The following is a 70,985-nucleotide window of genomic DNA, read 5'->3' on the forward strand; positions in this document are numbered from 1 at the left end:
AAAGATAAAAGAAATAGACAAAGAAAACAAAACAAACATCCTAGGCTCTTCTGGGCCAGTCCTTCCTTCCTTCAGGGGCCACACCTGGCTGACTGGCCTGGAGCACCAAGCTTTCTGAACACCCTGACAGGTCTAGGCAGGTCCCTTCCCATTCTGTGTGAACCTCAGACCCTGCGTAATGAAGATGCTTCTGGCCCTGCAGCTACAGGAGCCTTTCTCTCTCTCTCTCTCTTTCTTTCTTTCTTTCTTTTTTTTTTTTGTTTTTGTTTTTTTGTTTTTTGAGACAGGGTTTCTCTTATAGCCCGGGCTGTCCTGGAACTCACTCTGTAGACCAGGCTGGCCTCGAACTCAGAAATCCGCCTGCCTCTGCCTCCCAAGTGCTGGGATTAAAGGCGTGCACCACCACTGCCCGGCTACAGGAGCCTTTCTTGTGGAAGGCGGACGGGGTTCCCCAGCATTGACCCCAGAAGCCTGCATGCATAGGTGCCTTCTCATCAGGCAGTTCTGGAAGGTTCCTAGTGCCCCGAAGCTCTGCAGAACACTGCCCAGTACACCCTGGGTGCAGAGATAGCCAGACATCAAGACTTCTGTGGCTTAGTGGTATGTCACAACTGGTGCCCCAAGTCAGATCCACCTTCCTGTCCTCACTAAGACGATTTAAAGAATCAAATTAAAATTGGAAGGCAGAAAGGGAGGTGTATTTAATGTTGCCTCATTGGGAAGAGAGGTACAGAGATCCAGCAAATGCTACCAAAATCCACCTGTCCTAAGGAGAGATCAAAGTTTAAATAGAAGTCAGGGACTTGCATAGCTATGCAGCCCGTTCAAGGTGTGGTCCCGCCTACCACTGAGCTGTGTCTGTGCTTCAGTCTCATCCCTGAAAACTGTGTGAAATCTCTTTCTAACGAGATAGAGATAAGTCCTCCTTTGGGCTGGTGCCTTTTCCTTCTCTCCGCGTGCCGTTCTTGAGGGGCGTCTCATGTCTCTGTTGTCCGTCGTTTCCTTAGCTTGACAGATTGAGACATAAGCGTGTCTTTAGATCCTTTCCTTTCTGCCGTAGCTGGTACAGAAGGCGAGCCTAGCAGGCACAAGGCCCTGGGTTCTCTTCCCTCCTTCCCCCTGGGGCTAAACTCTGCACCCAGCATAGCGCTGGCTCTCTGGTGTCCAGTGACTGCAAAGAGAGGAAGAGTGGGGGTGGGGTGGGGAAAAGGTCCAGTAACTACCCCAGCCCCGCCACCACTCCCTCACTCCCACCCCCACTGCCGCCCCAGTGGCTCCCCAGGCATCTAGCCCCTCCCACAGCAAGCCCTGGATTGTCTTCACCACCTCGATGCTTTGTCCGGAATGAGAAGGCCATCTATAAGGTCTTACGAGTTCGTTTCTGGTCTTCCTCCATCCCAGCACTTTAGAGTGATGTCGTTCACCCGCTCCAGGACCACGTGACTTGGGGGCTTGGAGGGTTGGGCTGCTCCTTGCCCCACATTCCACCCTCAGATTTCCCCCTACCTGACTACGCATGCTCCTAGTCAGGCTCCCTGACTACCTGCAAAAGTCCAGCCAGTCTGGACTCGCACAGCAGCTTGGGAGAATCTCCAGGGAGATCCACCGAGACCAAAAGCTAGTCCCAGCAGACGCCAGGCTGCGGGCTCCATTTATAGAACAGTGTGAAAAGGTGACATTCTAGAAACGGAGGGCTGGTAGGTGTTGCAAGGGGAAGAGGAAGGGGGCGGGGCTAGAAGGCCGGCTCCGCGGCTCCGCGCTCCTTCTGTTGAGAGGCAAGCCAAATTGGATGGAGGCAAACCAGTGAGCACTAGGGAGATCCAAGCATCCGGGGAAGTAGAGGCAGGAGGATAAGCCTCCGAGGTCATTCTCCCTGAGGCCAGCCTGGGCCACGTGAGGCTCCGTAGGAAAATAAAAACCAGGTACAACTACAGATGTAAAACAGACTACCTGGAAGGTTGAACCACCCGGTGAGGAATGGACGATGTGGGGCAGAGGTCAGAGCCAGAGGCACTCACCAAGAAAACAAGAGACAGAGACAGTCAACTTCGAAGCATACAACGCAAGGCTGTCTGCACAGCCTGATGCCATCGTTCTGCAGAGACCAGGCCTGGCTAGTTAGATCAGGTTGACTTGGAGTTAGCTCAGGCTAGCTTTAATGATCTTGATAAGCTCGTGCTGACTTTCCTGCATCAGCCTCTGAGAGCTGGGATTCAGCCACCAGCCACCGCAGCCAGGTTCCCAGGTGTCCTTCAAATCACTCGCAAATCTGAACATTTCCACAGCTGTGTCCCCAGGCCACCTGGCTCAAGCCTTCTCCTCTCCTCTTGAATACCCAGGGTCTGCCCTCTATGACAGTGAGACCACAGCTGTCGTTGTCAGCACGCAGGGCAGGGAGTGACTCAGGAACCCAGGGACAGGGATCCTAGTTATCAAAACCTGCTCTTTCTGCTGCCCAGAGCTCTGTTCCTTCCCTGAGTCCTCCTAAGATCCAGTCTTCCCAGTTACTGCTCTCAGCTACCATTCTGCCTTAACATTACCTTCCAGCCGATGCTCTCTCTGTTCACTACAGAGCGCATGACACTGGGCTGTCACCTGTCCTAGGAAGTCCCCATCCCCAACCCCCTATATCACAGGGGCTTCAAAACTCTGGTGAATGAATGAATGAATGAATATCTGGGAATGAAAAAGTTAAACCTGGCCTGGGGGCTAGGGAAGGCAAGACTAAAGAACCTGTTCTATCTAGAAGGGATTACAGAATGGCTGGGAGGGTAGCCCTGCTTGGGGGTATCTTCGGGTTCACCCCCCACTATGGGTGCTCTCATTAAAGCTGAGTTGAGGACCTGGTATGGAGCAAACATCGCTGGGAGCTGCTTCAGGGACTCTCCATCCGCCCAAAACATTCCGTGTGCCTCACAGAATGACAGCAGGAATGGAGACCTTGGTCACAGAGAACTTCAGATCAGACTTTGGCACCCAGCCATGAACCAGCATCAGAAGTGGGGGTCAGGGAAAGGTCCCTTGGCCCTCCTCAATGAACTGTACCCCACTACCAAGACCTCTACATTGCAGCTGCCTCCTTTCTTTGAAAAAAAAATGTTTTATTTATGTGTGTGTGTGTGTGTGTTTTCAGGGAACAACTTTAGTCAGTTCTCTCCTTCCACCATATGGACCGATGGGGATCAAACTCAGACCCTCAGGTTTGGTGGCAAGCACCTTTACCAGCCTACCCGTCTTACAGGCTCAGTGGCCCCCTTTATTGCTGTGTGACTTTGGCCAAATTACCAACCTCTGTGTCTAGTCTGCAAGCTGGAAGTCAGTAGGGCTGACTGTGGCACCTGCCTCACTGAGTGTATCAGCCACCCAACTGCAAGGCGCTGAGGGGGCCGCCTTCCGTGAATGCTGCTAGTTTCATTAATGTTACAGCCCCCGAGTTCATCTCTGTGGTAAACGCCGTCATTAGCTTGTGAACAGGCCAGGTGTGCCGTTTTATGATGACACTTAGACTAAATCGCACTTGCGGGGTTTGGTTCAGGCTTCGAGCTTTAATTTACAAGGCACCTCAGAAGGAGCTGCTCTGGGGACGGTTCTCAGCGGCTAAGTGGCTTAGCTCTGTATCACTCAGGCCTGGCTCAGTGAAGGAGTGCTGGCCAGACAGGGAAAGCAACAGCAGAGTCCTTCACCCCGCGTCCTCTGTGTCACCAGGGCTCCTCCTGAATGTCCCCAGGATACACCCAGAGAACCCTGCTCAGGGCTTCTGGAGTGGGGAGCACACCGACAAGGAATAGCCAGAGCTGGACATGGAAGGGGCAGGGTGGAGACTGGGGTCGGGAGGTGTCGCAGCGAACACCTTGGAGTCTGGAAACAGCAGCCCCTTGACGAGCTGCCCATACCACGCAGCTCCCGGGGTCCCGGGTTAATTATTGGGAATCGCCAAATCCCAGGAACTTTGGCCCGGGCTCTGGGCCTGGCAAAGGGACAAGAGACCCGGCAGAAGAGAGGCTTGGGGGACCCGCTGCAAAACTGGATGTGGTTTATTTTCCCAGTAGAGTTAAGAATGAACAAAGGGAGCCCAGATTCCTTCAGGGAACCCAAAAGAGCAAGCAGACGGTTTCCAGGTCCCCACACTGACCCCTGCAGCATACCTCGATGGAATGCCTGCCTGGGCGTCATTGGTGGACACCAGCGCCCCAGCAGCCCCTCTGAGCTGTGACACTCAAGCTAAGCCACACCTGGAAGTGGGCGTGTCCTTTCCCGTCTCCTACCTCTTCCTTCCGATACTGCCCTCTCCTCTGTCTCGGTCTCCCTCCCTCCCTCTATCTCTCCCTCCCTCCCTCCCTCCCTCCCTGTCTCTCCCTTCCTCCCTCCCTCCTCCTCCTCCTTCTCCCTCTCTCTCTCCCTCTCTCTCTTCTTCCTGGCAACCACAGAGAGAGCATTTTTTTTTTTTAAATCTATACATGCTCCTAGCTTCCCATAGACCTAAAGCAAGCAGGCATCAAGACCACAGGCTGAAATCTCTGAAACCACGAGAAAAATTAAGTCTCTCCCTTTGAATTGATTCCTCCCAGGTATTTTGTAGACATAGCGAGAGCTAGAGGGAGGAAGGGAGAGAGGAAGGGAGGGAGGGAGGGAGGGAGGGAGGGAGGGAGAGAGAGAGAGAGAGAGAGAGAGAGAGAGAGAGAGAGAGAGAGAGCATGAGGCTTGTTTTGAGAGAGTCTTGAGTATCCCAGGCTAGCTTTGAATTCAGTAGGTGGCTGAGGATAGCCTTGAACTTCTTTCTGATCCTCCTGCCTTCCCCTCCTGAGTGCTGGGATCCCATGTGTGCATCCTTGGGTGTGTACATCACCTCTGGGTGATGTGTTGCTGGGGGTGTGGTCCAGGGTTTCATGCACTCTAGACAAGCACTCTGAGCCTCGGCTCTAATCTTACCAAGTTGACAGAATCTTCAGTGTGCGCTACAGATGCTGCAAATGGGTCAAACACATCTGGAAAGTTCAGAGGGTGGTGAGGTTGAGGTCAGGGCCCAGGAGAAGAGTTCCAGTTTCATAGGATCAGGAAGTCCTGTGTGCCTCCACACAGCAAGGTGATCAGGGATAACAGCTATGTTGTGTGTACCTCAGGAAGTGTCCTCAGGGGCTGACCTTACAGCTTCCATGTGCCATGGGATCTTCACACAACCGGCACATCCCTGTGGGACTCCCTAGCAGTTCACATACTTCCTAACAGGAGGTTAGAGTTCAAGGAGGGGCTGTGGGTGTCTATGTGCCATCCACCTTTCTGACATTGACCTGGCAGCCTGGTGGCCCAATGGCAGATAGGGAGTTTGGGAGTACTTCAGCCTTGTATTCTTCCTCTGTCAGCGTGTGAGGAACAGATTCCCAGGAGGCCACGGGGCAGAGAGGAAAAAAACAACTATACGTACTATGTGCTTATGTGTCTGTGTGTGCACATGTGAATGCCAGAAGCCAACCATGGGTGTTGTTGGGAATATGTTCCTGGTCACAAAGAAAGGAACACCACTCCACTGAAGTGTCAGGACAAGGCAAACTTTATTGTTAATCAGAAGAGCAAACACCTAAGACAGAAAGTGCATTTGGCTTTTCTGTCTTAGGTGTTTGCTGTTTTTATAGACAGGGTTTCTCTGTGTAGCTCTGGCTGTCCTGGCACTCACTCTGTAGACTAGGCTGGCCTCAAACTCAGAAATCCGCCTGCCTCTGCCTCCCAAGTGCTGGGATTAAAGGCATGCGCTGCTGCCACCACCCGGCGTATTTGGCTTTTATTCTGAGGTGAAACTGTGTATCTTCTTCATTGGCTGGGGTCCAACCTCACAGTCTTAATCAGTTGGCTAGGCTGAGAAGAATTAGCTCACTGGAATTAAAAAGGAAGGGGAAAGGGGTCACTGCTCCAGGACATCAAATTCCTGGACTAGAGCAGTAGGCCTTTGAGCAAACGAGGATTTTGACGGCTGTGGTGAGGGTGGGGGGTGGGGGGGTGGGGGGTTGGGGGAGGGCGGGGGAGTGTTAAAGCAATAACGTAAAAGGTAGGGGAGACAAAATATTTTAATTCCTTGTCTTAAACACAAACATTATAGAAACTAATAGAAAAGATTCATATGTGATACTTCCCACAAAAATCATTCCCCAGGTACTATCCACTACATCTCTCTATGTAGATCAGGCTAGCCTCAAACTCACAGAGATCCATCTGCCTCTGCATCCTAAGTGTTGGGATGAAAGGAGTGTCCACCATGCCTGGATCACTTCAAAAAGTAACTTTAAAGCTTGGCGGTGGTAGCTCACAGCTTTAGTTCCTGCACTCAGGAGGCAGAGGCAGGCGGATCTCTAAGTTCGAGGCCAGCCTGGTCTACAGAGTGAGTTCCAGCACAGCCAGAGCTACACAGAGAAACCATGTCTTGAAAAAACAAAACAGGGGGCTGGAGAGATGGCTCAGCGGTTAAGAGCACTGACTGCTCTTCCAGAGGTCTTCAGTTCAACTCCCAGCAACCACATGGTGGCTCACAACCATCTGTAATAGAATGTGATGCCCTCTTCTGGTGTGTCTGAAGACAGCTACAGTGTGCTCACATATATAAAATAAATAAATAAATTTAAAAAAAAGAAAAAACAAAACAATAAAAGAACTTTTTAAAAGTAAACATAATTGCAGAGAAAAGCTTCTACCTGCTAAAAGGAAGCATTCTCCTTGTCTCCAGCAAAAGGGACACCTGGTCCTTCCATTATCATAAGCCTGTGGTGCATATTAGCATATCAAAGTCTGTGCCAGCAGGCTTGGGGCTCCTTACATTTCCACTCAACAAGTCCCTGCTATACACTTCAAAATCCTCCACCCCAGTTTACAGGTTCCCCTCCTCCCAGGTATCTGTTCCCCTTAAAACCTTGGAAACACCCATTGCTGCCGCTGCCGTCGCCATTGGCAGTTGCTTCTCTGCTTTCCCCAGAGAGAGAGAGAGAGAGAGAGAGAGAGAGAGAGAGAGAGAGCCCATGGTTTGGAATAAACATTTCCCTTTACCCACGAGTGGCTACTTTGGATCCTTTACTGCTTCCATTTCACTCATCTGGTGCAGAAACCTGGCACCAGTCTTGTTCCTTTCCTTTTTTATTTCTTCTCTTCATTCAATGTGCTTTTGGGAATCAAATAGCACACTAGGCTTGGTGGCAGGCTTGGTGGCAAGAGCCTTTTACTGGCTGAGCCATCTTGGCAGCCAGATTTTCTGTTTTGTTGATACAGGGTCTCATACAGCCCAGGTAGACCCAGAACTCTCTCTGTGTAGTTGAAACAGGCCATGATTTACTGATTCTCTCCTGCCTTCATTTTCCTTCCGGTGTTGGAGTGTCAGGGTGTGGGGGCCTAAGCTCTCACAGCTGAGCCTGTGTTTTAAGAAGAGTCTGTCCCTGCCCTGGAGCTTCCCCAGCAGGCTAAACTGGCCAGCCAGTGAGCCCCAGGTCTGCCTGTCTCATCTCCCCAGCCCTGCGACTACAAGAGTGCCATCACTACTGACTGGTTTAATTTTTAGAAAAGACTGTCATGTGTCCCAGGCTGGTCTTGAGCTTGCTATGTCGCTGAGGATAACTTTAAAGTCCCGAAGCCCTGTTCCACTTGTCACATACACTGTCATTCTTGGTTGTACGACCTGCTTTTGAAATTCAGGGTCTGGGGATCAAACTCAGGTACTCGTGTGTCTGAGGCAAGGGCTTTACCTACTGAGCTGGTTAAGGGTTCCTTCTGGAAATTACCACAGATAGCTGAGGAGACAGGGTGGGTCCCTTGGCCTTGGGCCACTATCCACAGCCATCATCTGTCTGATAACCCAGGATGGACTTCTGGCCTCCAAGGGGCATCTGGCTCTGTCTGGACACCTTTCTGGTTGTCACCTCTGGGATGAATGCTCTTGGGACCCCAGGAGTAGAGGCAGGTTACATTAATCAAGCCACCATACAAGCCCCAGACATCAAAGGACGACACAGCTTTGGGAGAAGGAAGTTTTGAGTGTGTCCCACCAAATAGTAAGTTGGGGTGCTTCTCAGTATGCTTACACAAATAGCTCCCCAAATAATAACTTCTCCTAGTCATAACGTGCATCCAACCACTCTGCCCAAAGCTTTAACAAGAACGCAACCATGTAAAACCACGTTTCAGGGCCAGTGAGATGGCTCAGTGGGTAAGGGTGCTTGCTGCTAAGCCTGACAAACGGAGTTCCACCATCCTAGCGACCCACATGGTGGAAAGATCCAACGCCCACACATTGTTCTCTGAGCCAGACATGGTGGCGCTTACCTTTAATACCAGAATTTGGCAAGAAGAGGCAGGTGAGTTCAAGGCCAGCCTGGTCTACAAAGCAAGAGTTCCAACCCAGTCGGTGTTACACAAGATCCTGTCCAAAAAAAAAAAAAAAAACAGAAACAATTTGCCCTCTTGTACTCTGACCACTACACACACACACGCACACACACACGCACACACACACACGAGCACGGGTGTGTAGGAGGCTGGGTGCTGGGGAGGTGTGGGACTCGGCCTCCATCCCTGTTTCAGTGTTAGCCATCTGTCATGCGGCGTTTTTACCACAAGGACTGCGGAAGGCAGGAAGAGAAAGAAGTCGGTTCAGAGCTACCAGCAGGCGCCTGCAACCTCCCCTGGCTGCTTTGTGTTTGAGCAAGAGCCCTCCCAGCTCCAGCCAGGCAGGCTCCTCCCCCATGGCCCTCCAGGGGCCCCCCGCTGGGGGAGGAGGCCCCCGCTAAGCCTCTCTCCTGCTGCCTGGGGGTGGGGAAGGGAGGGACTCCAGGCCTAGCACCCAAGGACGACCCCTGCAGGCCAGCCAGGGCAGGCCCGCATTCCCTACAGCCGCCATTTCTTCTCTGCCAGCTCTCTGCTGCCAGACGTAGCCAGACAGAGCTGGGAGGCTGGCAACGGCCTCAAATACGGTCAGAGATCTCTGGAATTTATTGAGCACCTACTGGGTGCACAACCTTGGGGAAGAGCACATGCCCTTGGCAGGTATTGGAAGTGTAACTGGGTGCATGATACCGGAGGGATCCTACCCAGGGTGCCTCTGGGACTTCATGGCTGGGAGCAGATCCATCCGCCCACGTGTCACCACGGGCAGGACAGAGGCAGGGACACAGGACAGAGGCGGGGAGGGGGACGCCGGGGGGGGGGGGGTCTTTGAGCTTAGAGCCCCTTTCTTGTAAAATGGATTCATTTGTCTCTGCAGTTGTTATAGACGTCAGAATCAGGGGCCAAAGGTGGGAAATCTGGGCTGGAACTAGTACAACCTCATGGACAGATGTCCCTCAGTCTAGGCTTCTGGTCCCAGAGGCCTCTGAAGGGGTAGAGCCAGAGGCAGGAGGGTCAGGAGTTCAAGGTCATCTCTAGCTAATCTAAAGATGACCTGAAACTTCTGATCCTCCTGCCTCCGCATCCCAAGTGCTCGGATTACAGGAGTGTACCAGTATACCCAATCTAAGCCTTGCTGGGGGGTCCAATATGCTAGACGAACACTGATCTTCATAAAATATAAAACTCCTCAGTTTAAAGCCAGTCTGGTTTACATGGCAAGCTCTGGGCCAGGCAGGGCTGCAAAGTGAGACTTTGTTTCAAAAATCCAAAAACCGACATCCAGGTTTTTCCCAAACGGGAGACTCTGCTCGCATCTCCTGTTGTTTCCACTGTCTCGTGCGGCCGGCTCTGCTGTGGCCAAAGTGTCCCTTCTGCCATCAGGGCCCCTGACCATTTTTTCCTTGGGGCAGACTGGAATCATCTGGCCTCCTGATCTCTTATGGCCCTGCTAGCTCAGAGTGAAAATCCAGTGTGGGCCACTGTGGCCAGATTGCCTGCTGTATGGGCAGTAGGCACTGGCCCAGCTGGCCCTGCCTGGCGTCCTGGATCCTTCTTCCTTCCCTGGAAAGTACCTCTCATGGATAAAATTAATCAAGGTGATACCTCATGAACAAGATGTTTTGGCTTGGCAGAAGACAAACAGTGGTTTACAAGAAATTAGTGAGCTTCTGAGCCTCTGGGCACAGGGGCTGATGGCAGGGCCAGGCTGGCTGCAGACATGTGCTGTGATCTCCTGCAGACCTGGGGGTGCACACTCAGCTACAGGCCTGCCTCAAAGCTCCCTTCACACAGACCAGAACAGCCTCCAGGTGGGACACTCTTGTGTGTGGCTGAAACCTGGCCTTCTCCTCGGGCCGTTTCCCGGAGCCTTGATCTATTCATCTCTCCTTTGATTGGGGGTTTTAGGGAGCCCAGTGTTCAGCATGAAATATTTCCAAGTGAGGACATTCCTAGGAGCAAAAGTCTACTTTGGGGGATGCGGGGTGCGCCCAGGTACCTTCCCCCGCTCCCAAGTAAGTCTCTAGATGTTCCCACCAGCACTGAAGAAGCCTCTACTCCTGCCATACCAGCCCGTCTGGCAGGAGGGGACGAATTCTAAAGAGACCCTTATGACCCGCTCTTTAGCTTTCAGTCTAGTGGGAAAAATGGACCCCAAGAAATGAAAAGGTCCCCAGTATGCTCCTGTTGAGAGAATAAATGGCTGGAGCCTTGGGGGAACCTGAGAGAGGGGAGACTGGTCACCGGGAAGAAGATTGGCAATCCGATGACCTTACAGAGGGACTCGATGGAGAAGGTGGCAGGCAGGGTCATGCCTTGACTGCTCAGTTAATACAAATCTCTTGCTACTTAAACCCCACCCTCAGGTCAGGGTCCCCAAGGACTTGGGAAGTCCCCGGTTCTCTCAGTATCCTCCTGGTGCGACCACACTAAGTACATTTCCGTCTCTGCTTTTCACTATACATGAGCTACTTTAATTGGCTTATTGAGGTCTGGGGTCCCAAACCTGGCAGGCTGTGGCCCCAAGCCTGGTAACCATGTTATAAAACCCTCTATGCCACCCCACTGTCCTTAGATCAATACTGAACTCCATGTGTCTCTGGCTCTGCCCACTAGGCTCTCCTACCAACATTAGCCTCCTGCCGCTTCTCGAGCTCCATGCTCAGTTGTACCTGCGTGCCTTCGCACATACAGGACAAGAGTAATCCCTTCCTCTGACCATTCCATTCTGTGTCCCCAGTCTTTCCTACAAGTCACCCCTGATCCCCTAAGACCAGATTGGATCCCTGTAGACGGAACTATCACTGAATCGTCTTAGAATCTGGTTATTCTTAGTATCCTCCTAGTGGACATAAGTTTTCAGGGTACCATAGACTAAGAACAGGGTTCCCAGTACCCAGCTGTGTGACCTTGAGCCAGTTACTTAACCTCTCTGTACCTCCATTTCAAGTGGGATACATACTGCACATATCTTGAGAAAAGGACTGACAAGCTGAGAATCAGAATGAGCCTGGCCTTGTCCCCTGCCACTGTCATGGCCCATCACCCACAAGTAAGTGCTGAGGGCTGAATCTGTCTTGGGTCACACTGTCTCCTGCCCAGAGCTGGCCTTTCAGAACTTTGATGTCCCTAACTCCATGTTTGGAGGCCCAATTCAACCTCAAGAACATACAGGGTGGAAGGAGAGGATTGATTCCCATACATTGTCCTCTGAATGCCACATGTATTGTGGGACACGTGTACCCCACACACACATACACACACTCATACACACACACACACATAAATGTCATACAAAATTTACATTTATTTATTTTATCTTATTGCATGTGTTCCCTGTGTGCATATATGTGTACCACGTGCATGCCTAGTGCCCACGGAGGTCAGAGGAGGGCATCAGCTCTCCTGAAACTTGAGTTAGGGGTAGTTGTGAACCACCATGTGGGTGCTGGAAGTCAAACCCAGTGTCCTGGTTAATGGTTTCGACTTGACATGGGGTAGGGTCAACTGAGAAACTGCCTGCATCAGATCGGCCTGTAGGCGTATCTGTGGGACATTTTCTGGATTGGTGATTGATGTGGGAGGGCCCAGCTCACTTTGGGTGATGTCATCCCTGGGCAGGTGGTCCTGGGGTGTACAGGGAAGCAAACAGCAAGCCGTGAGGAGCAAGCCGTGAGGAGCAGTCCTCCGTGGCTCCGTGTCAGTTCCTGCCTTGGGTTCCTGCCCTGGCTTCCTTTAGTGATAGAGAGTAACCTGGAAGATGAACTAAACTCTTCCTTCCCCAAGTTGCTTTGGTCGTATGGTCATGGTTATCACAGCAACAGAGACTTTTACACACTCGGTTCCTCAGTGAGAGCCACCGGTTAGGGTCCATGGGTTTTGTGGTGTTGTGTTGTTTCTATAACAGGAAGCCATCTCCCCAGCCACACACATTTTTTAACAAAAAGCTTTATTTATTTATTTATTTATTTATTTACTTATTTATTTATTTTTGAGACAGGATTTCTCTTTATAGTCTGGGCTGTCCTGGAACTCACTCTGTAGACCAGGCTGGCCTCGAACTCAGAAATCCGCCAGCCTCTGCCTCCCAAGGGCTGGGATTAAAGGTGTGTGTTTGGGGGGTAGGGGGGAGCTTCTTTTTACATAGCAGTTCTCTGAACTTCTGCCTTCCTCCTGGAGCAGCAGGAGGAGGCTGGAGTGGGTCCTGGCCCAAAGGCTTAATTCTAAACCTTGAGGGCACCGACTTGACACTAAAAGCAGGCAGGGACTTAAACCCAAGTACAGCTTGGCTCTGGGGGAATCTGGGGAAGACAGAGCCGGTTGAGGTCTCTAAGGCAGGGCTGGGGCTCAGAATATCAGGCAGCAAGCCAAGTAGTAGCCACATCCAGGTGACCAAGATTCAAAACCCAGTTCTGTCGCTGATTGGCTGGTAAACCACACTTCATTTGTAAAAGAGAAGCAAGGATGGGAGGTGTAAGGAAGGGTGGAGTGAGGGTTGGAGGCCACACCCCCAACAGTGACACCCGGGCCACCAGGTCTCTACACCCACTCACCTGCACAGTCTTCCCTAGTCAAACCCTCGAGGACCAAGATCAACAGCTCCTGTGACTCACCTCCCCGGTAGGATGCTTCCTGAGACAGACAGGTCATTACAGGCAGGAGTAGGGGATGAGGAGAGAGGCCTGCAGGTCCCAACATCAGGATCCTGTGAGCCAGTGACAGAGGGAGAAGGGGACTGTGGGGTGCTCTCCCTGGCAGGCTCTGACCTCCATCTCCACCCTGATTCCTCTGTGCCTGTGAACCCTGTGCAGCTGTGGGCATGATGGCATGGGGACACAGATGACAGGAGAACCCTGGAGGCAGAAGTCAAGGACCCAAGTCACCACTGTCAAGACATTTGCAGCTTAGGAGCAACTCCTCCAAGTTCTTTGTCCCTTCTCACAGGGTTTCCCTGTGTAGCCCTGGCTGTCCTGGAACTCACTCTGTAGACCAGGCTGGCCTCAAACTCAGAGATCTGCCTTCCTCTGGCTCCTGTACTAGGATTAAAGGTCTGTGTCACCACCACAGCTGTCCCTTCTCTTTCTAATGTGCAGAAAAGGGCCATCTGAGAGGATTTCCAGAGCAAGTCCTTGAGCTAGTGGAGGCGACAGTGTAGCTATTACTAGCTTCCAGAATCCAGTGAGTTAGCACAGTTGGGGGTGGGGAGCAAATGCAAACCTGGGTCTCCCTAAAAGTTTAGGTGCACCACCAACCAAACAAATGCATTTATGGAGGCCAGGTTCTGCTCCACTCAGGAGGCAAAGGCAGGAGGATTAGAAGTTCAAGTGGGTTTTGAAACCCCGACTCAAAAAGGGGTGGTGGTGGAGACGCAACCAAGCAGGTAACATTTACAGCGTCGTGCGCCACCACTTCCTGGCTGATTTAAAGGTTTTTGTTGTTGTTGTTGGTTTTTTTTTGTTTGTTTGTTTGTTTGTTTGTTTGGTTTTTTGAGACAGAGTTTCTCTGTGTAGACCTGGCTGTCCTGGAACTAACTCTGTAGACCAGGCTGGCCTCGAACTCAGAAATCCGCTTGTCTCTGCCTCCCAAGTGCTGGGATTAAAGGAGTGCGCCACCACCGCCCAGCTGATTTAAAGTTTTCATGTGGAGGTCAACACCTGGTGGCCACCGTGGCTGCAAAGGCAGACCATCAATAAGGTACGAGGACCATACCTCAGAAGCTGGACACTGGAGGTGGTAAATGAGCCAGTTAAATAACACAAAACCCAGCGTGGCTGTGGGGCGGGCAGACGGGTCGACAGACCCAGTGGAATTCAAGGAACATGAGACCAAATTGGTCAGTGAGACAGACACAGGTGAAGCCACTCCTGTCACTTGCGTACCCTTGGCAGCCATGGTCTCCTCCTGTATAAAATAAGGTGGGGTAAAGAAAAACACCTTCCTGGAGACACCACAGTAGGTGGGCGCCAAATTCAGTAGTATCCAAGGCAGGTGAGATGGACCTGTCAGGAACTGGACCACGGCGTGAGGACCAGAGGCATCTTTAGCACCGCTGACATACTCTGGAGATGTGGCTCTGTCTTGGTGACCTGTGTACTATGTGTATTTGTGGGAATCCATGATCTTCCACTTGATGCCAGTAACACCCTAAGCTATTGTGAGCGAAGCCTCTGCAGGCACAGGGACAGGTTCCCCAGGAACCGGAGCAGAGCACAGTGCAGGGGAAGCATGGTGTCCTGCGCCATGAAGGTGTCCACCACAGTGCCTGATTTCGGCTTTTCATCAGTGAGAGGACAGGATGGTGTTTTCCTGTGGGGCCACGGGGAGATGAGAGACAGGGTCAGGTGACTTCTACCTTCTGCCTTTCCTGGCTGCTGTCCGTTGCAGAAAGCTGAACTCTACCCACTGATTCCTGGATGTGTGACCCTTGTCCTTAGGCAGTATAGACAGGTCAAGAGGGCAGGCGATGCCTTTTCTGTCTGCCATGGCAACAGTATCTGGCAAACAATAGGCCCTCAGTAAACGGAGGGCCAGCAGGATGGCTCAGTGGGTAAAGGTGCTTACAGCCGGACAACCTGAGTCTGATCCTTATGGAGAAGAGAACAAGTCCCACACGCTGTCCTCTGATCTCCACACGTGAATGTGACACGTGTGTCTCACACCTAAATAAATAAGTGAACAGTTGACGATGTGGCGATGGGTGCTGCCGGCTCACGAAGCAAGCTGAGGAGACCCATGCAAAGAGGAACAGGCACAGCTCCCAGCCAGTCCTGCCTGCGAGGGGGGGACCCCAAAGTGCCCTTTGACCTCTGCTTTTTCCTTATTTCCAGAGGCTTCTCTGCTGCGTCTGGAGGCGTGGCCGGGGGCCGTTCACCGCTGGGCTATACTCACTATTCCTGTTGCCCACAGAGCCCAACCATCTCCAAAGGGCCTGTGGGAAAGCACCATGGACTGGCTTTGCCTCAAGTCTAGCAGCTCTGAGTACTCCCAGCGGGCTCCCTCCACCCAGACCCAGACTCCCAGACCCTGGGGTCCTCAGAGGCTCCTTGCCTGGTCCAGCTCACACTGTGGGCCCAAGGGCTCCTGCGGTGAACTCGTTTCCAGCCTCCGCTTTAAGAAGGGCACCTGATGTGCACGTGGAGACAGGAGGCAGAAGTCGGCAGCCCCGCTCGCCGCCTGATTTTCTGGGACAGGGTCTCTCACTGAACCTTGGTCCACTGATTCAGCTAGAGTGGCTGGCCAGCAAGGCCTGAGAATCCTGTCTCCACCTCTCCACAGCTGGGGCTACAACACAATACTTGCTGAAGTCTTCAGTTCTTGTCCTCAATAGCCACAAACCTAGCCCCCAAAACAAACAAAACAAGAGGGAAAAAAAAAAAACCTGTGCAGGGGGCTGGAGAGATGACAGTGGTTAAGATCATTGGTATTGGCTGTCATAGGTTCAATTCCCGACACACATTACAAGCATCTGTACCTCCAGTCCTGGGGAATCTAACGCCCTCTTCTGGCTTCCCTGAGCACTAAGCATACACGTGGTGCACAGACATACATGCAGGCAAAACACTCGTACATGTGAAATAAAATAAAAATAACTCAAAAATGAAAAACTATGTGGGCCCAGGAGCATTCAACAACCTCAAATGGCTTCTACCGTTACTTCATGGCTTCCTCTACACTCTGTGTGTGAGTGTGTGTGAGTGTATGTGAGTGTGTGTGTGTGAGAGAGAGAGAGAGACAGGCAGACAGACATAATGTGCATGCATAAATACACAGCTAAGACCACATGGTACAGTAGCATTTCCTCAGCCCCAGCCTCCCGTAGCTTCAGGCAGGTTTGGTGCCAGCGCTCCTTAGGGGGCCCCCCTCACTACATGGAGCAGGCCCTCCTGTATCCACAAGGCCACTGTCTTCAGCTTGCTTCTCATGTTCAATCCCTGACTTCCTGACTTCTCAGAAGTACACAGCTTCTTTCTCCCTCCACAAGCCCTGTACCCCAGCTTCCCTGCCCAGCTGTCCTCTCTGCATGCCTGGAGTGGCCTTGTTTGTCCTCAGGCATCCCTCAGAGGAGTCATGGTCCCCCTTGGAGGCCCTCCCTGACCCTGAGCCCCTGGGTAGGCATGCTTCCCAAGTCCCCATGGTCTTGACACTCCTGCCTGAGTGTTCTTAGTTAGTGGGATCTGTACGTGACAGAGCCCATCAGTGAGGCACAGGCCAATCAGAGCCTGGGCCTGGTAGGGGCGGGCCTTCGCGGGGTGAGCACATGAGTGCTCAGATAGCAGCCTTGGCCCAGAGACCCAGATGAATTCAATATGGTGGAACCTGCCTTGATCTACAGGACTCAAAGGCTGGGTCAGCCAGCCGATTGTGTAAGTGTATATCTGAGTGTGTGCTGTGTGATTGAGAATGTGTGCATGAGTGTGTGTTTGTGACAAGGCAGTATATGTGTGTGTTTGCATGTTTAAGTGTGTTTGCAGGTGGGGGTACACATGGATGTGTGTGAGCTCTTCTCTGTGCACACGTACAGATAGCAAGCAGGTAGGTCGAGGTCCACCTCCAGAAAGCACCTTCTTGCAGGCTGCTACCTTGGAGCTGGGGCTTCTTGGCCCACACATCTGGCTGGGTGGGGGTGGGGGATGCTTAAACCAGAGTCTCAGCTCCCAGCTGCAGCCCATTCTAGTTTTGCACTCCTAACGCCGTTCGGCGGGAGGGATCGGCGGGAGGGATCGGAAGCGAGCGGAGGCCATGAGGAAAGTGTTGACAGGAGGGGTGGGACCCAGGCCTGCCAGCCAGGGCCAGACGCCTGTGCTGGGCCATCTGAGCCTTGGGGTGGGTTCTGGGAGCCAGCAAAACTCCCTCTGCCCACAGCACAGGCCTGATGGAAGGGGTTAGCCACAGGCTCCTTGGTGGCTGGGGTGGGGGAAGGGCAGTAATTCCCCCACTCCTCTCTTTGGTGGAAATGTGATGTTTTGCTTCTTTTTGCAGCAGATGGAGACCGTTACAGAAATCCCAACTGGTCAGGACGAGGGAACTGACCATGCTGCCCAAATCCAAGGATACATCTACGACACACCCCTCACACCTAAGGCTCAGGAACGTCACAGATGAAGAGGCATTAGGCAGTAAAAGCCAGAGAACCAGGACATCTGTTGGGAGATGGTGGTATCTAAATAGGACAGGGAAGCTGCTCCCAGGAAGCCCCAATGACATGGTCACTGCCACAAGACAAGACCTGCACAGCGACACCCTGACAAGCTAGCGTGGATGGGGGAAATCTCATCCGAGTCCCAGCCCTGGATGGAGAGCAACAGGCAATTAATATCATCGCTGAGACACACAGATGAACAGTGTGAATGAGCGCACCAGGTTGTGTTTATATACCTCTGCATATATGTTGGGGGAGGGGAGGGGGAGGAGAGGAGAGAGGGGAGGGTCAAAGTGCTGTAGTACTCACATGTGAGACTCTCTCTCTCTCTCTCTCTCTCTCTCTCTCTCTCTCTCTCTCTCTTTCTCTCTCTCAATGTGTTTCAGCCACTTCCTGAGCTGGCTGGGGAGAAGGCAGGGACTTGGGAACACTGCAATGACCCCAGGCTCACAGCATGACCTTGCCCAGAAAGGGCCTCCACATCCGGCAGAGAGAGGCCGCCTTGAGTGAACTACTGTGTGTCCCAGCTGCTGTGGCCAGGACACAGTCATCCATCCTCTTGGGTTGCTGCCCCAACAGTGTTAGCCTTTATGAATGAATGACAGACATAAAGGTCCACATGCCGGCCTGAGGCTCACTCACGGTTTCTCATCTCCAACTGGTAAGTCACACTGAGGGCAGGGTGAGCCAGAACTCTGTGACAGCCAGTTACAGTGTAGTCACTTGGGCTCTGGCCAGCAGGTCACAATTGGTGACATTAGCCCAGATTGGTCCAGCCTTCTCAGCTGGAAATATGTACATTTGTCCTTGAGCTGGCTGTCTGGCTCAGTTGGTAGGGTGCTTGCTTAGCATGCAGAAAGCCCTGAGTTCAATTCCCAGTACATCAACCAGGCAAACTCAGGAAACAGATACAATGACCAGGGGGTAGGAAGATGGCTCACAGGCACAGAAAATGTCCTAGAAGGATTCTGGGATTGGCTTTAAATAGTACGATAAGAATTCAGTTATCGCTCTTGCTCTCTTGTCTCTAGCTTCTCTCTGTCCCCTTCCCTCTCCCCCCTTCCCTTCCCCCTCTCTCCACGTGGTCATGGCCGGCCTCTACTTCTCCTCTTTCTCCGCCATATTCTTCTGTTTCTCTTCCCCCACCTTTGCCCTCTGCCCTGAATAAACTCCCTCACCCCCCCCCAAAAAAAAAGAATTCAGTTATCTAAGACTGGGAGTGCAAGCCTGTGATCCCAGAATTCAGGAGGCTAAGTCAGGAAGATCATGAGTTCAAAGCTGACCTGGGCTACATAGCAAAAGGGGGAGGGGACTTTCATTGCCCTAAAACTTTGCCACATAGGCTATACGTCCTATGAGCTTCCAGGGAAGGTCTAGGGCTGCTCATGTCTCCTCCCTGGGATTACAGGTGTATAAATGCATGCTTTCACTTATTATGTGAGTTCTGGGGACCCAGACTCAGTCCTGCTTGTTAGGTCTGAGGCCTCTCCCTAGTCTTTTTATCTTGTGAGACAGGGCTGGGGCTATATAGTGTTGGGGATTGAACCCAGGGCTTCCTGCATGCTGAGCCAGCATTCTCTTTACCAAGATATGTCCCCAGCCCATGGGCTACATGATGCTTGGGGCCAGTCAGGGATTGGCTGCCTGTTACCATAGCAACAAAAAAAAATCAACATGGCCAATCTCTGCTGAGCAGCTATCTGGACAGGATCACTGCACAGGGTCTTTCTCACTATGACAGGCCCTCAGTGGCACACAGTAGTACCACAGACCACGTTCATGGACTGCATACTAGGAAAAGCATGGGGCTCGACAACTGGGCCGACCCCAGCATGGCGGAGCAGTTTCTCTCTGGCTTTTCCTTGTTCTTACATGAGCCATAAAATTCAAATGAATCAGCTATTCCAGGGGCAAAGTTTTAATTATCTTCTAGCTCGCTTTCTGCTGACAAGAATGCTAATTCTCCTCTAAGTCGGTATTAAACATAAGCTCACTCCCTCTGTGCACAGAGCCCAAGTCCCTGTAGCCAATGATGCACGCTGGGTATGAGTTGGGGTGCCGTTTCCTAGTGTACCCCAGAAAGGAAGGGTCTGGCTCCGTAAGGCCTCTTCTGCTTCTCTGGGACAGGGTCTAGGCCATATAATGAGGGGAAGTAACACACGTGTGCTGTGTCCAGGCTCAGGTGTGAGGGTAAGACACATCAGTGGTCGAACAACCGGGGACAGAGGGAACAGAAGGGACAGAGGGACACAGGAAAGCTGGGAGTGGCCATCACTACTCTCTCTGTTCTGTGAATGCTGCAGGATGCAGCCACAGCCCAGGAGAATAGTCCTCACTTGAGCATGACACAGGGAAACACACTAGGCTATGCATTCAGTTGTACAAATCTAAATAGTATCCAATGTAGAGTTATTGGTGATAAACAACATTCAGACTGGGGCGGATGGCTCAGTGGGTAAGTGCCCCACCAAGAAAACAAAAGAATCTGGGTTCAAGACCACAGACCCCATGTCAGACCAGGCATGTGATCTTATAATTCCCAACACTAGAGGACAGAGACAGGCCAGTCCCAGGGGCTTGCAAGACAGCCAGGTCTAGATGATAAGGAGAGTTCCGGGTTCAAAGCAAGACACTGCCTCAGAGAAACAAGGTCAAGAATATTGAGGGAGGCACTCCATCGTCTCTGAGCTTTGCATGTGCACATAGCTGTGCATACACACACACACACACACGCACACACGTGTGAGAGAGAGAGAGGGAGAGAGAGAGAGAGGATTGTTCAAGATGGCTATGCTTCTGTGTAAACATGTGTCTCTGTGACACTGTCCTAGTTTGCTTCTCCGTGACTACGATAAAACACTGGCCGACAGTAATGTGGGGAGGAAGGGGTTACCTGCCCTATGTGACCACCGCACAAGCCTTCACCATACATGGGGAGGGAGTGGAGGCGACATCCCGGAGGCAGGAACTTGGAGGCAGGCACTGAAGTAGAGACCACGGAGGAATGTTACTTACTGCCTTGCTTAGCCTGCTTTCCTATATAACCTGGACCACCTGCCCAGGAGTGGCACCGGCCACAGTGGCCCGAGCCTTCCCATGTCAAACGTTAATGAAGAATATGTCCCATAGACTTGTCCATAGGCCAAGCTGATGAAGCAGTTCCTCAGTTGGGGTTCTTTCTTCCAAGGTGACTCTAGTTTACGCCCAGGTGACACACACTAGCCAGCATACAGGGTATGTCTATGGGAGTGTGCACGTGTGTATTGTATGTATGCGTGGAGTATGTGTGTATGTGCGCGAATGTGTGTGAATGTGTGTTGTGTATGCCCAGGTATGGAGATCAGAGAAGGCGGTCAGTTATTTTCTGCCTTATCCTTTGAGACAGCCTCCCGCTGAACCTGGAGCAGGGGCAGCAGCCAATGAGCCTGGCTGCCCTCCCGTTTCTACCCCACCCCCATTCACTGGGACTGTTAGCCTAAGAGGCCATGAACAGTGGTGCTTTACATCAGTGCTGGGGATTTGAACTCAGGTCCTCGTGCATGCACAGCAAGTGTTCTCAAGCACTGAGCCATCTCTCCAGAGCCCCAAATTCATACTTCTCCCTAGGACACCTATAGCCTGAATGTCATGTTTTTTTCCACCACCACCACCAACACCAACCAAGGCTGGACTTGAACTCCCAACAATCTTCCTGGTATTGCAGGAATACATCGCCATACCAACATAGAAGCTTGACTTGATACAATGTCTGAAACAAATTCTTGACCAACTTGGGCTATACAGTGAGAGATACCCTGACTCAAAAAGAAGCCAGGCCATGCAGGGGTACACACTTGTCACTGTAAGCCCGGCACCCAAAAGGTAGAGGGAAGGAGAATCAAGAGTTCAAGGTCAGCACGGGCTATGTGAGACCCTGTCTACAAACAAACAAACAAACAAACAGGCAAATAAAACCATTAGGTAAAAGCACATGGCCACCAGTCTGAACCCACAAATGGTAGAATGAGAGAAATGATTTCACAAAGTTGTCCTCTGACCTACATGCACTCACACACATGCACACATATATGTGCATACACACATACACATATACATGCACACATGGACACATATGCGTGTATATGCACAGACACATACACACATATACAAACATGCACATACTTGTACACACATGTATGCCCACACACTTACACACACACAACACACACATGCTTGGGCACACACCTGTGTCCTCTGGGCTTTAACCTCTTAAGACCACTTCAGCTTCTTGAACAAGGACACAGGCAGATGACAGGGGGCCCACTAAAACCCAGGTCTTCTGCATGAACCTCAGGCTGGTCCCCCTGGAGCCAGAAATCAGACATCTCTGTCACTATAGTCTTAAGCATTGAGGTGTTCTCCTCCATCAGGAACAGGCCCAGAACAAGACAGATTCCCAAGCAGGGTCTAGCCTCCTCCCCTCCAGCGCTCAAACCCACCCAATGATCATTTACTGAACCAAGAATTACTCCTTGCCACAAACCCCTGGTAACAGGAAGCAGACCTCTCCATCCTCTTTCTAAGCCAGTACAGAAGTGGATCCAGAAACCCCCAGATCTCTTCTGTAAGCCACTCTACTGCATGGAATTAATATTAATAAGCTGATAATTATAGCCAATATTCATTAATAATGCCAACGAAATCACATGTATCTGAGGGCTTCCCACACAAAGTGCTTGAGGTGTTGAAGAAATATAGCCAGGGTTAACAGTGTTTCTTGATTCTCAAAAGAAGCTTCAAATTTACATTCTAACATGGAGTTTTCTTTACATTTTATTTTTTTATTATTTTTAATGGTTTTTTTTTGGGGGGGGACAAGGTTTCTTTTTTATAGCTTTGGGTGTCCTGGACCTCTGTAGACCTGTAGACTAGGATGGCCTTGAAGTCAGACACAGAGGGGGGGCAGTTAAATGTATTATATAAATATATATATTTATTATATATACATTTGTTGAGACAGGATAGTCTCAAGCTCACAGAGATCCACCACGTCTAGCCAAGTCTGGTTTTAAAAGTGAGGAACAAGGCTGGTGTGGTGGCACACACCCTCAACCTCAGCACTAGGGAGGCAGAGACAAGCTGACCTCTGTGAGTTCAAGGCCAGTCTGTTCTACATAGTGAGTTCTAAGCCAGCCAGGACAGTCTCAAAACCAAAAAACAACGAAACTAATTCCTGTCAGGTATGGCATACATCTGTGCTCTCTGTAACCAGGAGACAGAGGCAGGAGGATCACACATTTGCCAATAGCCTGGGCTACACAGTGAGATCTTACACACACACACACACACACACACACAAACTAAACACCTGGGTGCAGGGGCCCTCTGTAACCCAAATAGGGCAGGATCCTCCGCTCAGCACAGATTCATTTGTCTGATGTCCTAGGGTTTTACTGCTGTGAACAGACACCATGACCAAGGCAACTCTTATAAAGACAACATTTGCCGGCCAGTGGTGGTGCACAGCTTTAATCCTAGCACTTGAAAGGCAGAGGCAGGAAGATTTCTGAGTTTGAGGCCAGCCTGGTCTAAAGAGTGAGTTCCAGGACAGCCAAGGCTACACAGAGAAACCCTGTCTCAAAAAACAAACAAACAAAAGACAACATTTAATTGGGGATGACTTACAGGTTCAGAGGTTCAGTCCATTATCATCAGGGCGGGGACATGGCAGCATCCAGGCAGGCATGGTGCAGGAGGAGCTGAGAAGGCTCTACATGTTCATCTGAAGGCTGCTGGGAGAAGGCTGGTTTCCAGGCAGCTAGGATGAGGGTCTTAAAGCCCAGGCCCACAGTGACACACCTACTCCAACAAGGCCACGCCTCCTAATAGTGCCACTCCCTGGGCCAAGAATATACAAACCATCACATCTGGCAACATGCGTTTTCTGTATGCATGTGCAGGTACATGTGACCATGTATGAGGAGTCAACCTCATGGTGTCAGGAGGACAACCTGGAGCGTCCTTAGGTGCCATCTCTCTTGTTTGTGTTCTGTTTTGACTTTTTTTTTTTTTGGTTTTTTGAGACAGGGTTTCTCTGTGTAGCCCTGGCTGTCTTAGAACTTACAGAAATCCTCCTGCCTGTTTCCTGAGTGCTTGGATTTAAGGCAAGTCCCACCATACTGGGATCACCTTGGTTTTGTATGGGGACAAGGTCTCTCTATATTGCCCTGGTCGTCCTGGAATTTGCTTTGTAGACCAGGCCGGCTTGAACTCACTGAGATACGCCTGCCAGCAAAGATGTGCACCACCACGCCCATCCTTCACAGTTGTTCTTGAGGCTAGGTGGGCTGGCCTCTGGGCCCAGGGATTCTTGTCTCTGCCTTCCCAGCACTAAGGTAATAACTGCACCACCATATACAGTTGTGTACTACATGATCTGGGGCCTGAACTTGACCCTTATGCCCAGAACTTTAGGAAGTGAGTCATCTTCCCAGCCTGGAGTCTGTGCTTTCAGCTAGGCCTCCAAGGTAACCACGGAGCGCCCTGAACTCCAGACTTCTTTTGTTTCCGAGAACAGTGGTGGCATCACGCTGGTCCTCCTTCCTTCGAATGTTTTAAGGAGGGCATGGTCAGCCCAGTGTGGACACGGGGTCGGGTGTGACTTGTTATGATGTATTTGTTGTCTCTCGACAACCCTTGCTCCCACTGCCCATGTCCTTGTATAAGTGCGTTCCTTGGAGGCCAGCAGGATCCAGTGACTTGCTACAAGTGGAGAGGGCTGTCACCTCACCTCTCCCTGGTGCCCTGACTTGGCTTCCATGTTGCCAGTGTCAATGAAGTAAAGGGTCAATGCAGGCCAGATGACAACTAGAGAACCAAGGGGTGACGTGCCTTGCACATGGAAGCAGACCCCACCTCAGCTTGGCCTTGGGATGACACTGAGCCACAGGGCCAGTCTATCAACTTGGCCTAGAACACACCTATCTGCCCGCCCCAAGCAAGCAGGGTTGTTTGGACCATTGCTATGTTTTGAGGGCATCTTTGGCTTTGTAGTAAGTTCTCACTGGTCACCACTGCTGCTGTTGAGTGGGAGCCGAGTCATATCTAACAGTGTCTCACAGCACCTCCCCGTCCTCCAGTGTTGTAAGATAGTTAATGCCTCTATTACTTCTTAATATGACCCGGCCAGCCCCACAGTAGTCGAAACATAGTTTTTTTTTGTTTGTTTGTTTGTTTGGTTTTTTGGTTTTTCAAGACGGGTTTCTCTGTGTAGCCCTGGCTGTCCTGGAATTCACTCTGTAGACCAGGCTGGTCTCCAACTCAGAAATCCACCTGCCTCTGCCTCCCAAGTGCTGGGATTAAAGGCCTGTGCCACCACTGCCCGGCCAAAACATAGTTCTATTGATTTATTTAACCCGCTTTGGCACAGTTACTGAGCGATTACCCCTAAACTGTTTGTCTATGTTCAACTGTTTATTCCCCAGCTGTGACCCCCATGTTTCCTGCTACCTGAGCCTTGCCCAGGCTGCTCCTGCTCCATCAGCCTGTCCTCAGGATGCTCTTCTTCTGCCTCCTGCTCCTGGTCCATCCTGTCTAACGGAGATCACCAGAGCTCTTGTATTTGTGCTAAGGCTGCTCTGTTCAGATGCAAGAGTTCAGAAGCAAAATGTCGTCTAGACTTTACCTTTTCCGTCTAGCTTAGAAGTCCATTTTGTCAGACGGCAGAAGGCTTGTTCCCAAGTCTGTCTCCTTGGAAAATGCTCTGTATCTCCCTAAGGACTGTTTGCGGTGATGTGTGCTTCTCAGAGACAACAGGTGGCTCCTGATTTTGGTCTGGCCGGTGAATCTGTGTCTTTTGATTGGAGAATCCAGACCATGGATTCAGCCACCACTGAGGGCTGCCTTTGGATTGCTGCCATTTTGCTGATCATGTTGTGTGTGATTTTTTTTCTTCAAGCTTTCTTGCTGAACTGTCGTTGTTCTGTGTGGTTCAGTCTTTCCTGTGGCCTTGAGAGTCAGCATGTTTTCTCTTCAGTCTGCAGGGTTCCTGCCAGTATCCACCCTCTGTAGCGTGGACTCAGTGGCCACAAGTTCCCGGAGTATGTAGTCTTCGTGGCAACTGGTGATGGTGTCTTCCTTCTGATATTTTCCCAAAGGGTTGCTGACATTGGGTTTTTTCCTTTTGTTTTGTTTTCTTCTTCTTTCAATTATTGTAGATATCTTTGCTGGGTATAGTACTCTGGGTTGACAGTTCTCTTTCTGGAATTGAAATACAGGCTAGAGAGTTGACTCAGTGGATAAGAGCCCTTGTTGTTCTTGCAAAGGACCCAGGTTTGATTTCCAGCGCCCACATGGAGGCTCACTCACACATCAGACATGCATCGGTGCACAGAAATTGAAATATGTTCTTCAGGTTTAATTTAAATGACCTTGTGTTGTTCTGATGGCCCTGCCTTTATGTGTGGCTTGGTATTTCTCTCTTGTCACTTTTGGAGGAAGCAAGCAAAATACAGTCATGGCCCGACACCCGTCTGATTTGGGGTGCATGCTTTCCCATGAGAATGCATTGGCAGCCCAACTTCTTCTACATGTACTGTGCACACACACCCCTCTCTAAACAGTGTACCCAGAAACCTCAGGACCCTCCTTTCCCTGTCTCTATTAAGTTACCAGACTCTCATCTTTGAATGACAGACTAAGTCTCCCCACCTCTGGTAATAATCAAATTTGGATGGTTTCTGTCCAAGTGTATTCTCAGGTAACTAGCTACTAGGAACAGAAGGGCCTATCCAGCCTGGACTTGTGCACTAAAGGAGCACTGTGTCTTCTATTCATCTTCTAAGTAGGGCCCTACTCACTGTTGTATGCCTATTATAATTAGGTGTGCATGTGACTAAAATCAGATGCATTGTGGACATCAGGACATGCCCAGTAGAGGAAGTGGTTATCCATCAATTAAAATAGAAAGCCACTCAAACTACACCTTTACTAACCTGCCCCTTCTCCCTCCTCTCTTTTCTTTATTTTTATGGGTCAGAGTCTCACTCTATACCTTTGGCTGTCCTGGAACTCACTAGGTAGACTAGGCTGGCCTTCAACTAACAGATTTACCTGTCTCTGCTTCCCAAGAACAGAAGTGGGTAGAGGGGAAAAGGGGTGTGTCACTACACTTGGTGCTTCCTTTGGACCCCCCTCACCACCACCACACAAAAAGACGTTTCAGGCCATATCTGGGACCTTTGGGAACGCTTACTCAGGAGACCCACTACCAATGATTTTTTTTTAACTTAATTTTTAAATTTTTATGTGCATTGGTATTTTGCCTGCATGTTTGAGGGTGTTGGATCCTCTGCAAATAGTTGTAAGCTGCTATGTGGGTGGGTGGGTGGGCGTCGAGAATTGAACCTGGGTCCTCTGGAAGAGCAGCCAGTGTTATTAACCACTGAGACATCTCCCCAGCCCCCTGCCTTCACCCTACCTCCCATCCCCCACTGTCAGTCTTGACTGTTGTTATCCTCTGTAGCCTGGAGCATTGCTTAGCTTGCTTCCTCTGTAAGTCTGTTGCATTCTTATTTTCTTATTTTATTTCCTGTATTTTACATGCACGGGATGTTTTGCTGGCATGTCTGTGTAGCACTTCTGTGTTGATTGCCTGTGGAGATGAGAAAGGAGCATTGGATCCTGTAGGATTAGGGTTTTTAAAACCTACTTTATTAAGGGTTCTCAAACTCTTTGACCTGCCTCCCTCTTCCAGCCCGCCGTCCAAAGGTAGGAGAGAAAAGATGGTAAATAGGACAAGGGGATGTGGGGACCTGTTTAGGAGTAGTTCTTTGGGGCGATTGCAATCTCCGTTTGTCAGGATACAAACTGTTATAGCAGTCCAGTTCAGTAGTGTCAGGACACCAAACACGAATCAGCAGTGGGGGCACAATCCAGCAGAAACAGCCAGGCCTCCAGGGAATTGGCGTGAGTCAGCAGAAGCCACCAGAACTAGTCAGGACTCCAGGAGAAGTTCTCTGCTGTGCCTCTCTCAATGACGTGCAGATCAGAGAAGACGCAAGGCCAATGAAACATTGCAAGGCTAGCTGTGCGAGTACCCAGTCACTGTCCACTGGGTCCTGTGTATACTCTCTCCAAACATCACGTGTCTTCCTACAGGTCTTACCTCAGCAAAACACCACGTGAGTTTGCCTCAGCAAGACAGCATGTGATGTCCTCTGCATCACAGGACATAACCAGAAACTTCCACTTCAGGATCCCCTGGAACAGGAATTACAGATGGTTGTGAGCCACCATGTGGTTGCTGGGAATTGAACCCAGGTCCTCTAAAAGAGCAGCCAGTATGCTTAACCAGGTTACTGAGCCACCTCTCCAGCCCCTTAGTTTCACTCCTTTGGAATTGGGTGTTGTTCCAATCATCCTAGGAGGAGGAGCTTTTTACTTCTTGCCTGGTGTCCTAAATGCCTCCTGTACCTGGGTTTTCCTAACTTTGGGGAATTTCCTGTTATGATTCTTTTTTTTTTTTTTTTTTGGTTTTTTGGTTTTTTGGAGACAGGGTTTCTTTGTGTAGTCCTGGCTGTCCTGGAACTCACTCTGTAGACCAGGCTGGCCTCGAACTCAGAAATCCACCTGTCTCTGCCTCCCAAGTGCTGGGATTAAAGGCGTGTGCCACCACCGCCCGGCTACCTGTTATGATTCTTTAGCAAATGTCTCTTACAAATGTCTAAATGCTTTAAGGATGAGAATCTCCTTACAAACATGTAACTCAAGAGATTCTCCACCTCGTCTTTAAGCTCAGACACCCTCTCTTGTTCACGGAAGGTAGATCTCAGGGAGCCTCCCTGTGCCCGAGACTTCCCGGGGCTGTTTTGTTTGCTTTGTTTCTACTGGACTTGTTGCAGTTTTTATTTCCAGCACATCACAGGGTCTTCTTGACATTCCCATCTCCTCATTCCCTCGTGTTCTCTGCCGGTTTCCTAGTCCCTTCAGCCGTTTGTGTCACTGAACGTAATTAGAATCGTTACTTTCTTTGTCTAGGACTCGTCTAACTTACTCTCACTTGATGCCGTTACTGAAGGGTTAGTACCTTTTGCAAGAATTATGTTCTCTTGGTTTTTGGAGTTTCTTTTCCTCTTTTCTTTTTCAAGACAGGGTTTCTTTGTAGCCCTGGCTGTCCTGGAACTTGCTCTGTAGACCAGGCTATCCTCAACTCACAGAGATCTGCCTGCTTCTGCCTCCTGAGTGCTGGCCTCAAAGGTGTGCACCACCACTGTCCAGCTGCCTGGTTTATTTTTTAATCAATAATATTCCTTCCGTTAAGGAATTTGCAGCGTTCGTGTGGAATGTGAAGTGGCAGTATGTACTTTTGTGCTCAGGGTGCCTGGTGTAAACCCTGTCTCACCCCGGAGTAGAATATTAACAGTGACAACCACCACGGCCTCTGGACAGTGCTGCATAGCCATTATAGGAGCCAATTAAGGCCACAGGCCCCTCTGACATCAATAACCGCTGTAGATAAACAAGCAAGATAGGGCTGGAGAGGTAGCTAAGAGCACTGACTGTTCTTCCAGAGGTCTCAAGTTCAATTCCCAGCACCCACACAGTGGCTTACAACTGTAACTCCAGTTCAAGAGGATCTGATTCCTTCTTCTGGCCTCCATGGGCACTGCACACGGTACACAGTGTACACACAGTACACACAGTACACACGGTGCACACGGCGCACACACACACACAGATGCACATCTGTACACATAAACAGAAGCAAAGACTTAAAAAAAAAAAATAAAGCCAGGAGGTAGTGGTGCACGCCTTTAATCCCAGCACTTAAGAGGCAGAGGCAGATCTCTGTGAGTTCCAGGACAGCCAGGGCTACACAGACAAACCTTGTCTCAAACAAACAAAAACAAACAAAAAACCAAATTTAGGTGAGGTTATAATTAAGAAGTAGGAAGAGGAGGGATAAAGAACAGTGAAGGATTTGTTACAGTAAACTGGGGAAGATAGAGAAATTCCTAAATCCTGAGCATACAAGCAAGGTGAAGCAAGCACGGCAAGAGCCAGATGCAGGAATGAAGTTCAATAATAGAAAACAAGAACAGCAAAGAGCACGTAAGGAGCAAATGGCTGCCGCGGGGTGTGCGTGTGCGTGTGTGTGTATGTGTGTGTGTATGTGTGTGTATGTGTGTGTGTGTATGTGTGTGTGTGTATGTGTGTTTGTGTGTGTATGTGTGTTTGTGTGTGTATGTGTGTGCGTGTATGTGTGTGTGTGTATATGTGTGTGTATATGTTCGTCCACCTTATTTTTTGTGTCACGTGCAGACCTAGCTGGCCCAGAACCCACAGAGATCTTGCCTCTGCCTCCCGAGTCTGAGTTCCGGGATTGAAGGTACACCTGTGCTCACTGCCAGAATGCCTGGCTGGTCCTCTACCTTATATCTTGAGACAGGGCCTCTCACTGAACCTGGAACTCAGTGGTTCAGCCAGGCCACCTCGTCAGCAAACTCCCAGGCCCCTCTGTTCTAGAAGTCTGGGCATAGGGTGCCGGGCTCAGGTTTTATGTGGATGCTGGCGACCTAAACTCAGGCTCTCATGTGAGCACAGCGAGCATTTTACCTGCTGAGCCATCTTCCTGTCCCGACCTTGTTTTTAGACAGGATCTTGGCAGGTTGCTCAGGCTGCCTTGAATTTGTGGTCCTCCTGCCTCAGGCTCCTCAGAAGCTGAGATGACAAGTCTTTCTCCTTCCACCTAAATATATGAGGCTCATTCATAGGCAATCAGTTCTCACCACCACAGGACAACATCCGCCAGCAAAGCCTGCATCTTTCTCTCTCCAGCGCTCTGTGACACTCACCCCGTTGATTTATGTCTGACCCACCTCCGAGTGGCTCCCCATGTTTGCCGCCCCACCAATCCCTGTCAGGGCACCACCATCTCCTACACCTGGCTCCAAGCCCCTCCCCCCAAGGCCTCTTGTATCTTGGTCCCACAAGGCATCGTATTAAATTGGAGGGTGTCTGTCCACCTGGCTTCTGGATCTGCTCCCATTTCACCAGGACCCTAGGCTAGTCCCAGAGTACTAAGGACTTAATATCCTCATCTGTGAAATGGGGACAGACATCAGTGATTTGTTCAGTCAGACTGGAGAGGATGAACCAGGAGTCTGTGGGCCTGAAAGTTAGGGGTGTACCTTACCAAGCTACGTGGGGCTTCTATGGTTTTTACTTACTTCCAGCTTTGAAGTTCAAGTGTGACTCTACTTAGGAGTGGTGGCGCACGCCTTTAGTCCCAGCATGCAGGAGGCAGAAGCAGGCAGATCTCTGAGTTCTAGGCCAGCCTGGTCTACAAAGAGAATTCCAGGACAGCCAGGGCTACACAGAAAAAAAAAAATCCTGTTTAGAGAAAAAAGTGAGTCCACCAAGAAAAGGTTAGGTTTAGGATTGGGACAGGGTGCTGGGCGGTGGTGGCACACGCCTTTAATCCCAGCATTTGGGAGGCAGAGGCAGGCAGATTTCTGAGTTCGAGGCCAGCCTGGTCTACAGAGTGAGTTCCAGGACAGCCAGGGCTACACAGAGAAACCCTGTCTTGAAAAACAACAACAACAAAAAAAAAAACAAGAAAAAAAAAAAGGATTGGAACAGGGACTCTCAGGGGGACCTGGGGTGTCTTGTAGCAGCAGACCATGAGAAGGGCCTGTCAAGGAGGGCTGGGCTGGTGTGCACGGGTGAGACTTTGGGTTCTGTGCCCCCAAAAGATGGCTAAACATGGGACAACCCGAATGAGAAAATGTTTCAGCAAATGGTATAGACTATAAAGAGTACCTCTTTTTTTTTTTTTTTTTTTTAGCAGTTCAAACACAAATGAATTTCAGAGTTCTCACACAAGGACAAATATGGACGTAAGAATCTAGATCTTTCCGGGAAGTGGAGGTAGAGCCCCTGGCATTCCTCCTGACAGCCCTGTGTTAGGCCCTAAAAGTATCTGCCGTTGCTGCAGTTGCTGTTGTTGCTCCATTTGCAACTTTTCTGTCTCAAAGACAACAGGAAGAACCAGGATCATGAAGGAAGTGGTCCCAATCCACAAAGCTGCCCTGGAAAATCTGTACATCTTCTGAGCCACGAAGAGCGAGAGATCAAAGGTGGCTCTGGCGGCTGACCGGACCCTCTCGGGAAACATCTCCGGCAGACCCCAGAGTCTCTCCGATAGGGTCTCATCTAGCTCGTCATCGTCGTCGTCTTCCAGCTCCTCCTCTGCTTTCTCTGCCTCTGCTTTCAGGAGCAACTCTTCGGGGGACAGAGGCTCCCCAGCCCCGGCTGCAGCAATGGCGGCGGCCATGGCTGTAGGACCAAAGAGTACCTTTTACACCCACTGCACACCACCAAGGTGAAGCCCTTCTGGGCTGGGGGGATGGTATAGCAGGGGTGAGGCTTGCCGCCAAGCCTGAGGACATAAGTTCAATCCTTGGTAGGAGAAAACAGCCTCCCTCATAACATCCTCTGACCTCTAAGCCGGAGTTATGGCACATGCGTGTGGGAGAGCATGTATGCGTGCACACATTTGTGCTCACAAATATAATAAAATAAAAGGGTTTAAGGGAAAAGTGGTGAACCATTTGTGAGCCACAAATATTTGGAACAGCCTGGTATGGTGGGACGCACCTGCAATCTCATTACTTAAGCCAAAAGGTAGGACTGAGTATGACCTAGGTCAGCCTGGCCTAACAGTAACTTCTAAGCCAACCAGAATAATGTAAGCTAGAATCTTTCTAGGTGGGAAGACAGAACTGAACACCGAGAGCTGTCCTCGGGTTGTCGCACTGGCTTGTGTCTTCTGTCCCCCTCACCCCCAAACAAACTAGTGAATGAAAATGTTTAAACTTTAAAAAGAGAGAGACGGAGACAGACAGACAGACAGACAGAAAGAAAGAAAGAAAGAAAGAAAGAAAGAAAGAAAGAAAGAAAGAAAGAAAGAAAGAGAGGGGGAAAGAGGGGGGAAGGAAGGAAGGATGGATGGATGGAAGGAAAAGGTTGATCCATGTTCTTATGGGTTTTTGGAAACAGCATCTCATATATCCCAGGTTATCCTTAAACTCCATGTAGCCAAGGCTGACTGGCCTTGAACTCCTGACCCTTTTACTAAGAAATATTTATCTATTTTAGATATACGTGTACACTATAGCTGTCTTCAGAAACACGAGAACAGGGTATTGGGTCCCTGTTACAGATGGTCATAAGCCACCATGTGGTTGCTGGGAATTGAACTCAGGACCTCTGGAAGAGCAGACAGTGCTCTTAACCCCTGAGCCATCTCTCCAGCCCTCCTGATACTTTTGAACCTCCTAAGTGATGAAATTACTGACCTCCACCCTGGCTTTTGTGACAGAGAGTCTTGCTAGATAATCCCTGGCTGGCCTTTAACTAGACAATCGTTCTGACCTCAAACCTTGAATGCCAGGATTATACTCCTAACCACTGAGTCTTCCATCTTGTTGGCGGTTAAACAAAACAAAGGCAGATGAGCTGGTTCAAAGTCGCAGAGTTAGTGGGGGATGGAAAATTCCAGGTGGGGCGACTCTGACCCTGCTGACAGAGGAGCCATCAGGTCTGAGCTGTGTGTGGACTTCACAGATCAGAAGCACCATGGGGTCAACATCTCAAATTCAGATGCCTCCCTTTGAGCTTGGGTTTTTAGTTTCTGGTGAAAACCTGAAAGAACTGCCTCATAGCACACAGCTAGAGCTGGGACATCTGCCCTCTGGTTAACCACACTTCCTACTGCTCCCTGTTGCCTCCCCAACACTGAGTCCAGAACACTCTCTTTGTAGAGGAGTCTTAAAAAAAGAAAGGGACCTGGGCAGTGGTGGCGCACACCTTTAATCCCAGCACTTGGGAGGCAGAGGCAGGTGGATTTCTGAGTTCGAGGCCAGCCTGGTCTACAGAGTGAGTTCCAGGACAGCCAGGGCTATACAGAGAAACTCTATCTTGAAAAACCAAAAAAAAAAAAAAAAAAAAAAGAAAAGAAAGGGACCTGCTCTTTGCTCGCACCCTGTCCCCTCTCCTTGCCTGTGACAAGCACCTGAGTGTCCAAAAGGAATTTAGACATCTCCTGAACCAGCAGACCCCCTCCACAGCCTCTTCTCCTACCTCCCTGGAGCCCAGAAGTCTGGGTGGAGGGTGCTGAGGTCATCAGAGAGAGCTGGCTGTCCAGCATGACTGGGCCCCCAGTAAGGAGAGCCAAATGTAGCCCCTGGCTGGAGGCCAACAAGGACATTTTCTCCATTTATGTCTTGAAGGAGGAGGCTACTTTGGGCACAAGGTGGGCCTGAGGCTACTGGAGCACTGAGTGCCCAGCACAGTTGGCCGAGTCCCAGAGAGCTGGAGGCCTTGCGACCTCAGGCATTTCACTGCACGGCAGTGTGTCTGCCTGTGGCTACTGTCTCTTTTTAAGACAAGGTTTCATGTAGCCCAGTCTGGGCTGGAATCTATGGGAGGGGATGAGCTTGAACTTCTGACCCTGCCTGCTCCCCTTCGAGGTTCTGGGATGACAGGATGGTGTTGCCTCAGTGGGATTGGACCCAGGCCTTTCTGCCTGCTGGACAAGCACTCTATCAACTGAGCCACACTCCACCCCTAGGCAATAGCCTTCTGTCACGGAAGGTACCCACAGCCACACTGGGACTTTCCTGGTCCTGAGTCCATACCATCTTCCAATTCTGCCTTCACTGCGGTCTGGCCCCTTGCAGCCACCGTAGGGGACCCCAGCTCTGGCTTCCTGTTCTCTCACTCAAGGTTGATCTGAATTCACCTCCTTCAAATACCAGTTTTACCATCACCTGCCTGGCCCTGCTCTCCTCACCTCAAACTTCAGCTCCAAGATGGTGCTTCACCCACATTAGCCTTCCTTGTAGACCAGCGTCACACCTGTCTGGTCTTCCCTCAGGCAGATCCATCCAAGGCCCTGGGTCTGTCATGAATCTGCTCACAGACGGCGCTGGGCCTCACTTGGTCCTTGATTCCATGGAAACAAGGATGGGTAGAATCTTTTTATCCCCCAATGCCTCTGGCCTGCTCAGCCCATGGCTTAGCCAAGCTGTCAGAACCTTCTATGGGAACTGGCTCTCCCCTGGACCCACTTCTAAAGGGAAACAGTGGCTCTAATAGTAACATCCTCACAGGTCCCCTTACTCTCCTAAATCACTTCTGTGCCCAGGGACGACACTGTTCAAGGAAATCGTGCTGTTTGTCACAGGGCAGGTGCTCAGTTAACATATGCCCACATGGCTATTACTAGTTTGGATCTCTGAGACCCCTCCCTCCAGTCACGGTCCACAAAGGCCAACCCATCACTATTTTCCCCTTCCTGGGTCTTATCTACTGGGGACAGCCACAGATTGGAAGCTTCACAACAGGATTTCCTGGTTTCCCTTTCATAAACTTAGGACCTCCTAGAAAATTCTGATTACTCTTAGGGAGCCTATACCTGGCTGGCTACGGTCATGGGGAACCTTACAGGTTCTTCCTCAGGCGGAGAAAGCCCAGGGGAATGGGACGGGAACTTGATGGAAACAGGCCGAATGCTTCTGCCTGGGCAAGAGGCCTCTCTGGGGCCTCACAGGCCTGAAACCATTTCCTGGCGGCCTCCATGTTTGCAGGGCAAGCTTGAGGAGAGTTAAATATAGTCTCAGGCTCCCCGCTGCTCCACTACCAGCATCCGCGCCCGAGAGTGCCACCTTGTGGCTGGATCCAGGCTCCTTGGTGGGATAGACACCATCTCGGGGGAAGGAGTAGATCAAGATGGCTGCCCAGGAAGCAGAGGAGGGGCGGGGGAGGAGGAGGGAGGAGGAGGAGGGAGGAGGAGGAGGAGGGAGGGCAGGCCTGTGGCTCTCCCTTCTGGCCACCGGCCCATTCCTACGGGTTGCTAAGTCACCTCCAACATGGCTTCCCCAGAAAACTCCAGCAAAGGCCTGAAGAGGGGCTGTGAACTCAGACCTCTGCACTGTGTCAGTCAGTCTGCAAAACTCTTCCAAAGCCAGGAGCCGCCTCCACCTCCCTCGCCCGCAAAGACAGCGCGTCCTGCCATCGGCAATGGTTTCCAGGGAGATAAACCCCTTCTTCTTCTTCTTCTTTTTATTTTTTTCTGGAGGCAAAGAATTAGGAACGAGATGCCCAGATCTTTGCAGACCCCCCCCCTTTCCCAAAGCTCCTTAACCTCGCTTAAAATAGCAGTAGCTGGCAACAAGCTTGACCCCCACCTACCGCGGCCTGGTGACGCCACCTCCGGAGTCCTCCCCACACACCTTTCAGAAGAGACAGAATACGTAAATACTTTGAAGGAATGGTAATGATGCCCTAGCCCTGTGCAGCGTGCTGCTGCTGAGCCGGCAGTTCAGAGAGACGATGCATCTTGTCCAAGGTCACACAGTTAAAGCAGAGGGTAAGAGTCCAGGGTAGGCCGGAGTCGCGGCCTTCAAGTCTGTGCTTGTAAACAAAACTGGGAGACACGTCCCAAGCAACTGGAGAGGAAGCGGGTTGTAGAAGTTCTTGGGGCTCGAGGAGGAGGCTCCATGGGGAAGTACCTGCCTCACAAGCCAGGACCTCGGTTCAGATCACCAGAACCTACGGAAGAAGCTGGCACTATGCTGTACACAAGTTAACCCCGGTGCTGGGATCTGGACAGGAGGATCTCCTGGGGCTCGCTGACTAGTTTGTCTAGTCGAAACCGGTGATCTCCATGTTCAATGAGAAAACTTGCCTCAAAAACATCAAAAGGAGGATGACTGGAGAAAAGATCAATGCCAACCTCTAACCTCCACATATGCCCGCATGGCTGGGTATACCTAAATACATATCACGCAGAAATTGAATAAATTCTCAAAAGATTTATTTGCTGTGTGTAGTGGCACATGCCTTTAATCCCAGTACCCAGGAAGCAGGTGGATCTCTGTAAGTTTGAGGCTAGCCTGGTCTACAGATTTTCAGGGCACTCAGTGTTATACAGCGTTATATGTCTGTGGTAACAGCAGGAGAGCAGAAGACAGTGGGATCCCCTGGAACTGGGATTAACAGATGGTTGTGAGTCACCACGTGAGCTTGAGTCCCCTACAAGAGCAGCAAGTGATCTTAACCACTGAGCCATTTCTCCAGTCCCTAACTAACTAATTTCTTTAAAGGGGACAGCAAAACGGCTCAGAGAACACAAGACATTTGCAGCCAAGCCTGATGTCTTGAGTTCAATTCCCAGACCCTCCTCCCCCAAACAAATGTAATTTTTTTTTTAAAGATAAGGTCTCACTCTGTAGCCCTGGAACTTGCTGCAGACTAGGGTTGCCCTGAAATCACAGACATCCACCTGTGATTACCACACCTGGCCGGTAAGTATACTCTTTCTTCTTTCTTTTCTTTGCTCTGTATTTTCAAGACAGGGTTGAAATTATCAATATCTGTTATTGATATTTATATTGTTATTAACAGATATCAAAATCTGTTATTGTTATTGATATTGATATTGACAATTTCAAGACAGGTTGAAATTATCTGTTTATCAATCCTGGCTGTCTTGGAACTTGCTTTGTAGACCAGGCTGGCCTCGAATTCACAGAGATCTGCCTGCCTCTGTCTCCTGAGTGCTAGGATTAAAGGTATGTGCCATCGCCGCCTGACCCACTTATTAAAAAAATAAAAAATAGAAAAAAAAACCCTCTTTGGAACCAAGCACAGTGATAAACACAGTGGATAGAGAGAGACTCTTCTGGCCCGACCCTGAGGAACTGCAGTCAGGAGCCATGCTCATTCTAACATTGCTTGGCGTGGGTTGGAAGCCAAGCCTAATTTGTCGTCAGCCCCTGCCTCCAGGAGCTCTGCCATGTGGAGGGCTGCTCCCCACTAGGGGCCTGGTGCTGGCTCTGTCTGGAGCTGCCGCCACCGGAAGCCTCCACAGCTGGGCAGTGACAGAAATGAGTGAAGGAGCCCCTGAGGGGGAGGGGCGTGGCTCTGCGGTACAACATCCTGGCCTGGCTAAACAGACAAGTGGCCCTGGATACTATCCACAGTTCCACAAATAAACCAAAACAAAAATAAAGAAGGGAAGCCAGAAATTCTAATCATGTGGGAAACACTTCTCGATGTTTTCCAAATACTGACTCTGTCTTTTTGAGACAGGGTCTCTGTTGGGTGGAGCTCCCTATGTAGACCAGGCTAGCTTCAAAATCATAGAGATCTACCTGCTTCGGCTGGCTGGGTTCTGGGATTCAAGGCACATAACACCACACCCAGCCAACACACATTTTGTAACTAGTCCTGGGCCAAACCAAGCAGGACTCTACTAAGGGGATCTGCAGGTAACCAGTAGGGACTGGTGTCACGACCCCACCCACTTATGCAAACACGAGTCTGGCCTCTTTCCCATCAGGCATGGCTCCTTTACTCATGGTCAGAATCAGCACCAGGAGCCTAATTACCAGGCAAAGAGGACCAAGCTCGCTGGATGCATGAGCCTCTTTGTCCAGCTGACCCTGTCTCTGTCCACTGACCCCACACCTGAGGGCTCCCAGACATACTCTTGTCCCCTGGAGGAGGTCTGTATGTCAAGTACAGCTGCCTCCAGCAGGAGCCACCCCCACAACGCAGACCAGTGCGCTAACGTCTCCTCTCAGGTGTGTGGTGTGCTATAAATAGGGCCCAGTTGTGGTTCTAAACCCTGAGAGCATAGGATGGTGGGGACTATTTCTGGGTTGTAGAGTCCGCAGGAAAGGGTCCTCCTCAGTAAGGAGAGGCAGGGGTGTGTTAGAAAGCTCCAGTCCCCAAGATATCATGCTAAGGGGTCACAGGAGATAGTGGCATTGTGGGGGAAGAGCCTGGAGGCCACTGAAGACAGAGACAAGAAGTTATAGTCCCTCTGTCCCAAGGAAAGCAAGAGGTCAGGTGGAGGGGTGCTGGTGACCCCTGGGAGTGGTGGGCTGTCAACTCTGGCCCCGCCCCCCCCAGGCTACCAAGGCGCAGCTGATCCAGAGAGGCCTGTTCTTCCAGAAACAGTTTTGCTTGTCTTGTTTTTAAACAAAGGTAGTTAGCTTCAAGGACTCCATTTCCTGAAACTCCCCTTTCCCCTTCGAGCTGATTCTCCAATCACAGCAGATTACAAAGTGGCGCTCTCTTAAACAGAATGAGTCTCAGTCACCATTGGAGTCAGGAAGAAAATCTGGAAGCCATTTAGCCTCAGTGTGCTCACTCACCCGGTCTGGGCTCTGTGAACAGGGAGACGGGAGCCTGCTCTCTGCTAGACATGCCAGGTGGACTCAGGGAGTCCAGTCAGAGCTTGCCCAGCGAGCCTGAGGCTGAGGTCCAGCAGGAAGGGAATAGGAAATGTGGGAGTGATGAAGGGAGATGTCCTGGGTTCGAATCCACCTTTTCTTTTGCCAGCAGGGCAGCCTCAAGGGACTAAACTGCTTAGTGGCTGCATTTCTGTGACCATGCTTGTAACAGGAGCCACCATTCTCCTGGATCAGGGTTGTCACTCTGACTCAGTCCTGCAGCAGATCTCTGGCACCCAACAGAGAGATAAGATGAGGTAGTCCCTTGTAGGGAGAACCCTCAGGCAGGGGCCCTTATTGCCTCTTTGTGTGGGCTGAGAACAGAGAAGTTGTGTGCCTTGCTGGGAGTCACACAGCTCATAAATACCAAAGCCAGAATTTGACCATAAGTTTTCTGACCTCAGAGCTGACCTCTGTACCCATGGAAGGCTTTAGGGACTGCTTTCTTTTGGCTGGTGCTTGTCAGCTCTGGTCTCTTTCCTTTGTCCACATCCTGGGACCTAGGGTGGTGCCCAGAGGTAGGCAGGCACAAAGACAGGCTTATCGGCTGGCCCACTAATGAAGGAGTTGTCACCAAATATTTCCAAGTCACAGGAAGCACTCAAGGGCAGCCACCCCACCAGGCCCACAAATCACTCACAGGACAATTTTCTCAAGATAATCTCCTAAGTGGCCTTAGAAAGGATTCCTGCAGGCCACAGCCCACGCACCCTCTCTGTTCTTTGTAACTCCCTGGATGTAAATTGTTCTGCTTGGAGGGGAAGGAGGTACAACCTCAATTAAGGGACAGGCAGGGGACAACCAGTGAACACGTTTTCTTTCCTGTCCCCCTTCTGCTAAAATGCCATTCCAAACTTCCCCGCTGGGTGGGCCGAGAGCCTGAGAGGGGCTGGCACCACCTATGGGCAAGGGACAAAAAGCCACTTCACCCTTGGAGCAAAGCCGGGTGAGCCGTTGCTCACGTCAGCGACTTCAGAGTTTCCAGCCCCTTCTTTCTCTTCCATCTCTAACCAGCCAGCCAGCCAGCTGGACCTCAGTTCTTCCATCAGAAGGAAGTCTCTGGACACCTCTCTGCTTACTGCTTTCTTCTGACCTCTGTGGGCACAAGGCATGCATGTAGCACACAGACATACATGCAGGTGAAACACCTAGACAGATAAAAATATAACTTAAAATGTAAACTTACAAAAAATGTAGAAATCTGCTAGACAGGCAGTACCTGCTCACCAGGATGGGGCAACAAAGTCACACGTTCAAGGTTACTCTGGGGGTATATAAATCAGTCAATCAATCACAGGAAAGGAAGAAAGAATGTAAAACCAGGACTAGATAGATAAATAAGGGAAAGGAAAGGAAGACAGACAGACAGACAGACAGACAAGGATGCTTGAGATGGTTCAGTGGGTAAAGTCATTTGTAGAGCTAGTGGGACAACCGGAGTTCTGTGATGGAAAGGGGGACAGTCTCCAGAGAGGCCCTCTCTGACCTCCACACCATGGCATACAGGCATCGGCTCTCACACTTCTGACAGTAAGGAGTTAAAAGGAAAAACCTGTAAGATTTATTTTTATGTGTGTGAGTGGTTTACCTCCGTGTACACAGGACACCATGTGACCGCTCTGCTTGCAGAGACTAAAAGAAGGAACTAGAGTTACAGGGTGTGGCAATTTGAATAAACATGGCCCCAGGAGGCTCATATACTTGAATGCTTGGTCACCAAGGAGCGGCACTACTTGAGAAGGATCAGGAAGTGTGGCCTTCTTGGAGCAAGTATGTCAATTGGGTTTTAAGGTTTCCAAAGCCCATCAAAGACCAAGTCTTACCCTCTCTGCCTATGGATCAGGGGATAGAATTCAGATACTTCTCCATCACTGTATCTGCATATGCTGCCATGTTTGCCATCCTGCTTCCCGCCATGATGGGAATGGACTAACTTCTGATGCTATGAGCAGCTCCTCAACTGAAGGCTTTCTTTTATAGCAATAGAACAATGTCTAAGCTACAGGGGTGCTAGGAACTGAACCCCAGTCCTCTGCAAGAGCAGTAAGCACTATTAACTGCTGGGCCGTCTCTCCAGCCCCTTTAAAACTATATTCTTAATTCTCTGAGAATATCATGCAATGTATTTTAATCACATTTAGCTCTCCCTCCCCTTCTGACGTCTCGGGATCACCTCCCACTCACCCCTTCACAACTCCATGGCCCCCTTTCTCCTTCCAAAATAACCCACTGAGTCCAATTTGAATTGTATTGTATGTACTGTGTTACATTGCCTTGTGTGGTGTTGTGTTACATTGTAGTATATCCTCATCTGTATGTGTCGGGATATCCACTGGCTCCTGGGAGACCTACCAGATGCCAACACCTTTAAAGAAAACTGACTCTCCCCTGCCGCAGCAGAAATCAAATACCAGTAATTTCTCAACTAGGGGTGGGGGCTTATGAGCCCCTTCATGGCTTGATCTTGTGCAGGTTCTGTGCAGGCAATCCTGCTTCCAGGGTCTGGTCATGTCCAGAGGACATTGACTCTGATCCTTTTTGACCTCTGGCGTTTACAGTCTCTCTCTCCCCACTTGTCTCACTGGAAGCTTTCTAACCCAACACCTAAAACTGAAATGCCCCAAGGCCAGTGGGTCACAGAGCAAGACACAGCCTAGTCCTTCCACAGGTTTGCAAGTTGGAGCAGGAGAATATTGGTTCCACAGAGACACAGCCTCGCTTACATTTCTCTTGGTGTACAAAGCCATCTTTGGCTAATTTAAGTTTCCATGGTGTCTTAGGGTTTTGTTGCTGTGAACAGACACCATGACCACAGAAACTCTTATAAAGGAAAACATTTAATTGGGACTGGCTTACAGGTTCAGGGCTTTTTAGTTCGTTACCATCATGGCGGGGAGCATGGAGGTTTGCAGCAGCCGTGGTGCTGGAGAGGTAGTTGAGAGTCCTGCATCCAGATCCACAGGCAGCAGGAAGAGACCCACTGGGCCTGGCCTGAGCATTTGAAATCCCAAAGCCCGCCCCCAGAGAGGCACGGCCTCCAGTAAGGCCACGCCCACTCCAACAAAACCACACCTCCTGATACTGCGGCTGCCTATGAGCCTATGGGAACGTTTCCATTCAAACAATCTTGTATGGTTTAAACAAATATTTCCATATCTTCTTATAATTTTAGTAATTAAAAAGCAGAAGCAGCCGGGTGGTGGTGGCACACGCCTTTAATCCCAGCATTTGGGAGGCAGAGGCAGGCGGATTTCTGAGTTCGAGGCCAGCCTGGTCTACAGAGTGAGTTCTAGGACAGCCAGGGCTACACAGAGAAACCCTGTCTCGAAAAACCAAAATAAATAAATAAATAAATAAATAAATAAATAAATAAATAAAGCAGAAGCAGAGAACAAACAACAACCTGAAGCAGCCTCTACATAAGGGAAGTGGTAGAGGCCACGGAGGATGGTGGCTGAGAGCTGAGACTTTTGCTGCGTAGCCCTGCCTTGTCTGGAACTATGTAGACCTGTAGACTAGGCTAGTCTCTAACTTGCAGTCACATCTCCTAAGTGTTGGAGTTCCAGGAGCGGGCCACCGAGATCAACCAACTGAGACTTAAAGCGGACCGAGAACCAGGTGTGCGGGCACACACCTGCAATCCCAGCACTGGGGAAGTGGAGGCAGGATGATCAGGAGTTCAAGGGCCATCCTTAGCTACATAGTGAGTTTGAAGCCAGCCTACCCTACATGGTGAGTTCTAGGCTAACCAAGGACTACATCATGAGAGCTTGTTTATTTTTGTTTGTTTGTTTTGTTTTTGTTTTTGTTTTCTTTGAAACAGGGTTTCTCTGTATAGCCCTGACTGTCCTGGAACTCACTCTGTAGACCAGGCTAGCCTCGAAGAGACCTTGTTTCAAAACAAACAAAAAAACAAGCCTAACTAAATGAGACTCCTGTATACAGGAACGGATCTAGCACAGTACCGAATTCTGTCTCCAGAATACTAGTCACAAGCGAGTTTCTCAGAGGTCCCAGAGTTTTCAGCCCTCTTTGCTTCCTCAAGCGAAGACCGTAGGTGTGACAATGTCCCCAGTCCTTCATTTCTTCCCTTCCTGGCCACTCTGTTTTCTTGTGAGATGGAAACCATGTCTATACCTCTCCCAAGGTCCTAACAACAAACCAAAGCTCACCCAGGGAGCCAATCTGCTGACTTACAGAGCAAGGATAAGGGGTTACTGGCTGGAGGGCGGGTGACCCCAAAGCAACTACTTGAGAGGTCTCACCCCACGATGAATGAAGAGTTACTAGCTGTGTAGTTGGGTCCCTTTTTAATTAACCTCCCCAGACCCTCAATTAGAGCAGTCCAGCCAGGTGTGGTGGGGCAAACCTTTGATCCCAGAACTCAGGAGGCAGAGGCAGGCGGACCTCTGAGTTTAAGGAAAGCCCAGTCTACAGAGGGAGTCCCAGGGCAGCCAAGGATACATAGTGATACTCTGTCTCAAAAAATAAGGACAAAGAATTGCATACAAATGACTGCGAGAAGCCTACTGCATCTCAGATGAGGGCTGACTGATCCTCCTTCTGTGGAAAGCCAACAGTCAAGAAGCCCGACAGTGATGGACTCAGAGTAAGCTTAGCGGACAGGATGAAGATATTGGCTGTTGTGCTCTGGGGAACCTCAACCTACAACATGACAGACGAATCCTAGTCCTAGCAAAAACAAGGCAGTCTGGCCGCATCTGGTCCAGTGGGCAGGAGCTGGGGAACCCTGAGCCACTTCCCTCTTCAAACACCTGGCACCCTGGCTGGCACGTGAGCTTCCAGAGACCTCCCTCAACTGCCTGTCCCCCAAAGAGGAAGTAAGAGAAGGAGAGAATGTGGAACTAGTTAGCTGCCTGCCAACTAGGTTCCTCCATCCTTGGGGAAGACGTTGCCAGGTGCCTACCCAGCTCTGCCTGCACACACCTCCACCGACCGCCTCAGCTCCCACCTCTGTGGTGCGTCTTCTACCAGCGACTGTCCTCTCCATCCCCAAGAATGATGGAGCTGCCCTAGCGCAGGACCTCTGCAAGGACAGATCTCCAGACTAGACAGTTTTTTGTTTGTTTGTTTGTTTGTTTTTTGTTTTTGTTTTTCGAGACATGGTTTCTCTGTGTAGCCCTGGCTGTCCTGGAACTCACTCTGTAGACTAGGCTACCCTCGAACTCTCAAACTCAGGAATCCGCCTGCCTCTGCCTCCCAAGTGCTGGGATTAAAGGCGTGCGCCACCATAGCCCGGCTTGAAAGGTTTGTTTTATTATTTTTTTTCTAAATTTTTTGTGTGTGTGCTCATTTGTCTGTGTATCATGGAGGCCAGAAGGTACGTAGCTGACGTTACAGGTCACCCAGCGTGGGTGCTGGGAATAGAACCCGGTCTTCGGTCCTCCGCAAGAGCAGCAGGTGTTCTTAGCCTCGCAGAGCCTTCTCTCCCCGACTTACATTGCTGGAGGGGCCTGCAGTTTGCTAAGCAATTAAGTGTTCTGCCAGTGAGCTGAGTCAGACCTTCAAATTAACAGCTATTTCTCCTGGTGTCTGTGTGTGTGTGTGTGTGTGTTTTGCTGGGAGTGGTACCCAGGGCCTTGTGCAGACAAGACGTCTACACCAAGTACAAGCTCAGCCCCTGATTTTCTGAGAAGGGTCTTCCCGCACACAGCCCAGGCCGAACCCCTCCGAGCATCTACCAAGTACCCTGTATTAAAAGCCCTACTGTTTATTTCAAACACTACGTACCAGAGACCGGGTGGAGAACTTGGGTAGGTAACGTTTTTTTTTTTTTTTCCCTACACCTAGACAGACCGCCTGCCACAGCTGGAGAGTCTAGTTTTAGATCTACTTTGTGTTTATGGGTTTAAAATAGAAAATACGACCAGGACGCACGCGGTATTTTTCTTCTTAGCAACCATAGCTGCCCGCAGCCTCGGGGCTTCCTGGAACCCACGCGGCCCACACAGCTCCAGGCATCTGGCTCAGCCGGAGAGGAGCTGAGGGGGCTGAGACCCTGCAGGAGCTATGAGCCCACTCGGCTCCTCCAGGGCCCCTCCATGGCTCTGCGTGGCACAGGATGGTAGCTCTGGGCGTTCTCAGCCCTGTGCACGGGTACCTGGGGACGCTGGGGTCCCTGCATGGAGATGAGACTCTTGTGGGCTGGGTCTCAGATAAGGCTGGGTTCCAAGTAGCGATGGGACCAGGGTGGTCAGAGGTCCCAGATGAGGATGGGACCGAGGTGGGGATGGGATCTGGGTGGAGAATAAGAGTGGGGAAGAGGATACGGGTCCCAGGTGGGGATGGGACCAGGGTGAGGATGCAAGAGAGATGGGTGGGAATGGGAAGGGGGGGGAGGGGACGGGGGGGAGGAGATATGAGCCCCGGGTGGGGACGGAACTTGGGTGGAGGTGGTGGTGGACCCAGGAGGGGATGGGCTTTGGTCCGCTGCCACTGGGGCAGGAGCATCTCTGGATAGCCCCAGGAGAGCAGGGCTCCGGAAAGGTGACCTCAGGTCCCCGCCCCCCGTTGATGGCGCGGTGAAATCGAGGTCGCTCCCGGTTCAGGGCCACGATCTCCAAGCTAGAGACCGCTCTGCTCCTCCGCACTCACCGCCCTTACCTCTGCCTCAGACTTTGGAGTCAGGGAGAGCGCGAACTCGCTTGCCCCACTGCTCACTGACCGGCGTCCAGGAGGATGTCCTGGCCTGGCTCGCCGCTGTAGCCCGGAGGGCCGCCTGGCGGAGGCGGAGCAGGTGCGGTCGCAGGACCGGACGCCGGCCGAGCGCGCAGCGCCGCCCAGTGGCAGCAGCGCGCTCTGCAGCGGCCGCAACGCGCGGAGCTCGGGTGCTGCGCTCTGCTTTCCCGTTGCTTTTTCAACAGCCAAGGACAACTGTTGTAAACCAGCTCCCGTTGCTTGTTAAAAACCCACAGGGAGGTTTTCAATCAGAGCAGGTGCTGTGTCTCACAGCGCTTCCCGATAGACGCAGGGGGAGCGAGAGTTAAAGTCAGCATCCTTGGTTAAAGTGGGTTAGGTTCGAGAGCAGCCTGGGCTACATGAGACCTTGTCTCAAAAGCCTCCCCACATACCCCTCACCCCTTACCAAGCCCTATTTGAGAGTTCTTGAAATTAGGAAAGGGGTAGGTATTGGGGGGTGCGTCCTCCCAGCTAAAATAAGCTCCAACCCTAGCTTACAAAATAAAATGGCTCAGAGATGAAAGGTGCTGAAGCCAAGCCTGAGGACCCGCGTTAGACCCCCACGACTCTTGTGTAGTTGGCTCCTTGAGATTGCCCTCTGACCTCTACACACCCGTGCGGGCGCATGTGACACACGCATGAACACATACGCTAATTAGTAAATGTAACACACATAAAAATATAATGTGTTTGGAAAAGTTGGGGGGGCGGGTGGGATTCTGGGATTCTGGTAAAGTGAGTGGACCAGACTTAGTGGGTCCCAAAAAGAAATAAAGAGAGAGAAGGAGGGAAAGAGAGAAAGAGAGGAAAGAGAAAGAGAGCGAGAATTTGAGTCACCCAGGTTGGGAGGCTCACCCAAATTCTGCAGTGCCTGGGCTAAAGAGAAGGCCCTCCTTCTAATCGAAATTGGAAAGCTCAAAAGGGGAAAGGATCAGACCATAGTCTAGTTTTGAATTTCCAGCTGATGTCTTTTAAAATATTGCATTTATTTTTAAATAGGCTGGTCTTAGGGTTGGGAATAACTATCCACCACCCTTGACCTTCCTCCGAAGTCTGTGTGAGTTCATTTATCTGACGACCCTCGGGAGGGATCTAAACTCGCTCCACCTGGCTTTTGTGTGCTCTGGGGCTGCTGACTCCCCACTTCCGGATGTGTGACTGATCTTACACATCCACTCAGACCCTCCACCTCTCTGCCCAGCATCTTCTGGAAAATTCTTGGCAGAACCTTGGGTCCCCGGGCACTTAGAAAGGGAGTCTACTGAGGCCACACATGGCCATCCATTCATCATGGCTATGACATGTCTAGTTCTGAGTTCTTTCAGTGTCACACGCCCACCCTCTAGCAAGCCTGCCAGGGCTGGGGATGGCTGTAAGAGCCCAAGCTGGCCTTGGGTTGGCCAACAGCACTAAGCAGCACAAGCCACTGGATGGATAACCAGAAGAAAGGCTAGAGGAGGTGAGCGAGGGGCTGAGGCTAGGCAGGGCATTCCACTGTCACCAGGCACTGGCTATATTGCTTTGGTTCAGCTGTGGCCTGGCCACAAGACCTAGGAATGGCGGGAACTGGAATTGAAGCTTCATTCAGCATGGTGGTAATTTTGGGGTGAGAGAGGACGTTGGGGAGTGACAGATGGCTGAAGTTTCGAATATCTGGAAGGCCGGGTTTCTTTGAAGTTGGTTATAACCAACCTTTAGAGTACCTTTGGGAGGGAGAGGCAGGAGGATCAAGGTTTGAGGTGATTCCCTGCTACTTGTACATTTGAAGCTAGCCTGGGCTAGGTGATCCCCTTTCTCAAAACACCGGCCTGGAATTTAAGTTTAAAATGTGAGTGGCTTAGGGAAATTGTCAATTTCTGAGGAAATTGTCACACCCTGGGCAGAGTTGGGGAAGCCAGAAATCACTGTGTTTTTAGAATCGGGTGCCCCACCTCACTTTTTGAACTGGGGACCCGGGAGAAATGGGGAGCTGGCCTGCTCTTTCCACCAAGTCAGCCACTAATTGGTTTTGACACACCCCGATTCAGGGCTTCATCTGTTGAAGGCCCCATGCCAAGGACCCAGCCCAAGGCCGCAGCAAAGATTTTAAACAAAGAGCTGAATTTGCACAGGGTCTAGCCTCTCAGAGGGCTCTACCCCAAGTGGTCCTGGAAAGGCCTGGAACGCACTGCTAGCCCGAGGCCTGGAATGCAGCCTGCAGAGGCCGCACCCTGCCCAAACCAGTTTGAGCCAGCTGCGGGAAGACGCCAGGCCAGTCCCTTGGAGCTCCCTCTGGCGCCCAAGCTGTCTTAGAACTGCAGCCGGTTTTAGACGTCCCTGTGGGTGGGGGCGGGGCCCCAGCAAGGCCTGGGGATGGGAGTGGGGGTGGGGTGGCTATAAGTGGGGTGGAGTGGGGGGTGCCTGCCCATCGTTGAGACATCCCCGGAGCCATGAGCTGGGCCCCAGGTCACGCCCTTCTACTCCCGCATCTTCTGGCTTCACTTCTGGGGACGCAACAGTAAATCTGCCTTTCAAGGTTCTCTCAGCCCAGACTTCAGCATCCAGATCCAAGCCCTGTCTTGGTGCAGGACTGTAAAGCCCCCAGTGTAGGTGGAGGCAGGAGAAACAGGAATTCAAGGGCCTTCTAGGCTACATATCAAGTTCGAGGCCTTGATGAGTTTCCTATTTCAAAGAGAGGAGAAACAAAAAAATACACAAATTGTGCACACAATGGAAACCCCTTTTTTATGTGTGTACTTAAACTTTCATTGTGTTAACTTGTTTATCGTTGGGGGTAGGTGTGTGTGTGTGTGCACAAGTGTGAAAGTCAGGACATTTTGGGGGAGTCAGTTCTTGCCTTCATCCTGTCAGTCCCAGGGATTGTTGGCTACAGACCTCGTCCAGGTCGAATCCTGACACTGAGTTAGTTGGTGTGGGACGTGGCCTTAGCTTTGAGTTTTGGAAGATCCGGGGGTTAGTCCCTTGTGTCAGGTTCTGGGCTCGCTCCACTGTGGCACTTCTAAGCTCTGCAAGTGTCATCCATCGCACTGGTGGCCCAAGTGTCACCCTGTGCCAGGCACTATTCCCAGATCGCTGGATTCCCATCACACCAGTGTGAACATCAGCCCTGCCATGTCCCCATTGAACAGAGGTGAAAACTGAGGCCTGGAGAGGTTGAGCATTGCGGTCATCATAGCTAATCAGTGAGAGACCAGGACTCAACCTGGAAGAGTCTGACCCGAGGAATGAAGTCCCATCATGCCTAGCAGCCCCTGCCATCTTCATCAGAGCAGCTGCGACTCACCACAAGGGGGCCTCAAACAAGGTCTGTTGCTGGTCTGTCTCAGAAGGGTCTAGGGAGAGTCAATAGCTCTCACCTGAGATTCCAGCCAACTCCAGTTGGATATAAATTCTGTCCCTGTCACATGTGGTTTTAAGAATGTGTAGAAGCGCCGGGCGGAGGTGGCGCACACCTTTAATCCCAGCACCTGGGAGGCAGAGGCAGGTGGATTTCTGAGTTCGAGGCCAGCCTGGTCTACAGAGTGAGTTCCAGGACAGCCAGGACTACACAGAGAAATCCTGTCTCAAAAAACCAAAAAAAAAAAAACAAAAACAAAACCAAAAAGAATGAAGCCGGGAATGGCGGTACACACATTTAATCCCAGTGCTCAGGAGGCAGAACAGGTGGATCTCTATGAGTTTGGGGCCAGCCTGGTCTACAAAGCATGTCCAGGGATAGCCAGGACTACACAGAGAAAAGAAAGGAAAGGAATGGAAAGGAAAAGGAAAGACCATATAGATGATGGGCTGTTAACTGAAGGGACTCCATCCATGTGGCCATAGGGAATAGGGAAGATGTCACTCACATGGGGTGTGGTGGTTGAACGAGAAATGTCCCCCATAGGCTCATGTATTTAACGTTTATTCTCCAGTTGGTGCCGCTGTTCCGTGGTGAGAGCTCTATGCAACCTTTAGGAGACACAGCCCTGCTGGAGGAAGTCTGTCAGTTGGAGTGGATTTTGAGGGTTACAGTCTCACCCCACTTCCAGTTTTCTCTTGCTGTTTCCTGTGTACAGCTAAGCTTCCTGCTCCGGCTTCCTGTGGCCACTTCGGAACGATTCATCCTCAGGAAGAAAGGCCAACCCTTCCCTCTTCCTTAAGTGGCTTTTGGTCATGGTGTTTTATCACAGCAACAGATGCCGGGCTGAGGCATTTTAGTGACCTGGCAGCTTGTTTGGGGTCACCTAGGCACCCATTTGAAGCCAAAGTAAACTCATTGGCTCAGCAAGCTGGACTTAGGCAGGACGATGGCTCTGGCTGGCCCATAGTGCCCTGTCTGGAGTGGACAGGAATTTATATTCATTTCTCTTCAGGCAAGTTTGCACAGCCCTCGATGGCTAACACGCATGCCCACCAAGTGCCAGCCACAGGGTAAGCTGGTATCTGCCCATACCCTATGGACAGTTTTTCTGAACAAAATGTATGAATATCCTCCTCTGTTGAGCTCAGTGAGGCCCCAGGAAGAATGGAGATCAAGGCTGGTGTGACCGTTCATCAGGTAAGGGGACTTGGTGCCAACTCTGAGGGCTTGAGCTGCATACCCACATGGTGGAAGGAGAGAACTGGTCCCTTCAAGTTGACCTCTGACCTCTACTCTTGTGCTGTGACATGTGCACACCCCAAAACACATACTCTTCCTCCTCTTCCCCATTCTCCTCTCCCTCTTCCTCCACCTCTTCTTCCTCTTCCTCCCCATCTCCCCCTCTCTTCCCCTTCTCTTTCCCCTCTTCCTCTTCTCCTTCTCCTTCTTTTTTTTTGTGTATTCCTGGCTGTCCTGGACAAGGCAACCTCACAGAGATCCCCCTGCCTCTGCCTCCCAAGTGCTGGGATTAAAGGCCTGCACCATCATGGCCCAGCTTCTTCTTTTCTTTTAAAAAAGGGCTGAAAAGAAATCAAATGTCCCCAGGCTCTGCTCTGGTCTCTCTCTCTCTCTCTCTCTCTCTCTCTCTCTCTCTCTCTTTCTCTCTCTTTATACTTGCTGTTGTTTTGGGGTTTACAACTGGTTTCTCTAAGTAGCCCTGGCTGTCCAGGTACTGGGACTAAAGGTATGTCCTACCTTGCCTAGCTAGTTCCTCTTCATTGTGGCAGGTAGCTTTGGAGGGAACCAATTCTGATGGCCACCATCCAGCGGGTAGACTCAACCCATGTAGGTTCAAATACTGGTGCACACTACCTTGTGTGACCTTGGTAGAGTTGATTAACCTCTCTGTGCCTCATTTCTTTCATTAGTTAGTGCTGCAGTGCAGCTTATCAGTTTTCCAAAGGGTGCTGTGTGTTTATCCCAGAAATGGCACCCAAGAGTGTCTGGCAGACAGAGAGCCTCACCTGCTGGGAGTGGAATGAACAAGCTGGTGTTTTCAAGACAGGGCAGAGTTGGCCAGACCACAGTGTAACGGGTGAACCTGCCAGGCAGGGTCCTCTTGGTTGGCGAGCATGCATTGGGATCATAGCCGTGCCAGGAGCTGCTGCTGAGGCTGCAGAAACAGATTCCCTGGGAGAAGATGATGGGGAGAAATTCAGTGTGGGCTCTCAGGAAAGGACACAAATGAACCTGAAGCTCAGTGCCCCACCAGACTGTGCAAGCTGGAAAGTCCCTGCCAGGCTGCAGAATAGACCCCTGGCGCTGTGCTCCAGGGATTAACGATGGCAAATTCTAACTCGGTTCCGGGCATCCCTGCCCCCTGGTGGCCATATTTGGTATGACATCCTCTCAGAGCCTGGGTGGTGGTTCAATTAGTTGCTTGGAAGTTCATCAAAGCTGCTGGTCTAGGGCACACTGACGTCATCGAGCAGGCTGTTTTTAAGAGAGCTGAGAACTCAGAGGTGAAGAAAGGCTTAGTTGGAAGACAGCAAGGAGTTCACTCCAGCTGGCCCGGAAGGAGGTTGGTGGCCTCCCTGTGACCTGCCTGGACCAGTGGCCAAGGGCAGCAGGTGTTCAAGGAGCCTGGGCTGCAGCCAACATCTGTCTGCAGCTAATGTCTGTCCGTAGCCACTCAAGTATCCCACATTCCAAATGCACCCGGAGGAGGCCCGAGCCTTGCCAGGTCACAGTCTGTACTCAGGACATTTGACCCACCCTGACCCCAGACTCCTTTTTCTCTGAGTCCATGACAGTTCTAGCAGAGAGGTGGCAACCTTTCACATGTGCCTGACACATACAGTCAGATCCTGTGCTTGGAGTAAAGTTGACATAGAGTAGTGTACACGGGGGGTCTATCTCAGACATAAAAGTGACCCAGAATCCCTAGTGTTGCAAGTCAGTGACAAACCTCCTGGGAAGTCAGATATTATTATGTGTACACATGTACAGGGGACGGGGTGGGGGGACAGGCATATGTGTGTCACAGTATGAATGTGGAGATCAGAGGACAGTTAGCCAGAGGTGACTCTCTTCTTCCACCATAAGGGTGGCTAGGCTTGGCAGCAAGTGCCTTGAGCCATTTTACCATGTCTACTTGGGGGATCTGGCCAACCAGAAGCCAGAGCAGGTGTGGTAAACTGCCTGTGGGTTCTTCACAAGACGTTACGTAGATGGTATAACTTCTGATAGCTTCAGGAAGACTGTTCTTTTTGTACATGTATGGTGTTTGCGTGCATGTATGTTTACACATGTTGGTGTCTGTGTATATGCACAGGTGAACCTGGTGTGTGTGTTAGTGTGTGTGTGTGTGTGTGTGTGTGTGTGTGTGTGTGTGTGTGTGTGTGTAGGCCAGAGGCTGATGTTGGAAGTCTTTCTGGATGGCTCTCTGCCTTATTCTCTGAGACAAGGTCTCTTACTAGAACCCCAATCTTGCTGTTTGTCTAGCTAGCCAGCTAGCTTGCACCAGGCATCCTCTTTCTGCCTCCCGAATGCTGGGATGACAGGCAGCTGCTGGATCCAGCTGGCACATACAGGGCACAAGGGACTTGGACTTCCAATCTCACCCTTGCAGCGAGCACCTGACACACTGAATGCCGCCCCATCCCCTTTATTTACCTGGACGGGATGGCGGAGCCTAGTCTACCAGAAAGCTGCTGCTCTTGCAGACAGCACTGTGTCTGTCTTGATCAAGGGTGTGTCCAATATTGACATAGACAGCAGTGCATCTCAAGTGACTGAAGTTTGATGGCCCTCCCTTCTTCACTGCGTCACCGAGGAATGACTCTGTCCCTAGAGACCTCTTTTGTTTGAAGTGTGTAGTTCAGGGGTAGGGGTGCCGTCACTAGGTCACAGAACCTGGTTCCATTCCCAGCACACAAACTGATTCACTCTTGTAATCCCAGCACTCGAGGGTGGAGGCAGGAGAGTCAGGGCTATAACACCAGCCTCAGTTGGGTAGAGCCTGTAGGAGATCTAACCTGGACTACATGAAACTGTCAAAAAAAAGAAAAAAGAAAAGAAAAGAAAAGAAAAGAAAAGAAAAGAAAAGAAAAGAAAAGGAAGAAAGAAAGAAAGAAAGGAAGGAAGGAAGGAAGGAAGGAAGAAAGAAAGAAAGAAAGAAAGAAAGAAAGAAAGAAAGAAAGAAAGAGAAAGAGAAGCTAGGTATGGTGGCCCACACAGCCCACACCTTTAATCCCTGCATTTGGGAGGCAGAGGCAGACAGATCAAGGCCAGCCAGGGTTACACAGTGAAACTCTATCTAAAAAAAGAGAAAACAAAGTATCTTAGCTGCCTTTCTATTGCTGTGAAGAGACACCCTGCCCAAGGCAACTCCTTTTTTCTTTTTTTTTTCTTTTTTTTTTTTTGTTGTTGTTGTTTTTGTTTTGTTTTGTTTTTCAAGACAGGATTTCTCTGTGTAGCCCTAGCTGTCCTGGAACTCACTTTGTAGACCAGGCTGGCCTCAAACTCAGAAATCCATCTGCCTCTGCCTCCCAAGTGCTGGGATTAAAGGTGTGTGACACCACTGCCCGGCTCCAAGGCAACTCTTATAAAAGAAAACATTTACTTGTGGCTGAGTTACAGTTTCAGGGACATCATCCGTTATCACTGTAGTGAGGAGCATGGCAGTGTCCAGGAAGACATGGTGCTGGAGAAGGCGCTAAGAGTTCTACATCCCCACAGGCAGCAGGCAAAGAGAGATGAACACTGGGCCTGACTCAGACTTTTGAAGTCTCAAAGCCTGGCCCCAGTGACACAGTGACACACTTCCTTCAACAAGGCCACACCTCTTAATCCTTCCCAACTGGGGACCAAGTATTTCAACATCTAAGCCTGTGGGGGCTGTTCTCAGAAGTGATACCTGATTTCGGAATAAATTCGGTGGGGGTGGGGTTGGGGGAAGGAATAACAAAAGGTTTGGTGGCACATGGTTGATCCCCACTCTTGGGAAGCTGGGGCCGGAGGATTGAACATTTTGAGGCCAGCTACAAAGCTAGACATGATCTCAAACAAGGTCATCCCTAAATCCACAATTCAGGCTGGAGAGAAGGCTCAGCATACACAATGCTTGCCACCAAAACCTGATGGCCTGCATTTGATCCCCAGGACCCACGTGGTTGGAGAGAACACACTCCAGAGGTTGTCCTTTAGCCCTGCTTCCTCCTATTGGTTTGAATAAGAATGGCACCCAGGCAGCTGGGCAGTGGTGGCACACGCCTTTAATCCCAGCACTTGGGAGGCAGAGGCAGGTGGATTTCTGAGTTCAGGGCCAGCCTGGTCTACAGAGTGAGTTCCAGGACAGCCAGGGCTACACAGAGAAACCCTGTCTCAAAAAAAAAAAAAGTCATAATACATAATACACAGATGTCCATGCGACCCCAGCCTTTGGTTCACTTTGTAATTCTATCCCCAGGGAGGCTGAGGCAGAAGGATAATTATAAGTTGAAGGCTAACCTGTGCTACATAGTGAGACCCTTTCTCCAAAACAAACCAAATGAACCATAGAACCCAAACAGAGGTACATGCTCCAGACCCCCAGCACGTACCTGCATCCCTCCTTCTCTTTCCTTTCTTTTTTCCTTCCTTCCTTTCTTCTTTCTTTCTTTCTCTCTTTCTTTCTCTCTCTCCCTCCTCTTCTCCCTCCTTCCCTCCCTCCCTCCTCCCCTCCCTCCTCCCTTCCTGACAGCACCCCTGCACACCAGCCAGCCTTCATACTTGCTATGGACCTGAGGATGAACTTCCAATCCTCCTGTCTCCACCTCACGAGAGCTGGAATCACAGGTGTGTGCCACCCTTGGTTGATCACCTTTTCCTGATCGAATGCTCGCATACAGCTCAGGAGGAGGCTAGGGGCCACGGTGCAGTAGGAAGAGCGTTTGCCTCACCCCGCCTCCCCTCACATCAAACCCTGGGTCCCATCCCCAGCACAACACAGATTGGAGATGGTGAGTTTTAGGCCAGCCTGGGACACGTAAGACCCTGTCTCAAACTACATGAAACTAAACACAAGTGTTTAATTATTTAACGCTTATTTTATGAGTATGTGTGTGGGGTGCACACGCGCCATGGTGCCCTGTGGAGGTCAGAGGTCAACTTGGGGGAGTCTATTCTCTTTCTACCGCTCTGAGGGATTTAAGTCGGGTCATCAGGCTTGGCAGCAAGCGCCTTTACCCACAGGACCACACCACTAACCCCCAATTCCTTTCTTTCTTCCGGTTCTTTTTTTGAAGCCCACATACACCCAAGAGCCACACGGGGTCTGTAGTTTTTGCTTTGGCTATGACCTGGACACATACTACAATATGGATGAAATACTGTTGGGCACTGGTCAGTGATCCAAGACTCTGCAGCGGAAGGTGGGTTCCTTTCCTAACGTGTGAAAGCCCTCCATTAAGGGCCACCATGGAGAAAGAAACCAAGGGGACATGATCCTATCTCCCTTTCACCCAGAAAAATGTACAATTAGCACTGGGAAGAAAAGTCAAGCCGGGCAGATGTCAAGGACGCAAGAGGCTTGGCCGGGTGTCTGAGAAACCCTAATGAGGGCTAGGCTGAGGGCCGGAAAGCAGCGTCAGCCAGACATGAATTATGCATGGCCACTGTTAAATATTTCATCCACTCTTGAGTATGGTTTGTCTTAGCACAGCTAAATGAGGAAGGAAAAAAAATAAAAACATTGTGGTCGGAAGCCGAATTAGTCTAGTCATCTACCTGGGCTGTGAAACAGGCACCAAGATCCCAAAGACACTGATGTAGAGACACACTGGTGGCTCTGAGAGCCCACGGCGTGACCTTTGCCTTCAGTCGGGTGAGGGAGGGCTGGCAGAGCGGCTTCACCTTCACGGCCGACTCATCAGCCTTCCGGATCAGGACCATATTCCTCGGTTTCAAGACCGTACACAGGGCTTCTAAGGGGTCTGAGCTCCCCTGGGAGCCCCACAGCAAGTGGGCAGCCCGGCAGGATGTCTGCGCATCAGGAGTGGAGGCGGAGGCGCCTGGCCCGCCTGGCCTGCTGCCCAGCCCGGCTGCTGCTGGCGCGCCTCCCTTTACCGCGGATTTTCTCCGGCTCCCTTGGCTCTGCGTGCCCGGCTGTTGGAGGCACACGCCAGCCCCACTGGGCACGGGCACTGGGAGCACAAGCCAAGGCCTCCTGGGGAGGAGGGCAGAGAGGCCAGCTCCCAGGGAACAAGGCCCCTGGGATGCAGCAAAGTTACACAGGCTTTCCTGTGGCATCCCACGGGGGCGAGGACCACAGTGCGGAGAGCTGTGCCTGTCATCGCCGGTGTGAGCTGTGCAGGGAGCTTAACTCCACATCCAAGTGGATCGTGTGTGTGTGTGTGTGTGTGTCTGTGTGTGTGTGTCTGTGTGTGTCTGTGTGTGTCTGCGCACGCGTACCCAATTCAATTGGGCCAGCTTAGTGGTTAAAGGCATTTTTGCCACGCCTATCACTCAAGTTCCATCTCCTGGATCTACATAATGGAAGACAGAACAGACCCCACAAATTGTCACACGTGTGATATGGTGGCAACAACACATACATTCACAAATAAATAAAAGACAATGGAATACAATCTCATTGTGAGAGGTTCATTATGGAGAGACAGCTCTATAGACTGAGTTCAACCCGGAGTCCACTTAAAGGTGAAAGGATAGCCCGGCTGCTGGTGGCCAGCGCTTTAAGCCCAGGACTCAGGAGGCAGAGGCAGACTGATTTCTGTGAGTTCGGGCCCAGCCTGGTCTACAGAGTGAGTTCCAGGACAGCCAGGGCTACACAGAGAAACCATGTCTCAAAAAACAAAAGACAAAAAATGGCGGAGAGGCTGACTTCACACATCATGGCGTTGTTCGCACTCTCCCCCAATTTAAAAAAAACAAAAAACAAAAGAGATCAGAAATAAATTAATAAAGAAATGTATGTGGTTTTGAGACAATACAGATTCCTCATGTAGTAACAATGTGACCTCCACCTCTCAATCCTCCTGCCTCAGCTTCCTAGATGCCAGGATTATAAGTGTGGAGTCTTGTTCCTGACTACACGTATTTGTTACTTTGTTTACTGATAAGGTCTCATATAGCTCAAGCTGGCCTCAAATTTGCTACATAGCTGAGGATGACCTTTGAACCCCTGACCCTTTGGTCTTAACCTCCAGAATGCTGGCCACACAGGCATGTATCAAAATGCTGGGTTATTCTGTGCTGGGAATGGGACCCAGGACCATGTGGATTCGAGGCAAGATCTACCAACTGAGCCGTGCCCCCAGGCCTCACGTGCTTTTATTTATTGTTCTTATTTTCTCATCTATTTACATATGTGTGTAGATATGTGTGTGCCATGGCATGGATCTGCGGGTTAGAGGACAATTTTCAGGACCCCCCAGTTTGACTCCTGGGGGATCAAACTCAGGTCATCAGGCTCGCCGGCAGTGCCTTTACCTGCTGAACCACCTCTCAGGTCCCCACTGTGAGTTTTGAAACCAGCATCCCCCATGATTCACCCAAAGAAATGATCATTCTTTGTCTGGCTCCCTGTGTGGACTGTTGAGTTATAGCTACTCTCTGATTCCAATCGAGGCGAAGGTTGCTTACATCTCTCCGAGAAGCCCGCCTGGCACTGTCACCCTCATTCAGTATTGTCCTGGCATCCCTGGAAGGCAGGCAGGCTGCGGCTCTCCAGCTAACTGCTGAGTTAATGATTTAGTTTCTGAGTCACTAAGCACACACTTGGACAGTCCGTTAGGGCACATACCTTCCTGAGACAAACAGCCAAGGGCTGGAAATAGCTTCCCTTGCATCTCTGGCCCTCCTGGCCAGGTAGCCTGGGAACAAGTTATGTTCTAGAACTCCAGTACAGGCTGCATGCCTGAGTTGAGAGCAGCCTCCTGCTGTATGAGAACGAACGGTATGAGCACTCTTTGCTCATGTCCTTGAGCATTCTGGGAATCTGGACAGAGAAGAGGGCTATGCTGACAGGCATCAGTGGGCTGTAGTGGCTCAGATGCTGGCTTGTCTCCTAGCAGATGACACAACACAGCCATGCAGCCTGGGGTTCCCTGGGGCTCACTGCATGCCTTCAGAGATTCCTGCCCTGCTGTGAGGACTTTATCAGAGGAGCCATCAGAACTGTTTCTGAAGGGCCACATTCCTTCACCTTGCTGATACGCAGGGCAGGACTGCTCCAGACTGATTTAAGTTGCTGCAGTGAGAACGTCAGCCATACCAAGGGCTAGCCTTGTCTACAGAGCTAGCCAATGACACAAGTGGAAATGAATTCCAGGCTCCAAGAACGGGTACCTGCCTTGATGCAGTCTAGAAGCTGACGGGTGTAGAAGACACAACTCCTGAGGGCTTATTAAAGCTAGAAACCATATCGAGCTGAGGCTGCCAGGCAGAGCTTTAGTGTTGCCCAGACTGCTCAAGTTTCTGAGTTCAATTCCCAGGAAGATAGGAAGAAAAAGCCAGGTGTGGTGGCTCATGTTTTATAATTGCCAGCATGTGAGAGGGAGAGGCAGGAGGATTAGGAGTTCAAAGTCATCCTAGCGTATTGAGTGAGTTTGAGGCCAGTCTAGATTACAGGAGATCCTGTCCTAAGATTAAAGGACAAGACACAGTGGCCCAAACCTACAGTGCCAGCATTCATAATGGAACCAGCCTGATCTACATTGTATGCTCCAGACCAGGCAGTGTTACCCAGAACCCTCTACTTCAGGGGTTCAGAGCACCCATTTGTCCCTATCCGCCCTGTTCCACTCCAGCCCTAGGACATTAGAACCAGCAAGAAAATTTAGCACTGTATGTTCCCACCCACTGCAGAGGGATGTGTATCTATTTACACAAGATTTGTGTCCATAAGTAAATGTCGTGTGTGCGCGTGTGTGTGTGTGTCCACAGAGGCTGGAAGGGGTCCCCTGGAGCTGGAGTTACAGGCTGTTCTAAGCCACCAGACATGGGTGCTGGGAATTGAACCTGGGTCCTCTAGATGAGCAGCCAGTGTTCTTAACCACTGCGCCATCTCTCCAGTCCCCATGTCTGGTACATTGCTTATTTTTTCTTGTATTGAGACAAGGTATCTGTACTTAAACCTTCTTCCTGAGAGGCTAGTATCCCAATGTGTATCCCAGGCTGGGGCACAGACGTCACTGGGCTTGCTTGGTTCAGGCACAGGGTGGGTCAAAGACACTGAGTAAAGGGATGGAATGGGTCTCTGTAGGCCACCTTCTCCGCAAGGAGGAAACCTGCCTGAGAGAAGGAGTAAGAGGGAAACAGGGAGGGCCCTGCCTAGGTTGTAGTCACCAGCCACTGATGGTTGTGTGCATGTCTGTGGCATGCACATGTTCATGTATACACATGTGGCATACACACGTTCACGACAGCACACATGTACATATGCAAACTTACATGCAGAGTTTGAGGTTAACACTGAATGTCTTCTCAACTGCTCTGCACCTGATTTAAAGAATGTATGCTGGTATGAACCTTTAATTCCAGCACAGAGCAAGTTCCAGGTCAGCCAAGGCAACACAGAAAAACCCTGTCGTGAAAAACCGAACCCAACCAACCAAGAAAAGCACTGTGTTTGTGGTTAGAGAACAACTTGAAGGAGTTGGTTCTCTCCATTATGTGGGTTCTGGGGAGTGAATCTGGATTGTTAAGACTGGGCAGCAAGCACCTCTACTCACCGAACCATCTTGCTGGCCCTCCATCTTATTTTTCTGACACAAGGTCTCCTACTGAATCAAGAACTGATCCCACTAAGATTACAAGTCAGCCAGTCACAGCCAGGGCTGTACAGTACCTGGCTCTAACGCACGGCCCCACGCTTGTGTAACAAGCTCCTTACTGAATGAGCCACAGCCTCGGTGCACCAGTTACTTTTTGGTACTGGGGCCAAACCTATAAGCTCATGCATGTTAGGTGAGCTCTCTACCACTGGCATCCCAGCTGTTCACTTCCGACATGGAACAGAAGTTGTCCAGACTGGCCTTGAACTTGCGATCCTCTTGCCTCAGCCTCCCCAGTAGCTGGAATGGCAGGCTTGTGCTACCAGGTCTGGCAAGCATTAATGTTTTAAATCAGTGAACTGTCTACATTTCTTTTTCTTTTTTAAGACAGGGTCTTTCTGCCTGTTTCTCAGCAAGACTCAGCTGTTCAGTTCCACAGGCCAGGAAATCTCACTGGTCCAAACCACCTAGAGCTTCCTAGTACAGACCCACAGACACCACTCTGCTTACACACTTGGGTGGTACAGGGCATGATTCAATCCAGGGCCAGAGGAAATAATCACCGAGTGTAGGAACGCAGCCATACAAGTTGGTATATTCATACCAGCCTCTAGCAAGATGGCCTGGTGCTAAAAGTGCTTGCTGTCTAGACTGTGGATCCCCAGAACCCATGTGGATGGAGACATTCTTGAGAGCTGTCCTTTGATCTCTATGCACTTGCTGTGGCCCACCCACCTGGGCCCACAAAATAAAGGATACATATACCTGGGACCCGACCCCCAAGTCAGAACAAATCAAGTTCAAGGTTAACCTGAGCTACATAGTGAACACTCAAAAAACAAACAAAAAAACCAAGAGGTGGTGTGCCAGCACTCAGGAAGCAGAGGCAGGTGAGTTCAAGGCCAGTCAGGTCACCTATCAAGTTCCAAAACCGGAACCCAAACAGGAGACAAGGCTGTTGGCATCTGCCTGTAATGCTAATACCTGGGAGTAGAGGCAGGAAACGCTAGTTTCAGGAGTTCAAGGCTAGCCTGAGGCTACAGAAGACTTTCTAAAATAACTGTGCTCAGATAAAAAACCAAAACCAAACCAAAACCTCCCAAAACTGAAGTCAAATAAACGAAAATCCAAAAGAGAAAAGCAAACCATAGACATCTGGGCATAGGCCTCTGAGAACCCAGTACACAGCAAGCAGGAGCAGGAGTGTAAGTCTCAGGCTAACCCAGGCTACATGAGGAGACCCTCCCTGACACAGTGGGCAAGAACCAACTCCTACAAGCTGTCCTCTGACCTTCACAAGCAAGCTGTGGCCCAACATCCACACATTCACAAATATACTTGTGTTCTCACACACAAAATACTGTATCTCAATAAAACATGTCCTCAATGTGTAGCTTAGGCTGGCCCAGGAGTCAAGAGATCTGACTGCCTCTGCCTCTTGAGTGCTAGACCTAAAAGGCATGTCACTGCACCTGGCCTAAAATAAAACAAAACAAAACCACCAGGGAATGGCCACATGGCCTGTGTCTGTTATCACAGTTCAGAGAGTGCCAGGAGTTGGAGTCCAGCCTGGACTACTCAAAATACAAGAGTAAAACAGGCTTGGTGTGTAGCTCAGGGTGTGGAACGTGGTGACTGAGGCCGGGTGCTCAGCACTTAGTCCTCAGTTTCACTCCCTAGGCAGTGACTAAGGATGCTTGGTACTATCCTTACATACTCTTTTCATACAATTCCAAACAAGAAAGTAGCCTTTATACAAGTCCGTTTTTATTTGTAAAAAATAATATGTAACTAAAGCTAACTTGATTTTTTTTAAATCAAAGTTCATTTAGTGATAATGTACATTTTATAATAAAATTGTAGTAAAATACTGACATTTAATAGTTTAAACAAAGTATCATTCATGTAAAAATCATGTTATAGCATGTAAAATTTAATTAGAAAATTCATGGTTCACAACAGCACAGCATCTGGTTGACATGGTTGACGGAGGACAGAACAGAATTCACAGTGAGGCTCGGAAGTTTGGGGCAACAGAACTGCGCGCCAAGTCACTGACACTTATGCCCCTGAACTAAAGAACTGAGCCGACGGGACGGGACGGGACCCCCGTAGCCAAGACCAGCTGGCCTCACAGAAGGTCTACTGACCACTCACTTCATTGGTACCATCTCACGGCTAACACTATTGTCCTTTAAATTAAAATCACTGTCAGCAGCTTTCATCTCCATTTTCAAACAGAAGAGAAAACTGTGTTTAGTTAAAATGTGTACAAAAGTCCAGCCCTGAAGTATTTCTTCCCCAAGAGAAAACTTTTAATGTTAAAACTCTGTTAAAAAGAGAGAGAGAGAGAAAGAGAGAGAGAGAGAGAGAGAGAGAGGGAAGGAGGGAGGGAGGGAGGGCGGGAGGGAGGGAGGGAGGGAGGGAGGGAGGGAGGGAAAGAGAGAAGAGAGGTAGTATGTGAAATATCTTTACTTACAGCTTTGAGCCCATGCACCCCTAATTCATGTATGCAACTGAGCCTTCTGTGCCTATGGCGGCCTTCCACCCAAGAGCCACACTGCGTGGTGCAGTGTCAGAGAGGGAACGCTGTTAGCAAGTGGTGCCTCGTGAGAGGAGGAACTCAGTGAGTCCATCAGTCGGGGGTCATTGCACCCTGCCTGAGCCAGGTGCTCGCAGATAACACGCTCGGTGGCGATGGAGTCCGGCACCCTTCACTGGATCAAGACTTCACTTCTGCCGGCTCTTAATATGGAACAAAGAAGTCCTTCAACTCGGAGTCAGTATACAGCTGTGAGGTGTCCACACTTGGCCACCGTAAGGGTAAGAAATAAATAACTGTCCACCTCAGGCCTCAGGGCAGCCTAAGCCCACGTTTGCCTCTTGGTGGCTGTGCATGTAACATGAGGGAGCCAGGTAAGGGAAGACAACTGCAGTTCCCTCATCCTGAATGGACGCACAGGAAAGAATAGACTCAAATGATCACCACCCCTGAGAGTGGTGAACCTACATGGGCTTCCCCAAACGCAGGCAGCACCCTAGAATCCCCAGGAAGAAAACCCCGTCTTCTGAATACAAAGTGCACATCTGTATTGTGTGTAAGTCTCTGAACCTGGGGGCCTTTTTATCTAATGATCCACACCGCCTGGTACACTTGAAGAGTGTGGGAGCCAACTAACTGTGCTGCAAATCTCATGTGCGCGCGCGCACACACACATACACACACACATACACACACACACACGTACACGCGTGCACACACATGTACACACACATGTACACAAGCACACACGTGCACGCACTGAAACAATCTCCAATGGACTAGGGATGAAGGACTATAGCACCCTGCAACTGTAAAGCTCCAGGGTGGGGACAACAGGAGCTGCTCCATGACCAGGGGAGAGGTGACCCTAAACATGGCCAGCTAAAGTCTTAGAAAACGGAAGACAGAACAAAAACTGCACATGAAAAAATAATTTGTCACAGTTAACAGAGGAACACTTTAAAGTCAGAAAGCATAAACGCTGGGAATCGAAGAACCGAGGTTCCCAGTGGCTAACAGAGATGATCAGACTTCACAAGAGGGTGAAGAGCAGGCTCTGCAGGCAGGAGGACACAGGCCCGCAGCACGGCTCCAGGCAGGTCTCAGTTAGAGAAGCACCTGCTCTGCAGCTAAGGCCTCAAGCTCGTGTCATGGCAGCCTGGCCCGGCAGACACCCTTCCCGCCCCAGCCACACTTGAGACCTGTCATGGAACAGCATGGCCCCGAGGTCCACAGCATCAGTCATGTGCCAGGCTTACACCGTTCCTCACACCCTCACTCAGAAACCACCGTGGCGGCTCACAGTGTGATGATTGTTCCATCTTCCTCTAAGAGTTTCTGGTCCGGAGCTCGGCTTTCTAGCTCTGTGTCCGGGCTGCCAGGCACAGGCAACAGGCTCGTGTCCTGAGGAGAGAATCCATTCTGTCCTGACTCAAAGTTGAGCTCGATCTGTGTCAGGGACTCCAGGCTCTGGGCGTCAGGGGTGGCCTTAGGGATCTGTTGTGGCTCACCACTGTCTTCAATGATGATGTCATCCTCATCGCTGTCCTGGTCCTCTGGTTCGAAGCTGGCCTCCACCTGCTGTGGGTAGCCCAGGAGGCTGTTGTCGGTAGACTGGCTGGAGCTGCCAGAAGTCCGACTGTTGCGCACCACGTTGTTCCGCTGGTTAGCCGGCCGCACGGTGATGATGAGGTTGCGGCTGTTGGCTATCATCATATCAGTCACCTGGTCCAGGCTCTTCCCCGACACCTCTATACCGTTCACTTCTAAAACTTCATCGTTGACAGCCAGCAGGCCCGTGCTCTGGGCCAGACCCCCGGGGACGAGCCGAGATATGAAGATCCCAGGGACTTTCTCTAAGCCATGCGGTGTTACCCGGACGCTGGAGCCATCCCGGATGTAAAAGCCCAGGGGTTTCTCTGTGCCATACTTGTACAGACGGACCCTTCGGTGGGTCTCCGGGAGGATGTCGACGTCGATGATGGATGACACGGGCCGGAAGTCCTGCGGCATGCTGATGACGATGTGAGGCTTCTTCCTGTGGTTGTCGGGACGCAGCACGTTGCTCAGCACGTTCTTCTTCCTGATGAGCGTGTCGGTGCCAAAGGCACTGTAGTCAGCTTCTTCTGCTTGGAGAGAGCAAACACAGGACCGTTACAGACCCACAAAGAAAGACACCTGCCCACAGCTGACCTGGCAGAGGACAACACCGGGCAATGCACACAGCCCCTCAAGATCCGCTTCTGAGTGTCAGCTTAGCCAGACCACGAGAACTGCACCGGTGACTGCCATGCCACAAAAAGACACTAGAGGGCCCTCTCACACATCTCAAATGTTACTGACTACTGAACACATTAACTTGTGATACAGTCAAGCATGGCCCACAGACCTGTTGTCACCCTGGTGCTCAGGAGCCTAAGGCAGAAGGTAGAAGGATGTTAAGTTCAAGGCCAACCTGGGCTATATTATATCACAGCAAGTTTGAGGTCCCCTTGGACTACATCCTGAAACCCTGTCTCAAAATCTAAAAACCAAAACACCCCAAACAACAAAACACCCCATGGCAGCTCTCACAGGCTCGCATTTCCTTCCTCCTTCTCAGGTGGAACCTCATACTGCTAGGCTGGCCTCAATCACCCAGGCAGCTGAGACACTGGGACTATGCATGTAGATGTCACCACTCCTGGCTACAACTTCATGTCTTCTCACCTTCCTGTCCCTGGGGTTTTACCTGATACTCAAGGCAATCCTCCTGCCTCAGCCTCTGAAGAGCTGGGATTACAGGATGCACTTCCTTTTTTTTTTTTTTTTAATTTTTTAATTTTTATTTTTTTTACAGGATCCACTTCCAGTGTTCAGTTTACAAACTCATTTTAAGAAATCAAGCATGGAACCGGGGGGTGGTGGCGCATGCCTTTAATCCCAGCACTTGGGAGGCAGACGCAGGCGGATCTCTGAGTTTGAGGCCAGCCTGGTCTACAGAGTGAGTTCCAGGACAGCCAGGGCTACACAGAGAAACCCTGTCTCGAAAAACCAAAAAAAAAAAAAAAAAAGAAATCAAGCATGGGCTTGCAAGCTGGCTCAGTGGTGCTTGCTGTCAAGCCTGAGGCCCTGAGTTTGGTTCCCAGGATGCACACGGTAGAATAAAGAATCAACTCTCAGACCTCTATGTGCACACTGTTGGCACACATGGACACACATTTAGTGGCTCACACCTAAAATCCCACCTCTTGTGAGCAGAGGCAGGAAGTGTTCAAGGGCAGCCTCACCTACATACTGAGTTCAACACCAGCCTAAATGGCACGAAACCTCCTCAGAATTTAAAAAAATGTTTTGAAATATATTTACATGTATGGGAGTTTTGCTTGTATGTGTGTATGTGCACCACATGTATGCTTGGTGCCCTCAGGTCAGAAGTGGGTGGTGGTTCCCCTGGGGAGCAGCCAGTGCTCTTAACAGCTAAGCCACTTCTCCAGCCAGAATGAATTATTTTACATCAGCCACTTTATAAAAATAAAGTATCTCTTAGGGTGATGGTGCACACCTTTAATCGCAGCACTCGGAGGCAGGGGTAGGATCTCTTGAGTTTGAAGCCAGCCTGGTCTACACAGAAAGAGAAAGAAAACAAACGAGACACAGTCTCGCACTGCAGCCGAGGCTGGACTAGTACTCGGCATGTCGGCCACACAGGAGTGTTCCTCCTGCCTCTGCTTTTGCTGGGCTAGGATTAGAGTTAATTAGAACACTTCCACTTTGCATATTTACCACATCCAAAACGAGGACGGGGAGGGACACTCATTCCAAGGAACTCAGGAGAGAAAGATGGCTGGGGTGTGGCGGTGGGGTGGGGTGGGGAGGGGAGGGGCCTTGACTAGTGAGGCCCTGGGTTCAGCTTTAGCACCAGCAGCTGGAAGGGTGGGAGGAAGAGGGACAAACCTAACCATGCATTAGATTCACAGCTTAACTGTGAGGAGCCAGGGTGCAGCAAACTTAGAACGCTTGGCTCTCAGCAAATAAACTCCCTTCTGCCCACGGGCTCTGGATCTCTCGCTCCCACTTTGGCAGAGGCAGAGGTGTGGGATCTTTCATGTTTTCAACCAGGTGTGACGTCAGTGCTGTGACAGACTGGGTGCAGGGTGGCAAGGACTCTGGCAAACTTAGAGCTCCTACCCCATCTAACTTGGGCCCCGTCTCTTCATTCCCAGCAGACTTCCCTTCATGGTGCAAAGCCTTGTTTTCAGTCCTACTTCCTTTGCTGCTGGTGAGATGGCTCAGTGGCCAGGGTGCTTGCTGCCAAGTCTGGTGACTGGAGTTTGACCACCCATAAAGCAGAGCCAACACCTTCAAGTTGTCCTCTGACACACACACGCGAACACACACACAGGCACATACTCGAACAATAAACACAAAGAAGAAAGAGCAGTGCTGATACCTAGTAAGTCACAACAAACACACACAAACACAAGCGCTAACTCTGCACCTGCAACTGGACTAATTCCTTGAGCCAGCTGAGTCTGTCACATGCTGGAGACACAGCTGGAGACATAGCCCCAGACACCGCTATCACAAGGTGAAGGCAGAAAACACAGATGGAACATCAGGGAGGAAGGGCTAGGAACAGACTAAGCCGCAGGAGAAGAGCGGAAGCCACCTCAGGCTGGGTTGGTTTTCAGGCCTCGAGTCCGAAGGTCCAGAGGCTCTCACAGGACATCTGAGTCAGAGCCCAGGTTGGGCTACACCAGACCTTATCTCAGAGAACAAAGCAAAAACATAAGTCAACCAAGCAAGCTAAATCCAAAACCAAAACTACCTGGGAAAGAGTCGATGAACAAAGACAAACAATACTTCAGTAATAAGAGGCAGAATCAGGAACCCAAGGCCACCCATCTATCCTCAGCTACACAGTAAAGCCAGCCAGGATGACACATACCTTGTCTCCAAAAACCTAAACCTCTCATGTATACCTTCATCCCCAAAATAAGTAGCTGGAGATTCCCTTACAGACAGCCCAGGACTACAGAAACCCTGCTGTCCTCTCAGTGGACCTGCCCTCAGCCAGGGACGGCCAGCATTATCATTATCAGACCCCAGCCCACGGAATTAGAATACAAAAGAACCCGAGATAGGGAGAACCTAGGTCTTCACTAGACCAGTAACTTCCAGGTTCCTCTCCGCACCTCGGGGTACGAGTGTGTGGCTCCTCAGGCCACATGAGGGAGCCCTAGGGACACCCTGTCTTGCCATCCCTCCACCCAAATCTCCTCACAAGGAGTCAGCGTTGTGTCCTTAGGCAGAAAGTTGCTTTATAGTTTGGTTTGAGAAATAAATCCATTGAAGCAGGAAGATTTGGCAAAAATCTCGATAAAAGCCGTTAGGATTAGTCTTACACTGAACTGTTTATTTCAGAACAACCAATAGGGGAAGCCTGTGTAACACGTCCTGGGGAATTCCAGACCACAAAGCCGAGAAGGCCAGCAAGCTGCCTACATGCCTGCTCATGGGAAACCCTACCGAGAAAACCCAAATCTGCATAATTTGGCTTGGCCTAAGACTCTCTCTGAATGCCCGCTCTAAATTCTCCGAAGCACGCGAGGCACAAAGGCACCTCTGTCCTCCCACCCAGCCAATCAGTTTCCAGCCACTGGGAAAGAAACGCGCTGGCAGCAGGCCAGGGTGCAGGGTGTGAGCGTAAAGTGTAAAGGTGACCGTCCAGGAGGGCCCAGCTGAAGGCCAAGGTCACCCCCAGAGGCCATGGGAGTCCCAGAGACCCACAGCAGAGCTGACCAAGGCCATACAGGAACACCCCATGGAGAACTCTGTCCCTCGGCCAATGGTCTCTGCTCACTGCCCTTGACAAGAATCCACCCAGAAGCTTCTAAACTTCTAAGCAGCCAAATGTCTATCTTACACACAGGCTCCCAGTTTTCCCAATAACACACTGGGATGAGGGTGAGCCAGGGCCCATTGTGATGGCGAGCAGACAGAAGTAATGCCTACAGCGAAAAAAGCAACCTTGGTAAACAAAAACTTCAGAACAGCACCAAGCATTCCCCGTCAGGAAAACCTAGCAACACCAGGTACAGTCCTCAGCAGGTTCCAGAGCTTGTCCCATTGCAAGTTCAGAGGCAGACGGGGTAGCTAGGCCTGGTGGCAGGAGGATTGGCTCTAGGCCAGGCTGGACATGCTCGCCTATAACCCAGCACTGGGGGCAGACGTAAGAGGACCAGGGGCTTGATCCACAGCAAGGTTAAGGTTAGCTCCTGTCTTTAAAAAAAAATAAGTAGGGTGGAGTGAGGACAGCACAGAGCAGTCAACAAAGACGCCGCCTTCAGGGGCATGAAGCGCTAGTTCAGCCCCTAGTAACAAGAGTGTGGTGGGAGTCGAAACACTCATGGCTGAGGCATTGGGGGTAGACACAGATGGCTTCAAGTTCAAGACCAGCCTGGGCTACACAGCAAGCTGTCGTCTGGTTTTGCTAAGCATCCAGTGTCACCGTTACAACCAACCCTGGGCTATGTAGAGGAATAAGAAATGTCTTTAAGAAAAAGTTACAAAGCACCAGGCCTGTTTGCAGTCCCTTTCTAATGTACAGTGATGAATAGAAAGCTAGCCAGCAAAGGATTAAATTCACTTTAGCCAATGCTCAGATGACTCGGACCCCTTCACCTCCCCATGGAAGAAGCAACCACCCACTGCTTTTCAAACCAGGCCTGGTACTGCGATCTGCAGTGTACCAGTGTGCAACAGGTGGGCACTCACCTAAGGCCTAAGGTGCTCACAGAACTCAGCCCTACAAGGACAGCATAAGGAATCCCAGCCAGACAGCTAGTGTCGGGAGCGTAGGGAACCCAGCGGGGCTGGCAGGGGGAGGCAAGACTTCTCTGTGGAAATGAGGCGTCTCCAGAGATGAGAGGAGCAGTAGCAGGGGACCGGGTAGGAAGAGGAAGAAGATGCAGAGAGAGTGTTGTGTTTGGGGAAGGGAGTGGGTGCAGAGGTCTGACACACAGGTAAGGAAGGGGCCATGATGGAGGTGCAGACAGGACTCCTGGGAAATGCTGTGGTCTAAGGACTTCAGCCTTGGGCTGTGAACCCAGACATGGTAATCTTATCTGGGTATTCCAGAAAGCTCCCTGATGCAGCCCGGAAAGACTCTGTAGGCATTGAGGATGGTACCCAGCCTGGGGCGGAGGCAGCAGGCAGGACACACGTGGAAAACAGCTCAGCGTGTGCTATAGCTTGGTGACCGAGAACAGGTTGGCTCAGAGGTAGGATCAAGGCTTCTGTCACCAGCAACTGGGATCATTTTGTGAACCACAGCTCTACAGTTTCTGGAGTAAAGTCTTTGTGGCAGTGTCTATACTTCTGTTTTTATTGAGAGGCTGGCCCTGAACTCACTCCCGACCGGGATTACAGGCTTGGACCACTCACTACTGCCTCCTGCAAAAAGTAACTGCTTGTGTACCCCTTGGACGGTATTAAAATTAAACCCTGGCTCAGTAAACTGTAACCTTAGGAGGTAGCTACAAAGTCATGGCCAGTGCCAGGTCAAGGTCTAAGAGCTGATTTTCTGCTAGTTGCAGGTGTGAGTCAGCCATGTCCTGAACGAGACCCAGCAGAGCGGGAGGCCTTGCCGGCACTGTTCACACACCCTAGGACACAAAGAATTTGCCTGACACACTAGACCACCAGCATAGTACAGATATGATTAGCTGGGAGAGAGGGCCTGTGTTCGAACATGTCCTGGGTCCCAGACTAAGCAGATCTGTGTGGAAACACATCACCCTAACTCTGTTCTACAGAACATTCGACAGGAATGACCAAGGGGGGTTAATTTGTTTTGAGACAGTCTCACTATGTGTAGCCCTGGCTGTACTGAACTCTCTATTTGGACCAGGCTGGCCTGGAATTCAGAGATCCCCCTGCCTCTGCCTCCTAAGTCCTGGGATTAAAGTGTGTGACTAGTGCCACCATAACCAACACATTAATTTATTGTATGTGACTTTGTGTAGGTGTGCATGTGTGTGCCAGGGCATGGATGTGGAGGTCTCGGGGCAACTTGTGGGAGTCAGTTCTCTCCTTCTACCACGTGGGTTACCGGAATCAGACTCGGGTTTTACTCACTGAGCCATGTTGCTGGCTCACCGGGAAATACTGGTGCTAACTCCTCAGGCCGCTGTCCTGACCTGGGCAGGTTTTAAAGGCCCAGCGTCTCTAACCTGTCTGGTGCACAGTCATGAGACAGACAACAGAGGATGTTGCTTGTCTCACCCTGGCCAGGCCACAGCAGGAGACATTCCACCCCCTAGGAAGGTGCTGAAAACCCTCTGTGAAATAAGTTTTCATATATCAGGTTTTTGTTTTGGCTTCTAAGATAACAGCCCAAGAAACAGTATGGCATTTTTCTCCTAAGAGAAAATGCTCTACAAGAGAACCTTTCAAGGCGTGCAGAGTGTGAGACACGGTTGTCTAGGCGTCAGCTGTGAGTGTCCACATGCAAGCACCAGGTCCTACCCACAGACAATCCACTCAGAAGCATATCAGATTCTAAAAGACCACTGTTTTTAAACTTTAATGGCTTTGGTTTAGTGTTTGAAAAAAGTCACGAGGGGATGAGGATACAGCTCAGAGCACAGCACGGTGTCTAGCTGGCACCCGAGGCTGTAGTTTCAAAACCAAGGAGTACCACAAAACAGAAAAGGCAAAACTAACAACTAAAAACACAGACTGAGGCCTTGATTTAATCTTAGCACACAGGAAGTGGAGGTTAGGCATGTCTCTGAGTTCCAGGCCAGCCTGGTCTATGTAGCAAGTTAGCAAGTTCCAGGCCAGCCAGAGCTGTACAGTGAGACTC

At 50.6% G+C, this 70,985-nt stretch overlaps 1 protein-coding gene, 1 long non-coding RNA gene and 1 pseudogene across 4 annotated transcripts in view; all 3 read right to left on the reverse strand.

Moving 5' to 3' along the window:
• Positions 1-676: 676 nt before the first annotated feature.
• LOC114622909 lies at positions 677-1,526 on the reverse strand. The gene is made up of 2 exons (XR_003711695.1): positions 1,327-1,526; positions 677-1,171 (listed from the first exon to the last, which is right to left on the reverse strand). It is a non-coding gene; the product is annotated as an uncharacterized LOC114622909 (long non-coding RNA).
• Positions 1,527-31,321: 29,795 nt separating this feature from the next.
• Positions 31,322-34,458, reverse strand: LOC114623101 (annotated as a pseudogene). The gene is made up of 2 exons (XR_003711711.1): positions 34,329-34,458; positions 31,322-31,810 (listed from the first exon to the last, which is right to left on the reverse strand). The product of XR_003711711.1 is annotated as a mitochondrial import receptor subunit TOM22 homolog pseudogene (transcript).
• A 27,555-nt stretch (positions 34,459-62,013) lies between these two features.
• Pard6b (par-6 family cell polarity regulator beta) overlaps positions 62,014-70,985 on the reverse strand; it is a 19,994-nt gene continuing 11,022 nt past the window's right edge. The window contains exon 3 of one of the 2 annotated variants that reach the window (XM_028769697.1): positions 62,014-64,260. In XM_028769697.1, the coding sequence (XP_028625530.1) occupies positions 63,434-64,260 (827 nt within the window). In that variant the 3' untranslated portion in view covers positions 62,014-63,433. Of the gene's footprint in view, positions 64,264-70,985 lie in introns of both variants that reach the window. The other variant, XM_028769698.1, reaches the window with a different exon arrangement.

This window comes from Grammomys surdaster, unplaced genomic scaffold, assembly GCF_004785775.1.
Source record: "Grammomys surdaster isolate TR1022 unplaced genomic scaffold, NIH_TR_1.0 193, whole genome shotgun sequence".
Classification (NCBI taxonomy): Eukaryota; Metazoa; Chordata; class Mammalia; order Rodentia; family Muridae; genus Grammomys; species Grammomys surdaster.